At 35.1% G+C, this 72,089-nt stretch overlaps 2 protein-coding genes across 2 annotated transcripts in view; both read right to left on the bottom strand.

Annotated features, from left to right (window-relative positions):
• Positions 1-17,802: 17,802 nt before the first annotated feature.
• LOC121418435 lies at positions 17,803-67,162 on the bottom strand. Its single transcript, XM_041612311.1, has 19 exons — positions 66,862-67,162; positions 57,121-57,883; positions 53,288-53,402; positions 35,698-35,823; positions 34,924-34,988; positions 33,679-33,813; positions 32,636-32,687; positions 30,008-30,159; positions 28,660-28,797; positions 27,768-27,875; positions 26,146-26,313; positions 24,766-24,974; positions 23,624-23,747; positions 22,142-23,000; positions 21,369-21,607; positions 20,730-20,817; positions 20,116-20,404; positions 19,430-19,487; positions 17,803-18,871 (listed from the first exon to the last, which is right to left on the bottom strand). Exons 2-19 carry the CDS (start codon positions 57,343-57,345, stop codon positions 18,734-18,736), a joined length of 3,288 nt encoding a protein of 1,095 aa, XP_041468245.1. The 5' UTR covers positions 57,346-57,883; positions 66,862-67,162; the 3' UTR covers positions 17,803-18,733.
• A 3,806-nt stretch (positions 67,163-70,968) lies between these two features.
• LOC121418434 (E3 ubiquitin-protein ligase TRIM56-like) overlaps positions 70,969-72,089 on the bottom strand; it is a 4,297-nt gene continuing 3,176 nt past the window's right edge. The window contains exon 1 of the mRNA XM_041612310.1: positions 70,969-72,089. This exon is cut by the window's right edge and continues 3,176 nt beyond it. The gene's annotated coding sequence lies outside the window, so the exon portion shown is untranslated.

The following is a 72,089-nucleotide window of genomic DNA, read 5'->3' as shown; positions in this document are numbered from 1 at the left end:
CCCTGTCATATAGATGGGGGAAGGGGGTACCTGATGAGTTAAAAGTTCCAAAGTAGAAAAAGTTGAAGTGGAAATAGAGGAATCTGATATAATTTTTCTGAATATGTCAAAGTTGTCATATTTTAAATTTAAAAGAGTAATTTTTTGTAATAAAATTATGCAACAATATTTTCAGCTGCAAATTATCACCCCGGCTTTAGCACCGCTACCTTGATCGGGCGCTCGAGTATTCAGGGAATACTTTCCTATCGGGTATCCATTTACTACACTTGGGTAGAGAGTGACACATGTAAATAAATGCCTTGCCAAAAGACGCGAGTGTGGGATTTAAGCCAAGAATTTTGCGTTCAAACTTCGAAGACTTTGATTCACCTAGTCACAACTTTGTAATATTTGCCCATGCGCCATAATGTTCAGAAAATTATATGAAAATGATATCAAATTTCTTTATTTTTTGTCTCACCTGCGAAGCAGAGTGAGACTATAGGCGCCGCTTTTCCGACGGCGACGGCGGCGGCGGCGTCAACATCAAATCTTAACCTGAGGTTAAGTTTTTGAAATGACATCATAACTTAGAAAGTATATGGACCTAGTTAATAAAACTTGGCCATAAGGTTAATCAAGTATTACTGAACATCCTATTAGAGTTTCATGTCACATGACCAAGGTCAAAGGTCATTTAGGGTCAATGAACTTAGACCATGTTGGAGGAATCAACATCGAAATCTTAACCTGAGGTTAAGTTTTTGAAATGTCATCATAACTTAGAAAATATATGGACCTAGTTCATGAAACTTGGACATAAGGTTAATCAAGTATCACTGAAAATCCTGCATGAGTTTCACGTCACATGACCAAGGTCAAAGGTCATTTAGGGTCAATGAACTTTGGCCGAATTGGGGATATCTGTTGAATTCCCATCATAACTTTGAAAGTTTATGGATCTGATTCATGAAACTTGGACATAATAGTAATCAAGCATCACTGAACATTTTGTGCAAGTTTCAGGTCACATGATCAAGGTCAAAGGTCATTTAGGGTCAATGAACTTTGGCCGAATTGGGGATATCTGTTGAATTCCCATCATAACTTTGAAAGTTTATGGATCTGATTCATGAAACTTGGACATAATAGTAATCAAGCATCACTGAACATTTTGTGCAAGTTTCAGGTCTCATGATTAAGGTCAAAGGTCATTTAGGGTCAATGAACTTTGGCCGAATCGGGGGTATCTGTTGAATTACCATCATAACTTTGAAAGTTTATTGGTCTAGTTCATTAAACTTGGACATTAGAGTAATCAAGTATCACTGAACATCCTGTGCGTGTTTCAGGTCACATGTCCAAGGTCAAAGGTCAATGAACTTTAGCCGAATTGGGTGTATCTGTTGAATTACCATCATAACTTTGAAAGTTTATGGATCTGATTCATGAAACTTGTACATAAGAGTAATCAAGTATCACTGAACATCCTGTTCGAGTTTCAGGTCACATGATCAAGGTCAAAGGTCATGTAAGGTCAATGAACTTTGGCCATGTTGGGGTTTTTTGTTGAATAACCATCATATCTCTGTAAGTTTATTGGTCTAGTTCATAAAAAGAGGACATAAGAGTAACCATGTATCACTGAACATCTTGTGCGAGTTAGAGTAGTTTTCAAAGTCAGCACTGCTGCTATATTGAACCGCGTGATGCAGGTGAGACGGCCAGAGGCATTCCACTTGTTTCTTCTTTTTCTCATGATCGTGGAACTTAAATGTTTTACTGGTGCATGGTGTGATAAGTGAGTAGGGTGAGAGAGTACAGTGGGTGTTAAAGCCCGTGGGGTGAGGGCTACATGAGGGAGAATACGGAGCAAAATATATTAGAATATGCAAGATGTTAAAAACATCCGAATGAAATTATGCTGGAAGAGTAAATTGTTTACTGTGGAAAGGGATCCTAACTTTGAACGGGATTGCGTAGAAGATGAGGTGAACAAATGGATGCAGAATAGAGTAGCTGAGAGAAAAGATGTGTCTATGAGAAAGTGCTAGGGGGGGTGGGTAATAAATGATGGATGTAAAGGGGTGAAGAATAGAGAGATGATGTTACCAAAAAGATTAGGAGATTGTCCTGAAAACAGATCATTTTCATCCAACACATATTTTTCTTTGTACATGTATAAACAGTTACATGAATAGTCATTAACGATATCTGAGATATGGGACTTTTTTTTTTATAAAATCGAAAACATTTTTAAATGATAGAGTTGGGTGAATAGTAACATTTTTGAAGCTTAAATTCCCATCGTTTAATTCTAAATGATATCTATATTCATTTACGTAATAAACAATTAGCAAAAGAGTATCACAGAAAGTCACATAGATTTATTTGTATCTTGTGTCACTTTTTAGTATTAAAATAGAAAGAAAAGGCATTCGAACTCGTACTTGGAACAAAAAATTAGTGATACCCTTTACAAGAAACAAAACAAAAGTCAATGCGAACATGGGTGTCGATCGGTATCCATGGTGGGGGGATGATTGACACAAATGTTCTTGTGGATGGGGATATTTCAACATTACCCCCACTAAAATCACAAGTTAGGACATTTGGGAGTGGTTGATATGCATGGTGTTCTTGGAAATTCCTTCATTGTTGTAGTGTACTATACTTGTATATTTTTTTTGAAAATTCAATTTGTGTTACAAGTAAGCCTATTCTAAACTCATACCGAGAAAAAATGACAAAAATTGACTGGACCATGTACATAGTGATCTGTTTATTGAGCATGATGTATACACAGGGGCGTCGATCCATTTTTCAGATGGGGGGGGGGCAAAATTATGAATGAATCAACGTTCCAAAGACACATATCTCACCTTCACCAACAATGCGAGCGCGAAGCGCGAGCTAAATTTTTTTAGTATGTCATGAAAACAGGAAAAATGTACCTGTTTAGGTTTGTTTGTAGTAACTCATGAGGAGGGTCGATACATGTATCTCACTAGAGAGCGAGCTGAAATTTCTTTATATTCTGACCTGAAAGCTTGATATTCTAAGCATTTTTGGTACCAATGATTAAGATGGGTATCTAGAAGAACAATAGATGCGAGCGCGAGCTGAAAATTTTGATCTGGAAAAAAGGACACTTTAATGAAAGATATATATCCAACAAAAGATTATTGCAAAATCAAAGTTCTTTTGAGGTTTAGAATTGAAAACGGGACATTATATTCACCTATATAATCATGAAAAGTATGGGTTTTTGGAACATGAAAATTTTTATATTCCAATCTGAAAAGCAGACATTTTGAGCACGATTTTAAATCAAAATCGAGTTGGTATCTCAATCTCGCTTGCTGATTTCAGTGTAGCATTACAATCTTATTTTATTTTTTAGTTGCACATGCGGAATTATTGGGGGGGGGGGGGCAAAACGATATGTTTGCCCCCCAATATTTTCATTGGTGGGGCGATCGCCCCCTGCCCCCCCCCCCACCCAGGATCGACGCCTCTGTGTATACAACTTCTCTCTTAAATCTAACCTGACTGGCAATATCTTTATTCTTCTTAATGCATGATAAAATGCAGATTCGGACCAATTAAGACTAGCACAAATTACAACCTGTGTGGCTTCTCGTGCGCCATCGGGCTTACCGTCATTCCTTTATTTATCTTGCCACCCTTTTACTCCCGTTTATTTTTCCACCCTTTTGAGTTAATGATTTATTTAAATTAATTTATTCACCACTGGTGGGATGGAACACCCTATCAACAAAAGTTGATTTTCGTTGGGGTCCTTTTATGTCATGTGTTAAAAAATATCAGATACATAAACATTTCATTCTTTTTCATCTTGAACCTCCACCCATCTGTTTAATAGTCCTGAAAAAGAATGTTTTTATTTAATAACAATATACACAAATTGCGAGGGAAACAAACTGATTGATGGCATACTATAATAATCATGATCAAATTTTTCATTTTTTCATCATCATTGTTATAATGTTTCTACCCTAAATTATTGGGGGATGTTAATACAGGCCACCCCCCACCTGAAATATTGGGGGGATATATCCCCATCCCCCCGTGATCGACACCCATGAATGCGAATAAATCGCATATATATTTGCCCAGCTCCAAAGTATGGATTTTTGAAAATTTCTGAAATAAACTGAACACTGACAGGAAGATGACCCTTAACGGAATGAATTCATTTCCATGTCAAAGTTGATCCAGTTTTAAGAGTGAACATGCAGTTAAGATGAGCATGATAATGATGAATAGACAGTGACAAAAAAGGGATTAGAAAACTGAGAAAAGCATATATTATTTTGACAAAAACAACAAATAAAAACACAGAGACAAAATCAGACAGTGTCATTTAATTACAAAAAGTCCAGTCAAAATTTTGGATCAGCTTCATGAAACGAACCTTAGCCATAATGTACATGTAATCAATAAAGAATCTGAATACTTCGCGAAGTCCACCCCAACCAAAAGTTGGTTTGAATTAAAAAGAAAATCAAATGAGTATAACGTTGAAAAAAAAAAACGGGTCTAACAGGAGAAAGGTAAAAAATTTGTAAGTTTCGCTAAATTTCACAAATCGGTGAAATGCACGTTCTGGTTGTTATACAGAAGGAATGATGACATGTGATTATTTGAAATGTGAAATAAATATTTTTTTCTTCAATATAATGTAAAACAGTTTGATTTTTTAACCATGTGCGCCATTGAATTGGCAACTGGATAAACGGCGACTATAAGCGCGATAAAATACAAAATTACCTTATTGGGATTCGTAGAGTTTCCTTTGTGACATCCGCAAAAATTGAATTGTTGTATATTTCATGCTGTTATTCAAATAAACTTTTTATTGGGGTGGACTTTCACAGGAGCATTTAGTTTTTAAAACAGTCGTATGGTCTAGGGTGGTTTCATGAAGCATCAAATTTGCTCTGAGCCAATCAGATGCAATGATTTCAGTAACATTTCATACGCAGTAAGAAAAAAAATCACTGGGTATTTGTTCTGGGAATGTGTTTGAAAAGTAGACCAGCAATAATGATCCAAGTGAGCAGCAACGTATTTTGAAATATCTTAATTCTGTTTTAGTTTATTTTGACTGGACTTAAAAATGCATCTTGAATATTTTAACATTATCATTTACAAAGAAAAATTGGTAGAATTTCCTAATATTCTGAACACACCAAAATTGACTTGTGTCTTTTTCAAATACTTTTTAAAAGTACTTTGAGAAAGTGAATTCTGCTTTAGCGCGCTGTAAAATATAAGAGAATAATAAATATCACTTTAGATGTACTATGTGATGAGCTTGGTGCAATACTATATCAGTCCATGAATTGTCTTCTGTTGGCCATTCTTGAAGCACGAATTATAAATTTGCCATAGAGAACTGCACCCAAACTGAATTGTTTTCTAGGGGTTTGGGGTCGACACGTGTTTTTCAAGTATAAAACAACATTTTAGATTGCCAAATATTAATAACTGGAAATAAAGTTATATTCAAGAAACGTCAATGTATTTTTAGAGGATCAAGATGACGTGCTTTTTTCTCAATCGTTTTTCTCACTATAACTGACAAATCATACATGTAGGCGCCACCCCTGATTATATTTCTTGCTTTCATTTCATCCTGGTAGATTGAAAGGTTGTCGATTGAAGACAGGAAATAAGATAGTGAGCAAGAAAAGAAAACTGTCTGGAATGGTAAATTATGCGTCCATTGGTTACTTGGGAGACACATTCATTTACGCACTGAGCGAATCGATGAAAAAAAAATTTACCGAATTAATTTTCATTAATGAGCATTTCATGTCATGGAGAAATGGGCTCAGAGTAGTTATTAAACAACAATGCATGGATCACACCAACATAGAAATGGAAATGGGGGGGGGCTTCATTTATACATTGACATATTAACACACCAGGCGCATGTCATAACACATTTAAAGTATTTGTGTTCTTCTTTGGAAGCCCTTAGTCAGCAATGTGAAACCGACTCATCTTTACATTGCATTTGTATGTATTCCAAGCATCCTCCAATTATAGTAGACCGGCCAAAACGATTTTTTATACTTTGGACGGCAAAATTTGTTAATGCTTGCTAATGCTTGGCATCCCAGCAAATATTTTTGCAAAAATACCCAGGAATAGCGTACGGCCGGATGCCAAGCGCAATTTTGCGTGAAAGTGTCATTTTAGCGTAAAATCTGAAAGACTGTCGAAAATCACGCATTTTGATATTTTGACGGATTATCATCATATTTTTAATTATCTTTGATATGAAATTATTTTTATTCAGAATTTCAAATTATAAGTCTACTTAATATGCATTTCAAATTTGAATATTACACACACTTATATGGCACAGAGAAACATAAAACCGCGATTTCCTCGAAATAAAAGTTTGTGAAAACTATCAATAGTTTGAAGTTTTTTTACGCAACATAAATTCTTCGATTTAAATGCGTTTATCCATCGAATGTATAGTAAATGTCCTAGTGCCACAAATATTAAAAGAATTTTCAAGTAAGATGGTAGATATCTCATTTTATGTTATCCGAAAGGAGACAATGTGCATTTTACCAGGTGCGCATTTTGAAAGAAAAATTGAAAATACCGTACATTATGTACATAATTACATGTATAAGTACATACTAAAGCGAGTTTTTATTTACATGTATAAGTCCATAATAAAGCGAGTTTTTAATTGGATAGCACAATTTGTCAATTCCTTGCATCCCAGCCAAAAGTCTTGCGGAAATACTGAGGAATAGCGTACGGGCGGATGCCAAGTGCACCGTTTGCGTGAAAGTATCATTTTTAGCGTAAAATCTGAAAGACTGTCGAAAATCACGCTTTTCGATATTTTGACGGATTATCATCATATTTTTTATTATCTTTGATATGGAATTGTTTTTATTCAGAGTTTCAAATCATAAGTCTACTAAATATGCATTTCAAATTTGAATATTACACACACATATATGGCAATATGAAATATAAAATCGTGATTTACTCAAAATAAAGGTTTGTAAAAATTATTAATTGTATAATGTTTGTGTTCCGCATCTCAATTTCGTCAAGATTTAGTGCTAACCGAATAAATACTTAATAATTGTTGTCATGTCACATATAGTGAAAACAAATACTGAAATAAGATGCAAGATATATATCATTTTATGTTATATATGCGAAATATAACAATGCACATTATTTTATCAGATGCGCATTTCTGATAAAAAAATAAACAGCGCACAATATTACATCAATATTGCACATATCTTATATCAGTGCGATACTCGTCATGATATCATATAGGATTATGTTTATTTTGTAGAGTTCGATCTTCTTGCTATTTCCACGAATGAATTGGTGCTGAACTTAAATCTACCTGTGGCGATATTCAGAAATAGGTCTGATATTTAATTTGCCGTTACCATGGTAGCATTAATTTTACAGGAATATCTATATCCAAAATCATAGAAAACATACATGTATGAATAAAGCGATTGAATTAGCATTTTTAAACCTCTCTGTCAATCTACATTTTACTTCAGTTATTTGATTATCAAAGTACTTAAAAAAAATGGCCGTTGCACGGCAGTACCTATTTTTTGTCTCGCCGGCATAGCAGAGCAGGACTAAAGGAGCCACTTCTCCGGTGGAGGTGACGGTAGTTTTGAAATAACAGCGTCATATCAACCTTGTAATCTTAACCAAAGTTACATTCTACAAAATTTCATTATAACTTTGAACGTATAGAAAAACATAATGACACTTTAATTTTAATGACACTTTAATATTCATGTATTACTGATCGTCTTGCACAAGTTTTAGATCACATGATTAAGTTCAAAAGTCATTTAGAGTCACTGAACTTTGGCCATATGGGTGTATTTTTTTAAATGTCATAACTTCTTATTTTTATTGATCTAGTTAAAGATTACACTTGAACATAAGGGTATTTAAGCATCATCGATCATTTTGCACAAATTTCAGTTCACATGATCAAGGTCATACGTTATTTTGGTTCGATGAGCTATGGATGGCGTTTTTTTTAATTATTAATTTCAGTTGTTTCCAATGTCCTGCTGCTATAATTATTATGTTAAAATATGAATAATAAATGTTATTTGGTCTTTTGCATTGCAAATTATAATTTTCATTCAATTCATTTTACTTCATCAAAGTTTTTGCATTTGCTATTATCACAGGTCCATGTTGTTATATATCCTGGTCTAAGACGGGGGCCGGACAGCCCGATCACGATTTTATATTTCATATTGCCATATATGTGTGTGTAATATTCAAATTTGAAATGCATATTTAGTAGACTTATAATTTGAAACTCTGAATAAAAACAATTCCATATCAAAGATAATAAAAAATATGATGATAATCCGTCAAAATATCGAAAAGCGTGATTTTCGACAGTCTTTCAGATTTTACGCTAAAAATGATACTTTCACGCAAACGGTGCACTTGGCATCCGCCCGTACGCTATTCCTCAGTATTTCCGCAAGACTTTTGGCTGGGATGCAAGGAATTGACAAATTGTGCTATCCAATTAAAAACTCGCTTTATTATGGACTTATACATGTAAATAAAAACTCGCTTTAGTATGTACTTATACATGTAATTATGTACATAATGTACGGTATTTTCAATTTTTCTTTCAAAATGCGCACCTGGTAAAATGCACATTGTCTCCTTTCGGATAACATAAAATGAGATATCTACCATCTTACTTGAAAATTCTTTTAATATTTGTGGCACTAGGACATTTACTATACATTCGATGGATAAACGCATTTAAATCGAAGAATTTATGTTGCGTAAAAAAACTTCAAACTATTGATAGTTTTCACAAACTTTTATTTCGAGGAAATCGCGGTTTTATGTTTCCCTGTGCCATATAAGTGTGTGTAATATTCAAATTTGAAATGCATATTAAGTAGACTTATAATTTGAAATTCTGAATAAAAATAATTTCATATCAAAGATAATTAAAAATATGATGATAATCCGTCAAAATATCAAAATGCGTGATTTTCGACAGTCTTTCAGATTTTACGCTAAAATGACACTTTCACGCAAAATTGCGCTTGGCATCCGGCCGTACGCTATTCCTGGGTATTTTTGCAAGACTATTAGCTGGGATGCCAAGCATTAACAAATTTTGCCGTCGAATCCTTATCTAGAGCACTTTTTGAGGTTTGGCCGGTCTACTATTATGAGAAATCATTGTCAGATACTAGATAATAACTATCAGACCATAATCCATTAAATTCAGAGAAAATTATGTTTCACAAAATCATAATATATTCTCAAAAATTTGAATATTAAACCAATATTGTTATTGTAGAAACTATTCAGGTTATCATTCTATACATAAAACTTCTTCATCCCCCGAAAAAAAAACAAAGTAAATTTTGTGCAGCAAATAAAATGCCATGATTTCATTACGTATTTTATATACCGGTAACGATATCTATGATTTCATTTTCTCAAAACCTAATGAAAATGAATTTTATTGTACCATCTGTGTATTAACAGATAAGATAAATTATTTCACACCCGCCCCTGATAGCTTCTATTAAAGTCATCATGAAACATAAAATTGAAATTTATGCATTTTACATGGGGAAGATGGTCGTATATGACGTCACAAATCATAAACTTAAAATTCTAATGGGGTGTTGCAAGAATCATTGCTGTTGTCGTTGTCGTCCTCAACCGCCCTGCATTTATTGCCATTGTAGCATGGAGTGGTAGTTGAGGGAAGACATCAGAATCTGCATGGGGCACCAGGGGAAGAAGACAAGAGAAATGGCTCTTAGGAAGATGACCAGTATATTATGACATGCCATTATATTATTTATTATGTACTACTACACTTTGTTAGGGCTTAAAATCTGTAGCAATATTTTTGAGATTGGGCGACGGAAAATAAATCCCCGTTTGATAATATACCCCCCCCCCCTCCTCGAGCCTGCAATCTCCTCCCCTTAAAACGAAAAGATGAATAAAATGAATGTAATTATGAATATAATTTAATAAGATGAGGCAGTACCACTGGAGAAATTAAAATAACGACTTTCGTCATGCACTTGTGTTCTGTTTCCTACTAGGAATACTTATAAAACATCTATTTTATTAATGTAATTCATGAACAAGATCAATAAAATATCTGAAAATTAAATGAAAGCGCGAAGAGTATACTATTTTTTTTTTAATTTACCGACCTTACAAAGGATATTCCAAGAACTTTTTTGTAATCGTTGAGAAGCATAATTTCTTAGATAATTCCAACTCAAACTTGGTAATATGTTGGCATGAAAGTATTGTTAGCATGGATATGATAATAATGAATACGAGATACGTGAGCTGAAATTCAAGTTGATATACTTACATGAAAAACAATTTTGTATGCCACTGAAAAAATACACAGACTGAGGAAAGGAGTTCTATAAATTACTGACCGTGACAAAACCAACCGTTCCGATTCATTCCATCGACAGGGATTTTTCGCACCGTGACGCAAGACAGAGTCAAGGACACAGTAAATGTATTGAAAATACCCGTAAAATAATGACAAGCTGAGAGGTCATCTTTGTCGAAAATTGGTCAACCGGAAGAGCAGTTGTGTAATAAGTTTCGGAGCTGACGAAAAATGGCAATATAATGTCGTTTTTCCAATTTTCGACAAAACTTCTTGGTTGTTCATTGTCATGAAGAGCATTTAACGATTTTTTCCCCTATGTTCTTGAATCCGTCATGCGCCGTGGAGCAAAAGCTCCTTGATAGATAATCTTGATGGAGTGGATATGAACACAACTAATATTGTACAGCAGATTATTTAATTGCAATTAATTTGGTCTACATCCGTTCTGTATACTTTCGGTTTCGATCTTATTTCTTATCCCTAATCCTAAGTCGTCGATAACAGTTTTGCTTTTGTTTTTATAACCATTTTATCTAATTGCCATTTAGACCATTTTGTCTAATTTCCAGCTAGTCCATATACAATTTCGTCTAATCCACTTCGTCTATCGCCACTTAGTCTATATCATTACATAATTATGGGCCTACTGTTGATGACATAAAAATTAGTAGTCGAGTTGGAAAGCAGACGATAAATATGGACATTATGACAGATAGACTAAGCTATTAGACCAAATGCAGTAAGATCGAATGACAACTAGAACAAATTGATTGTTAACAAAACGGGTTTAGTCCGCGTGGTATTAGAAAAATAGACCAACTGCTTGCAAGTGAATATAAACCCTAAAATAATACCTCTCTATATCCCTCAATGTTGCAATTGTTTCCCTAACGAACGTATCAGTAGGAAGTTTTCGCAATCGCGACGCATAACGGATTCAAGCACATTTAAAATACACATATTCAAAATTCTCGTCAAATGACAACAGCTGGACGGTCTTTGTCGAAAATTAGTAAATTGAACAGCAGTTTCGTTCTGAGTTTCGGAGCTGACGGAATATTGCAAGTATGTCATTTTTCCAGATTCCAAGAGACCAAGACAAAACTTTTGTTTTAATTCACCATATTTCGACAAAGACTATAGTTACTATTTGTCAAAAAGGGCACTTGTCAATACATTTTGTATGTTCTTGAATCCGTCCTACGCCGTGGTGCGAAAACCTACACTTAATGTTTCGACGCGTCGGCAATGCTATCCTAAAAATGGCCAAACATTAAACTAATTAATTATACATATACATGGGGGGCGCCATGATATTTTGTCCGGGGGGGAGGGAAACCTAACCGGCACCTTTTTTTTACTAGATTGAAAAATATAGGAGTATTACATGACCAAGACCTATCCCTGTTTTCTGCTATCTTTCATTCTTTCTCTTTCTCCCAACTTTCTTAACCCTAATAAGACTGGGGGCCAGCCCCCGCCCCCCTCGACATTTTCCGCGATAAATCCGCCGCGCAAATTTCTATGACAGCAACGCTCACTGACTTTTTACTTTCAAATCTCGAGCAACTTTTGAGACCAAAAAGGGGTTCCAAAATTATGCCACATTTCATTAGTGCATGCAGACCCAATATTACTCAAAAACATGAATTCGAGTAAAAATCCAATGCAAATAATGTTTTTAGCCAAATCAATAAATGTATCACAATTTTTCCTTTTACTGATTAAAATCAATTACTCTCATTTTGTTAATGGTCAAAATAAATTCGTCGACAATATCCAATGAAAAACAATATGAAACAAAAAGTGGAAAAACAAAGAAATACATAAGAAATTTTAAAAATAATAAAATACATATAAGATTATAAATGTGATGTCGAATTTTTTCAAAGTACATTATTAATCAGAGTTTGTGAACCCAAAATTAGCATTTTAGGGGAATATTAAGCTAGTTAAAGCAAAATTTTGATTTTACGTATGAACTTGCACAATTTATAAGCAATGAGAATTTTCGCAGAATTTGATCTTATAGTTTTGTAGATTGTGCCATGGGTATCGCGCGTGCCAATTTTCGTCGTGTTCGCGCGATCGACGACTGAGATCACAAAGGGGGGGGGGGGGGGGCTGAATCACCCCCAGTCTTCTTAGGCATCGAAATAGCCCAGTCTATTTAGGGTGATCTCCCCCTTTTTCACAAATAAAAATAAAAACATGAAGGGGAAAATCACCTGTCCCATGTAGTGCGGCTCCTTTTTAGATACACTTTCTTGATGTTTGAAATGAAGGAGTCTTAAAAGATTGAAATATATCGGCATATGCGACATAAACAGTACAGGAATCAAGCAGGTGTTTCATTATGAATCGGTAGCTTCTGGTCGATCAAAGATGCTAGAGACACGATGGGGGAGATGGTATATTGTCTATAAAATAAACTTTTGGTTGATTAAAGGGGAAGTTCACCCTGAAGAAAAGTTTGTTGTAAAATTCGCAAAAAAAAGAGAAATATTTGTGAAGATTTGAGGAAAATCCGTTTGTGATTAAGAAAGTTATCATAAAATTTTAAGTTTTGGATTTGTGACGTCATAAACGAGCAGCTGCCCCATGTGTTATGTAATATAAAATGCACGAATTTCATCTTTTAATGGTTCCTGATGACTTACCTATTTTTTCTATTCTTTTAGGGTGTGAAATGATTTGTTTACTGATATACGAAAGGTTAAGATTAAGAGCCATTTTTTATTTTCTGAGAAAATGATATTTCATTAATTTTTACCATTCGCTATGTAGGAATGCTGCTCGCATATGACGTCACAAATCAAATAATTGAAATTCCTAATAACTTTTTATTCTTTCGTAGATTTTTCTAAACTTTTCGGCAAATATTTATTTTTATTTTTTTGCTATTTTTATAATAAACTTTTTTGTCAGGGTGAACTTCCCCTTTAATATAATCCCTAAGGTAATGGAAGGTGTCAATAGTTTAAGATGCATATAACAATCAGTCTGAGTAAAAAATACTAGCAGAACGAACTCCTTATTACTATTCTTGATCCATAATTTTGTCTCCTTCTTTCTACTTCTCAACTTTTTCCTTCTTTTTCTTCAGTGTCCATCTTTATCTTCCCTATCTTCCCATCTGCCTCCCCTTCCTATAGTACCCTCCCCTCTCATTTCCCTACCTTCTCCTTATGTGCCGGCAAACACTCGAAACAATTTGACGAAATAAATTCATAATAATATGTATCCAAATTTTCCATGCTATTAGTCTAAGATAATTGTGGGCATTCCTAATTGTGATTTTATAAACTTTTTTTTTTCCATTCTCACAGATGCGATTCTATCCCTCTCAAAATGATATATTTGTTTTGAGAAATTGCTGTACTATCAAAATCAATATAATCTTATGAATTTGGAAAAACAGTTTGGACTAGCAGAAGGGCGCGAAATAGTGATTCTCACAGCTGCACAATGTTGTGATTAAAGTCGATGACCAATTATTGTTTGAGGATTTGCATGCATGATTATGTCAAAATATAAAATTATAAACCATACAAGCCACGTTCCTGTAATATAGACCTACTAATCAAGTCAAAACTAAATCAACCATTCATTATTATTCTGCAATCAAAATATACAAATATCAGACGTTTGGTTTTATAACTTACCAGGTTTTCCCAATATGGCGCCCTTCTTGAATCCACCTATTGGCGTTACTGCATAGAGTAATTTGTTCCACGTTGAAAACGTTGAAGCCGTCTTCGATTTTCCTATGGGTCAACATTATTCAGAAAACTAAAAACAAATAGAGTGTTATGCGACAGATCATCATTGCTAGACACCTTATCCTTTAGAAGCTCTGTAAAACACAAACCAGGGCCTACTCCATATGGTTTGCCTCAGCCGTAAATCTCTCATATTGGGCTCCCGTTTCAGCAAAGAGAAACGGAATTCAAACATTGCCGCCATTGCGCGGGATCTTCTTGTCTCGACTCGGTATTATTACGTAATCATTAAACTGATGCCTGGATGCCTTTGAATCACTCATTCTTTGGAAATCAAGAATGATAGGTATCTGAAGAGAAGTAGCAGTGGTGGTGCTAGGGGGGCGGGGTATGTGCGCGGCTTTGGGCCGGGACGTGCCCTTTTGGGACTTTCCAAGTAACTATGGGGGTGGGGTGCGAAGAGAAAAATAGAGGAAAATAATCTTTTAAAAATAATTAAGGGAGAAATGAATTAATTTGGGTAAGAAATAAAAATATGATCATATCAATTACCCATTGTTATTAACAGCGTCAATCCAATTTCGAAGTACAGATAAGCAAAAATAATTTGGCAAGAATGATCCTAGATCCAAGGAATTTTAGGATATGACGAGGATCTGATAAGCCATGCATGAAAATCAAATGTCATTTTTCAAAAGTCACAATAAAAGGCCATAAAATTGAGGGGGGGGGGGTATTTTTATGTGATATAGAATTTTGACGAGTAGATGGACAGAATCATTATGCTCATCGATTTACTCATCATCGATAGGGCTTCTCAATTCATCTTTACTCATCTAACTCATCTGAACTGATCTACTCATCTCACTGCCCGCACCATGATTTCTCTGACTTTCCCTTTCTCCATTAACGCCATGCACTTCCAGATCCCATACTCCTTTCACTGGTTCGTCATGTTCTCATCTCAACACATGGTCCATCCATCTGAGATTATTTCTCTTTACCACTTCCAAAACAGTATCTTCCCATCCTAACTCTTATATGAGCTCACTTGTGTTCTTTCTTTTAGATATCCTAACACCACACATTTTTTTTTTCATTTTTCACCATGGCTCTTTCTGTTCTCTCCAAGATACCTTTCATCTTCACATTCCCTATTGAGTCATATACTATCACTGTTCTGACACAAGTCTTATAAAACCTATTCTCATTGTTAACCTTCTACCAGCTCGGATCAAAGCCAGCTCAGTGATAACTTCTTTCATCCCAATCTCCTTCCTAATACAATCACCAATCCACCATCACTGTTGATTGTATCTTCAAGTTAACAAAAATTATTTACCTTCTCAAATCTTCTTCATACATCTCTTCTTCCTCCTCCACCTCTCCATTGGAAATCTTGCTATATTTTCTTGCACTCAGAACTTTCAGACATTCAGTAGAGGTTTTTTCCCCCTCACTTTAGCACCGTTGATGACTTTCATCACAAGAGTTGTTTATTAAGCTAGACAAGAACCCTTTCACAAATTTGTGAAATGAAGCTCTGATGTTTATTTTGTGAATTTTCAATATAAAATTAGAGTAACACACAAAAAATGAAAAGACAATAAATTTTGATATAATTTAATTGGTTCTTTATTAATAATTTCACAAAATGTACAAAACTATACACAGCAGTAAATACCATAGTAGTATTCACCAACTAAAGAAATAAATTACACTGCTTCCCTTCTAAAGAAACACAGAATATGGAAGACCTATGATTCCCCAATATCAATAACAATCTTAATGGAATGTAAAGTATAGGATTATCACGCAAAATTGTTTTTCTCTCTTTCTCAAGCTGTTTAAAAGGGTAGTTAGTGAAATATGTGTTTCAATTTAAACAGAATATTTTGGACTTGAAATATGAGCTTAATGATTGGAAGATAGCACTGGAATGGTGCGATCAGGGAACAATTGCAGGTGTAAGTCCCAGAAATCAATCACAAATTACAAGGTACTGAGTCTCGTTAGTTACATAAAGACTTGTTATCATAACATAGCACAACTTCTGTAACATATTTGCCATCAGCCTATCAGATTGAAGGATTTCAGTAGCTTTTTACTGTTACTGCAAATTTGTTATTTTAACAAGTTTTATCAAATGGGCCCCAAAAATACACTTTCAATTTTTTTCTCATAAAATTGCATGCAATAATTGATAGAAGAAATAACTTAAATTGAATGAATACAAAATGGATTTCACACATCAAAAGCATCCAACAGTCACTGGTAAGTAGAGATACAATCGCTCTTACAATCGGTTGCAAATTGTAACTGTAATAGGCCTATGTAACTCTTGGTTTGCCAAAGACCTCCAGATCAATTGTTTGACTGAGAGATATAGAGTATCGAAATGTGATGTCATCAATTTTCACTTTTTGCATATCAGAGTTTTTTTTTATACCATATTATGGTAGAGTGTGATGAAAAACCCCCATAAGCCAAATTTGGTAGGAATCGGTCCATGGGGCCCTAAGATATGAACTCATGAATATATAATTAGCCCAACTTAAGTCAGTGTATTATTGGCCTGGATCCCAACATTTAGAACAAGGCCAATAATACACTGACTTCAATGGGGCTAATTATGTATTCATAAAGTAATATCGAAGGCCCTAATGGACTGATTCCCACCAGATTTGGCAGTGGGGGTTTCTCCTCATGCTCTACGAAAATATGGTATCAAAAACGTTGAAATGCTAAAAAAAAGTTTTTTATAACGTTATCCCTTTGGTAGTCTATAGCTCTATGGCCAAGCATGAAATAGATTTTAAGTTCAGAGAGCAGAGATTGCATAAAAACTGACCAACCACATAATAAATACATAAATAGGCAAAATATACAGACTAACATTATCAAATTATTCCAAAAGCATTATACAAATAAATGTACATGATGAGCTGTTTGAAACTATACAAATTATTTCAGTTCTTCAAGTGAAATTACCCCAAAGGGGTAAAATGTGGATTCTGCAATCCTTATGTTGAACTAATAAATAAATAAATTCCAATTATTAAAAAGATAATTCAAAGCGAATGTTTGAGCAAGAAATTTAATATTTGAAGGATAACTCATCACACGTACTCTTGTTAATTACATATGTTGCTCAAAAACATGTATGTCAAGTAGGGCATCGGAAATCACGACAAAACAATACCTTTGACATTTTTTAAAGAGAAGCACTAAACTAGGAAGCATGTATGTGGAAGTGCCCATAAGTTATGCTTTTCATAATACATGAATTTAAAGGGGAAGTGAACTGTGTGTGGTCTCTCATTGACTGTGTGTTGTAAATACATATTCTTAAAATATACATTTTCAGATATCTACTTATACTACAGAGAATAAATTGACCTATAATTGTATTTGTATTTTGAGAGGAAAAGTAATTGTTATGCTACTTGGTAACATAATTATTGCAGTATAAATGTATTGAGTAGTTAATTAGCATGTTATCATTCAAGTGGGTCTATAATACTAGACTACACTAGCATTCTGGGTCAGGAAACTGGCCAGGTATGAGTAGTTGAGGACTCGAGATGGCGCTATTGGTTTGTATCTGCTTTAAGTTGTGTGCCCTTACTCATTTATCCTTATTCTTCCCTGCATTTGCACTTGGGAGTCATCATTCACTTTAATATTTCTTTAATTTTTTCCCCTAATTTTTACTTGTGGCCTCTGCTATCTGGTCTTGCATGTCTACAAGAAAATGTGGTATACAGAACAAGCCACTCACGGTAAAGAACAACAGTGGCACATGTATTATGAAATACACAAATTAAATGTGTTGTATTTCATATCTCTAACAGTGACAGCATCATGTGGAATGTGGTTTATCAAATACAGGTTTATAAAAAAAAAACAGAAGTGGAAAACTTGACATAGCAAAGCATAGAAAGAGGAAGTGTGCATAGCAACAGCAAACATTACTAGCACCAGCTGCATATATATTCATAGATAAATTGAAAATACCAATTTAAAAAAATGCAATAATTTGGTATTGTTACATATTGGTGGGTTATATCAATTTCAGTGTACTGTAACTGAAATAGTATCACTTAATTGTGAAAGTGCTTTGGGTTGGCATAATCCAGTTATTTGGAAGAATTTTGATTTTTCAATTTTCGGCTATGTTTGGGGGATTTCATGAGAATTGATATCCAATTAAGCTTTGAAGAGTTAACATATCTCTTTGCATGTTCATCTTTTTGGAGGAGGAAGTAAAAAATGTGAGTCCTTCCGCCAAATAAAACTGTCAGTTTTGAAGCTTAGCATGTTGAAGAGATGATGCGTCATTTGCAGATTTATTCCTTCAGCATTTATTTGGAAGTGGATCCTCAAGTCAGCACTCCCAAATTTTCTGTAAAGATTCCAACATCTATATCGTACGCAGTAATGACTTGAAGTAATAAAATCATCACCGTACCAATACAATGCATCGCCATGGAAAATAACCAGCTTCTACAAATGAATTGTATTGTTCTTGCATAGTTGAAAAGTGATCTTTTCAGACCATTATTTGTGCCTCCTGTAGGATGCGAAGCCGAGGTCCGATGGGTATACCAATGTTTTCAAGCTTCTCCTCACTCAGATAGGGCATCTCTATCATTGATATCCCAGCCTTCTCAAAATTACTGCTGTATTTCTGTTTTAGGGTAAAAAAAAGAAAAGAAACTTGTAACATATGTGAAATATGTTGCATACAAACAAAGTGGGTAAGCCTTAATACCAAAATATTTTTCACGACAAGACCAATTTTCCAAAAGGCAAATTTCTATAAATTACCACACAAAAGTGGAAAAAAATAAGAAAGAGTGCACATCAAATCTCCAACACCATTAAGAGGGGCATCAAGGCCATTCAAGAGGGCTTCCATGGTCAAAGCCTTAGATTTAATAAAAGCCCTGGATTCTACATTCCATTTCTTATATTTGATTGCAATTCTAGGGTACTATTTATCAAGATTTGATTTTTAAAAATATCTCTTACTCAAATTAACATTAATTTTCTGCCCGTTTACAACTCCAACTATTCAGAATTGAACATGGGAACTCAAAATGCAAACAGGATTATTTTGTGACCAAAGCATAAGAAACTTTAGTTATCATCGAACAAAATGGCGTGCTCTATTCACAAAAAATATTTTCCTTGATTTCTTAAACAATAAAATGCAAAAATTTAGGCCCTGAACAGCAATAATCACCTCATAGCCAAGATCCTTTAGGAATATTGATAATAACGGAGGCTCCTCCCCAAAGAATCTGAAAGATAAAAGAAAGAAAAGACATCCATGAATACCAGATTTCATTGTAGAAAAAATGATGTTATGTACATACAGATTTGTTACAGTCTATAGATGCTGGGCAATTCCATAAATTTTGTATGTCCGACGATTCCGACCCCATAAATGTGAGACCTTCCTTTCTCTGTTTTCTATTTCATATGAAATTGTAATGCTTGAGAAGTTTGTTAAGTGAAGTAAGGAAAAAAAGAGGGCTGACGAACAAAAAGATTTATAATGTATATTTAATATATCATCACAATAAAATCTGAATTTAACACAATTTTCTTTTGTTGGGAAATTCCAAAAATAAGTACTATTGACACCATATGTTTGGGACTATCCAGAAATTATTTGTCTCTGTTTTTTTTTTTTATATTTCTCATGAAAACTTGACGACTTGGGTTTTTCATGAAAAGAATAATGAAGTAAAATGGAGGTTGGTCATACAAAAAAAGTTGATTATGTGATGGAATTGCCCTTTTTTAAAATAAGATATACAAAATATCAGGTGTCTATAAAATTAGTTATGCAACCCCATAACAGGTAACTGGAAAATTGTACATGCAAGGTCAACCCTACACCCCACCCCCAAGAGCTTAACTTACTTGGTGAGTTTCTTGATCTTCTGTGGGTTGGCACATTGTGGCACAAATGGCCTGTGAAGATTCCTTGATGATGAAGAGACATCGTGATTGAAATAGGCAACATCCTTCAACTGATTCACCTCAATCCTCAACGCTTCGATCTCTCGTATCAGAGCATTCTGAGATCGCAATTCAGATGACAGGTGGGCAACGCTACGGGCCAACGTCACGACGTGTGACTCCACTCGGGAGAAACGCTTGTTGACTGTCTTGATATCCCGCTCCCGTTGTTTGGTGGAGAGTTTGTTGCCTGTTGGTGAGAGAAAGGGGATTTAAAATTATAAGGTGTCCTTAAGAAATCGTATGCTGTATATAATAATCGTCATCTAATTGGTTATTCAATATTATAAAACAAAGAGTTATTACCAGAAAATACATATATTTCAATTTGTTTTAAAGCAACAAAGATTTAAAGAAATAATTTCTTAGCAGTAACCCATTTACCTGAATTTGGGCTTGTAAGATTCATTTTTATTTTATTTCATAGCTGCTTAAACCATGTATTAAACATTGGATTTAAATATGAAAAATTAAGTAATTACTGTAAACTTGGAGTAATAGCAAGGGTAACTCACTTTTTTGTTTGCCGACATTTCTCATGGGTGCGCTGATCTTGCTTCCTGCCTTTGGACTATCACTCTCAAGCTTACTAGAACCAATCACCTAATGTAAAGAAAAGTATTGAAATGAAGCCACTACAATTTTAGCACACACTAAATAAATGACTCTGTAATTGAAAATTGCATTTATTAATTTGCAGGGGTCTTAAAAAAGGAATTCCCTGAAACTCAACAACTGACATTCATAACAAAAAAATAATAATTTGAATTATTGGTATATTATCATTTTCATAATTCAATATGGGTTTATGATTACTGAAATCATTGGAAACCTTCATCCTATTGTTTTAAGTAAAAACTTTGGATTATCAATCAATTACATAAAATGTATAACTCCACCATCATCACCACCATCATGATCATGATCATCATCATCATCATCATTATCATCATCATCATCATTACCATCATCGTCATCATCACCATCATCATCACCACCACCACCACCACCACCACCACCACCACCACCACACCATCATCATCATCAACTCCTACGATGAGTTACTGACTCTTGCCCCATAATGACACTCCCTCCTTCCACTTTTTTTCTGTCTTAGCCTTCCTCCTAATGAAAACAGCATCTGAGGTACTTACACCCAGTATTTCTTTATACATTCCCTCCAGAGCCAGGAGCTGTGACCTGACAGCCTCCATGTTCTGGTTCTCCTTCCCACCGGCCAAGGAGGAGGCCCTGGATGGGTTACCCTGGAGGGTCTCCTCCTCCCTTCCATCAGGACCCGACATTAGACTGGATGATGCCTTCTGCTTGGGGGAAACATCACTGTCCGATGCCTCTGTCTGCTCCTGAACTTGATTCAACTGCAGAGATGGAACTGCTGCAGAACAGCAAAGAAATATTTAACTTTACTACCATTCTCTGTGTCACAGCAGATTCATTCTTTAAGATTTTGTTCAAGAGAAAAGTTTTGCAGCCTTTGAATTTAAAATGATACAGATAAAAAAAATATAAATATTGCACATGCAGGAGGATGTACAATTTGATGAAACATTTGAAACTTATCACAAATAATTTGCCTTTCTCTTTTATCTATTTTTCAATCTGAGTTTATAGAATTTGACATCTTTCCTACACTTGGTTGTTCAACTTTGATGTATTGAACAATATTGAATGAGAGACATGAAAGTACACACAAACATATTTCTATACACATGCGACATAGAGTGAGTGAACATGTACCCTTGACAGCTGATATTTCTAGACAAACTAATGCATACATTCTCATCTTACAGAGGAAAACAGAAGTGGTGATCTACATCTGACTGTCATTTGATAAAAGACTCAATTTTAATTGACAAGTCATCTCAAATGTAAACCTATCACTCTGTCAGTATAGAAGTTAACCCACCTCTGCTACTACTTCCACTTGATTTGCGACTGTCTTTCCCTGTTGAAGCGCTTGCTCTACTGTTAGTCCTTGAACCGTGCTTGTTTTTCCTTCTGCTTTTACTACCGCTTCTCTTCAGCGGTGACCTAGAGTCTCCAAGTTTATAGTTCGCACTGTGACTCCTGTTCACTGGACCCTTTCTGAGCTTCCCTAAACTGTCCCCTCTGTTTCTCCTTGGATTCAGCGGTGATTGCTGGTTGTTGGCTGCCCAGATGCTGGATGATCTATTCTTCTTGTAGGCAGAGGGCGAGTCCGGAGGTGTCTCTGGAGGGGTAATGTCCGGCGAAAGCGGGGGCAAGGGCGGGGTGTGCGACCGGGAGGAGCTTTCGCTGTAAGGCATATCATACTCGTATGCCATCTGCTGCATGGCGAACGCTTCCTCGCTCATGCCGCCACCGGGCATCATGGGATACATGGGGTTAGACGCGCGTATCGGCACAAAGGCAGTGTTCTGATTCGGTCTCTGGTACAGCCGTTGCAGCAGTCCCTGATCATCCAACGGCTGGGGCAGACTCTGCGACATGAAGGCCTGCCCCCTGTTGTCCATTTGATCAATGTACTGTTCATGAAAGCCAGCATCTGTGTTGTACTGGTCGGGGAACTGGGAACGTGATGACGAGTAATACCTCTGGAAACCCTGAGATCGAGGTAATGTCTTTGGAGAGCTACGGCCTCTAGATTCGTAGCCACTGGTTGGTGGGCTCTGGCCATTTGGCTGCAGCTTGCGGTAGACCGGAGGAGAATGACGTTGGATGTGATCCTCGTATGAAGGAAGATGCCTTGTTCTTTGACCATCACCTGGTGTTCTGTATGGTGCGGACTGCGAAATAGAAATAGAGAGTGTAAATTTTCCAATCTACTTTTGAATTAATTAATGTGAACCTTGGCAGAGCCATGACTTTGTGAGTGGGGGGGGGGGCAAAAATCTTTCCCAAAAATTGTTATCACAAATATATGGAGTCTACTTCCTGCTTTTCCACAGGCATTACTTTTGTAAGCACATCTGGCCACCCGCCCCCCCCCCTCCCTTTGGATTCCCTGCTGCTGGTGAATGAATATCTTAAAAGATAATAATCAGAGTTTTTTAGTACTAGACCTAATATGGATTTAAATTTGAAAAAAGAACACAAAAAAAATTGATGCAGTCAAGTTTTGAAGTACAGAAGATTCAATGTACAGTTATGTGAGCTGGTAGAAAACATTATCTTTAGCTGCAGTCCTGCTTCAGTACATCTTTCCGTTTCAAAGGCATCAATCTAAATTTACTAAACTCAACCTAAGTGAGTCCAATAACCAGGATTCTGAAATTTAGTATCATCTTGTGCTCATCATATTCTGGCATACTAAACTAAAAATGTGTAATATATCATGTTATTAATATCATTACAAATTTTCAGAGCGAGGTTATCATCAATATATTTTGCGAAATAAATTATGACATACCCATGTCTGGGAAAGATTAGACATTGACCCTTTGTTGATTGGCTCCTCCCCATAGACCACACCCGATAGGTTGCGGAAATTATCTGGAAGCTTCTTGCTGATTGGACGGATAGGTTGAGGCCTCCTAGTTCACAAAGAAATGAGAACAAATGAATAAGTCCGGCAAATCAAATATATCATAGCTCCATCACATTAGCTCGATAATAATAAACTAAAGCATGCTTAAAACTTTTTTTAACAGAGCTATTGGATGAAATGCTTTGAAATTAAATATTCAATCAGTAAATCTCAATACTTTTCACTTTCTTTTGGATTGAATACATTGAATAATCACTCATTGATATTGTAATATTGCATAAACATAAACTTTGGGCAGAAAGAAATCTTAATGGACACCCACAGAGAGCATAAACTGTACCTTACACAACCGTTCAACAATATATCACCTTTATTTCATAAGGGAATAGAAAAGGTGTAATTCACCAAGGTCCATTAACATACAGAGTGATAACAAGAAATTTAACAAATATTTAATTATGGTACACAAAATAAATTAATATACTCATCATCATCCGTTAAAGTACAGTCCACCAGGTTGGTGTATCATCGTACTTGTACTCAGAGATGTATAATTAAATTCATCAAACCCAAATATAAAGAATATAATGGCCCGTATTCTGAACTCGGGTTTAACTTAAACTCAGGTTTAAAGTTGTTGTCTAAGTATGGGAAGCCAAAAGTATCATAATTTTTATTAAGTTGTATGTTTCTAATGTTTACTGTGCTCTTTCCTCATTCATCGATGGTGAAGACAATCATCTATTTATACTTCCTAGACAATTATGAATGATTTGAGAGCTGAATGAGCTGAAAGTATGACATTTCTACTGTTAGTGATTGTGTAACAACTGGCTGTCCATACTTAAAACCACAACTTTAAACCTGAGTTTAAGTTAAACCCGACTTCAGAATACGGGCCAATGACTTTAGAGAGGTTTAGAGAGGGACTCTAACACACAGGAGAGCGGCACGCTGATGATTTACAGTGTACCACCCTGCCGGTGTAAACTTCAGAAGGTTCAGTACATCATAAGTCCCTCTTGCACAAGCAAGTATGAAGAAAAACTAGATATATGCCTCACCCATTTGAGTAGCCAGACATCTCCTGAGGAGGTTGAGTTGATGGAGCAGTCCCCATATGATGCGATGAAGGACCGTGGAAGAAAGGAGCTGGACGGTTCCAATTGGTGGTTGGGGTGGATGCATCGGGAGGGGGCGTGGTAGAGGTAGGGGGTTGATCTAACAGGGCTTGAGCACGAGGACCCTCTTTCTTCTCAGTCGTTGTGGAGGGCTAGAAAAGGATTAGAATATTACATATGTCGTCAAAAGATTGTTTGTTTGTATTTATTTCCATATAAAAAATGAAATATATACATGCTAATTTTAACATAACATACAGATCATATGGAGGATGGCCCATTTCAGCGGTATTAATAAAATACCACTGTTCCTATACAATATGTAGAATAATTTGAAAGTACCTTAACTCAATGGGCTATCTAATTTAATGCCTTCTTATTGTCAATTTGAGTTTAATTATACCTTTCTTGCAAAATAATCCAATGTGGTATTAGGATTTCTGAAAAATAGATCAAGTGAGAATACACCAAAGTATACTATTCAAAAAGTAGACTAAGTGAAAATAAATCAAAGTTATAAGACTATAAAAAAGTAGCCCTTGTGATTATGAACTGATGTGGTATTAAACTATCTGAATCTCGGGCACAGGGAACAGTGGGTTGTATCTCGTAGGAAACCCTCGCAGTCAAGCGGCCCAGACACTGATCAGATTCCACTGAGAGCAGTGGCTGAACAAATTTGGTCCAGAATACAGACCAAATAGGACAAGATCACAGAGATTTATCATTCAAACTTAAAGAAGTGATATAAAACAATTTTTTTTTCTAATATTTTGAAGATTTTTGAAATTTTCAGAATTTTACAACAAAAAACAATAATCATACAAAATCACAAGATTGTGCAACATTGAAGAATCAAAAGTAAATCAAACAAACCCCAAAACACGACAAAAAATTTAGACTGAAAGACACATAGTTTAACTTCTATTGTACATTGAAATGGGGTAATATAAATTTGTGGCCACTCCTACTATATGCCATATTTCATTGACAACAAAGGCTCACAGACAGGTCTACCAATGATCCCAATGAGGTGTTTATAAACATTTGTTTCTCAGCCTGTTCTTTCTTTGCACTCATTTTTGATGAATTTTAGAAGCTTTCCACGATGTACAAAAAATAGATGTTACTTAGAAAAGCGCCATCTTTGATCCAAATAAAACAAACCTACCAGGCATTTAATTTTGAAAGTATTAAAGGGAGTTATTCATCCTTGGTTGAACTGGCAATATCAGAAAAAATAGTATTTGCAAGTCCAACCTCAGAGGAACAATTCCCCACTACACTTTCTCAAAGCCGGGTATAGTTGTGCAGTATACTCACCACATAACCTGAGATGTATCTATCCCAATCCTTGGGGTAGTCAAACTTATCAGGATCCTCCAACATGGCTTGAAGGTTAGCCTCCTCATCAATAGCCTCATCTTCATCGGTGACATCACGGAAGTTTGGTGGAGGTAGCTCCAACAGCTCACCGTCATCAAACTGAGGCTAACATCAAAGGAAAATAACACAGTGAATATACTATTAAATAAACACTGAACATGCCATTTAATGAGCATGCACACAATGAATATATCGTTGATTATTATCTATATAGAGCGTTTTAGCCATACATTAAATATGAATGCAGCATAGATCACAATTACGCTCAAAGACATCATAGTGACTTACATGTAAGTCGCATGTCGATGACCAATATTGATAAAAAATGATGATGCCATGTGATAAGTGATATGACTTGTTAAATGAAATTTTTCTCTCTCTCTTTTTTCAGGGGTGGGGGGGGGGTGTATAGATGATAATTATATTTGATGGCTTTATTTCATGAAATACCAGATATATTCCACTCGTTAGGGCCCCTCACTTGCGATTCATGGAATATTTTCCCAAACTCTTGGAATATTGCTGGTTTTCCATTCTGAGCCATCCAATATAATATAAATATGTCACTGCATATATCACTTAATATATCACTGAATATATCATTGAATATACACATTGAATAGGTTCAAAACCAAGTTAGTGGGAGGGTACCCTTTGGTAAGGCATTTATCCTCATTCCCAGGTCTCTCGGAGAGGACCTCAAGCCATTGCTCTAGTTGCCAACTAAAAAACATTTATGCTTTCTTTAATAGCAGTCAGATAAAATAGCCTGCGATCACCCTCTGCCTACCATACTGGCATATTACAATTGTCATTACCAATTAAACAGAAATTAAACATGCAGTAAAAATAAAGGAAATCATTGAAATTTGGAAGTCATGATAGCTGAAAGTTACGCATAAGTATCAGAATATAAAATATATAATTTCAATTAGACCAAAGAAAAGAGACTACTTTAATAATCTATCCCTTCTAATGATTAGTACAGCGAACGATCATAGCAGACACAATATGTACATGCACCCTAAAAAAACACATTAGCACCCTATAATAGAGAGCACTCATGCAGAACAATAGAGATTGTATCTCTACTATTGTAAAAAGCAATTGGGATTTACAATGAAACCCATCTCCCCTGTAACATCATCATAAAGTCTACAGTGGATAGTACAGATATGATCATTTGAAAGAGAAGTGCTTATTGGAAAGAGTTTACAGAGTATGAAATAGTTTTTGTTATGTTTAATTGATTGGGAGTTGCAACTGATAATAATGTCTGATCAAAATGATATCGCTACTTGGGCGAGTTCCAAAGAAAGAATTCTTTTGTGCTACATGGAAATGATACATTCATTTATCAAATGTCTATTGATGATATCAAGATACAGATTTATAGGAGCATTTCATGGAACAAATAGTCAAGAATTTTCACTGAATTCTGTTATAAGCTACTGAAAACCTTGCACCTGATTGGCGCAAGAACATATTAGTCAGTGAAATTACTGACTATTTGCTTTGTGACACGCTCCCCAGATATGACTTGGTACGTGCGAACTTACCTGATTGTTTCCATTGATAAGACTACCCGGTGTGGGCGAGTCGAGCAAGTTCTTTAACTTTTCCTCTACCGTCATGGATAACGTATCCCTCAGTGGGGACTTGAGGTTCTATGAGACAAAAGAAAATACAAATGATGAAAGAACATAGCATGGGGATCGTACAGGTATACAACTTTGAATAAAAAGCGATGATCGAGTCAAACCTCTGTGACTTATGCACTCTCTCTACCCCAAAATCTAATCAGACCATCCTCATTTGCATACATGAGCCAAGTTTGAAATTATTTTCCACATGATTCTTTAATTACAATGAGAACATAAACTGGACACATAGACGAACCGAACAAGATAATGCCTTTGGTAACCACCTAGATCGGCGAGGGCATAAAAATGTAAATGGACAAATGAAAGTGGAAAAATTACCTTGTGTGTTAAGCAATTAACCCCTTCTCCTTATTCACAGAATTAACAATGACAGGTTGGTGTTTCATAGAGCTATTAGCATTCATAAGTTATTAAGAGCGACTTTACACAGGACTGGTAAGCCTTATTTGTAGTAGATGATACACACTAGAATTTCATTGGTGTTGATTTAGTCCCCAAGAAAGGAACACCAGTCTTTCGTAAAGTCGCCTGTGATTTACAAAGAGCTTCATGAATGACACACCAGGTCTATCATTACTGCATGAAATGATAGAATTCTGCAAAATATATAAACAACTTAACAATGAATGCCAAAAAGAGGGCTTTTATTAATCCAGGCATGTTGATTGGCCTACTGCCGCTTTCACCAGGAATTTTGGTGCACTTATACCCCCATATTGTATGCTTTAATATCAAAATATTGCACTAAAATATATTGAAATTCAAGGACTTTGAGAATAATGCTTACAGCTAGTGGGTTCCATGAATCTCCTGCTTTAACTGGTTGAGGTCTGATAGCCCCACGAGGGCTCTCTTTTGATAGCTGCGTCCGCCGAGTCTCAGCTCCATGCTGCAGGACTCCTTTAGATCCCATCTCGGTCATACTCTGAATCAATCAATTGAAAAATATTTTCAAAATATCAATTAGATGGAAGATTTTCATGAAGTGAGAGTAAAAATAAAATATATAATTGTAAAGGTATTTAAAAAAAAATGTTAGCAAATTGGAGCAAAAGAGAGCAATTAAAGAGAGGACAGTTAAAACATCCACAAAATCAGATGGAAAATTGTGAATTTGTGGCATAATCAAGTTTGGATTGATTTCTTTTCATGAAATAGTGCACTGCAGTATGAAATTGAGTGAGTCAATGACAGGTCACCCTTTTACATATCAATTTATTGCAGGAAACTAAAAGTTTTCCAACTATCTGTTCCAATAATGTAAACTTCCATGTCTATAGGGGTCATAAAGGATGCATGATGTAGAAAAACTGGTATGTTTCTTTAAAAAATACAATGAAAAGTAAACAAACTTGTCACACTATATCTGTGTATTCAATCTAACACTGAAATCATCAGGCTTATGCTTTGATCAAATACACAGAAAATGGCACCGCATATTAAAAACATCATTGTTTACATGGCAATCAACACTGTACATACAAATCATAATTGATGTATAGCCACTGTCAATATAAACAATCAATATTAACAACCAATGTAAATAACAATAAACGAAGAGTATATTATGATGGGAAAGTGACAGAGCATGGAACCAAAATGCCCTTCATTTCAACCACAATCAGCCAAGGTCATGCATGACATTGGTTTTAAAGTATTTAAAAAATACAATCCAATATGCCAGACAACCCTGAAATTGTCACATTTAGGCTGTAAGAAACGATATCAAATTCCCCATGGTCGCTCATCCTTCAAACTAAGAATGTGTCTAAGAGCAACTGAGTAACCATGCGCATCAATGCAAACATTCCACTGTGCAACTTTCTCACATTCTGCAGGTGAGGTGCAGTTGTCTGTCAATAACAATCTAAAAATGTAATAAGAGTGAATAAATATTTGAAGCATAGTTACCATGACAACATGATCATTATGCGCAATGACTTGTAACTTTTCTTCATGATAAAAAATCACTAATGTCACAAAAATAAATATTTGAAGCATATTTTCTATGACAATACTGTATGATCACTGTGCCCAATGATTGACAACTCGTCTTCATAATCAGAATAATAATTCATTTTATAAAATGAAACAAAAATATAATAAAAATCACTAAATATTTGAAGCATAATTACCATGACGGTATGATCATTGTGTGCTATGACCGGTAACTCATCTTCATGGTTGGTAGATCCCATTAGACCCGGTAAGGCAGGCTCAACATGACCATTAGGAATCAGACGGGGTGTAGTGGTCTGCATCTCAGAGGTACCCTCTGTACCATTCACTGAAAGGGAACAAGAGAAGATGGGGATAGATATGTGGAGGTGTTGTGGTATAGTGGTTTTGTCACTGGACACTTCCTAAAGGTTTAGGGTTCAAATCCCTGGGGAACTAAATTTCTTTGGCAAGACTTTAATGCATGTTTGCCACTCTCCCCCAAGTGTTAAATGGGTACCCAATAGGATGTGAATGTCAATGTGTGTACTGGTAAACAATGGTTGCATATAGCCAGATGACCGTTTCATCAACATTATTATCCGACAAGTTGTCAGATGTGACTACTTTGCTTGATTCTGACTGGCTCAGAAGCAATGTTACTATGGTAACTATCGGATAAATCAGGACTTGTCGGATCAAGTCCTTTCATGAAACGCTCCCCTGGTGCACTATTTGTAAAGTACAGTGGTGGTTGAAATGACCGGGGTTGATTATCATAAATATACATGTATGTATAGTACTTAGAAACCTAGGTATAAGGTGCTACATAAATTATTATTACTATGAAGCAGACCTGCCAACCTCTGGGAATGAAAAAGTATATTATGTGATTAAAAAAATGTATTTTTCCCCAAAAAAGTGTATTTCATAATAAAATGCGTGGCGCACTCGCTGCATGCAAGCTCAAATGCGCAGTGCTCTTGCCAATGAAAAAAATAATTTAAACATGGGTATATCTCACCCTGGTTTTAACAAAATGATTGAAAAAAAAAGTTACTTGAAATTACATTGATCTAATAACCATAAAATAGAGACATATAGAGATGATTTTTCTCAATAAATTACAATTTTGTAAAACAACAACAACATATTTCTAAAAGAAAAAAACATACTGCCATATTTTGGTTGCAAAAATGTACTAAGTATGCCAAAAACATACTGGTTGGCAGGTCTGTATGAAGACTTCTTAACACAAATGTTATATGCCTTAGTCACATCAACAAAGCCAACTCTGAACCAAAGGATGGTATGTCTTAAGTAACAGCATAATAACTCTTGTTGGTCTGAGCACCGTCTTACTTGAGTTACGATTGATCCGACCAATCTCAAGTATGTGGAAATCCATCAATGTAACAATTTTTTTCCACAGGAAAATTATTTTGCACACTGTCAATTGTAAACAAAGAGAAGCACACTGAATTTTCAATAAAACAATCATTGCATAAATATTCATCAATCATTATCTAGAAAATATTTTGAACAATGTCAATTTTAGATGTTGACGTAGCTGGCTTTCAACGTCTTACAAAGAGTTATGATTGATCCAATCAATTGTAACTTTATGGAAATCCAAATTTTTCAACAGGAAATTTGCAAAATGCTCTTTATAAACAAAGGAGATCACATCAAACTGTCAAGAAATCAATGAATTTATGGATATACATTCATATCTAGATTAAAAAAATAAAATAAACATGCGTTTTATATGTTGACTTTGCTGGCTTCCATAGTTGCAATTGATTGGATCAATTGCAACTCTTTGTAAGACGGGCCAAGGAGTCAAGTTTCATCAGTGTGACCGAGGCAATTTGATGCACACATTACCAACAACAGCGATGGCTGCCTGTAACAAATCCTTAGGAGATGTAGAATTCAGGCAATTGTCTGATCAATATGATAATTTTGGTCACTTTAACAAATTCAGGACAATATTGATTTAACTTAACGGCTAGAGATATCACAAATCAGTGTTTAACTTGGCACTGAAAATATTATACAATTATCTACAATAGAATTTGCCAAAATTAGCATTAATTATTCGAAGGGCATTAAAATCAATATAGCTTGTAAAAGAAGATAAACATTATATACCTCACTTATGTATTTGCCTTAGAGCATCCCCCATCCCCTCTTGAAGTTTTATTTGCTTCTCTCAAGTTCAATCCACTTGATCTGCTTAACAAGTTAACAATATTGACTTCACATCTGAAGAGCTCACATGTGCGACCCTACTTTTCCTCTTTTTTTTTCACTCGCAAAATGACCGCTTTTGAAAGAGCTAATATTGACACAGTTTGAATTTAGTACTACACAGATATGGGTTTAAATTGTATAGACTTTAGCCCATAATGTCAACTTAATCTGTAGAATATGAATATATGCAGCAACTTTGTTTCTCCTAAAGCTAAACCAAATGGCCTGTATTCTGAAGTCAGGTTTAACTTAGACCATAGTCTATCTCTGTGCTAAAATTATGGGGAGCCAAAAATTCTTTTCATATTGTATTATTCTTATGTCTATTAATTTGTTTCCTTTTGATTTCATATTGAAGAAAAATACCTCAATATACTTCAGTTATCATTCCCAGATAATTTGAGTTTCATTTGAGACAATAAATTTGATGTGAACTGTTAGGTATTTGTGCCCCAATTAGCTCTCCATAGTTAAACCATAACTTTAAACCAAGGTTTCATTTAATCAGAGTACGGGCCAATGGATCTGAGGAAACAATAGTACTGTAGTTAAAGAACAACCATACTCACTTGTGTAATCTCCACTCTTTCTTCCAAAACTAGTTTCAGACTGAACAGATATCTGTGAAAGAAATCATTTAAAATTTACTTATTTTACTTATAGATGTATGCATTGATCGCTAATCCGTTTCATTTCTTTTAACAAGGAGTGTATATTGATTTACTACAGCTAAAGCTAAATTTATATGACACCTAGATAGATCCTTGTGATTTGATTGGTTGTTTGATATCGTTCATTCAACCCATTTCGCAATGACGTCAATAACCGTGCAATTTTGGATCCATTCATCATGCAATTTTGGATCCATACGATTTTGTCCATTGCACTCGCGCACCGAGACTGCAGCTCATGCACCAGCAGTGCGCATGTTGTAATGACGTAACAATCAACAGAACAAACTCACACTGCATGAGCATGCTTTGCATTGAAATTCATGAATTTCATATGGAAAAAAAAATTGTTTTTTAGGTGTCATATAAACTAAATAATGAATGTTTTTTCATTCGTGCAATGGATAGAATACTTCATTCGGTGAAAGATGAAATAATGATCCATTCAACGAGGTGTAGCCGAGTTGAATGGATCATTCATCTTTCACCTCATGAAGTATTCTGTCCATTGCACTCATAAACATTCATTATTTGTATACTATCAAATGTAAAATTGCAATAGAAACTAGAAATTAATCATGTGGGCAATTCCACAGGTTGGGACAAATCTGTAACGTGAGTAACCGACACATTCCAAAGATTTGCCAGGAGCATAATAGAATTTCCCAAGTTTTGTTTTTATACAAAGGATAGTCAGACTGTGTACTTTGTTGTGATACGGAGATGTTTAGTTCCTATCAGTAATAATGGAGTTACAGCTCCAAGTATGAGTCAAGGTGTCTCCAAATGTAACGTGAGTAACCGTGGAATAGCCCATAAATAGATTCTTACAACATTCCCTATTCTGAATCACAATTCACCCTCCTTTGTAACAGACCCAATACCAACCCCTTGCACTAAGATAATCAAATGAAAGTGTAATATTTCACAGTCCTACATACCTGGCTAAGAGTACTTGGATCTCTCCCCTGTAATGATATCCTTTCTTCATTCTGTGAGATGCTATCTGGTACCGGTCCTCGCGGCGTGGACGGTGCACTGTCTTGCTTCTGACTACCGGTGCTCACAGTGGTACTCTGTCAAGATTCAAGCAATAATACTTAATAAAGGACTGTACCATATCAAAAATACAAGTGTGTTGGCTCAGTTGGTAGAGTGTCTGTCTCACAACCAGAAGGTCATGACTTCAAGCCTGTTGAAACCCTGGCCGCGTCAGACCAAACAACTTTAAAAGATGGGAGTTGCTGCTATTCTGTTTGGCATTCAATGGTTTCAGGGATAGAGCAATGTCCATCTGGTGCTGCTCAGTGGCTGACTAGCCTATGATCTATTGGGCAAAAATAATTTTCTGAGGATTTTGAATTGCACCATAAGATATGGATTGGATTGATGTTCAAAAGCAGGACATTACTGATACATGAAGCAGCTTCTCACTTATGATACCACTAATTCAGTATTTAAAAAATTCATAACTCTCTTTAATATCCATTGATGGAATTTTTTTCAAACCTTAATAAAACTTGTTCTTTCTAATCCTATGGTTTATTAAAACCACCCCGTTTCCATGTGAAAATGATAGAATTCACCTCAAAATAATGATTTTAATCTCCATCCATTCACAATACTGCTTTTGTCAGGGTTAAATACAGTACCAAAGTGATGACGTCACAAATAACTATTTTTGCATTTCAGCGCTTTTTTTAAAAACCATACCTTGGTAGGGAATGATGAAAAACACCCACTACCAAAATTAAGTGGGAATCGGTTCATGGGGGTCTTAGATATGATCCCATGAATATGTACATGTAATGGTTCCTAACATTTAGAACCATGCCAATGATACATTGCTTTCAATGGGGCTAATTATGTATTCATGAGGTCATATCTCAGGCCCCTATGGACCGATTCCCACCATATTCAGGCTGTGGAGGTATTCCATCATGCTCTACCAAAATATGGTATCAAAAACACTGACATGTTAAAAGGGAAATTGATGACGTCAAACTTCTGTACTCTATTGCTCTTTCATAAATACACATAAATATGAATATGAGTCATCTATTACCTAGCTTGATTTTTGTTGACCATTTTTAGAATACTTTATCTCTTGTATGTTACATGTAAATATAAACTAGATACTCTTAAAAGTAACATGTCCCTAATGAGTATAATGACATTGTGCATACCTCAAACCTTCGTCTAAGAGTGTTGATGAGTGCTATAGTAGACCGGAGATTCCCATCTGTTATTTCTGCAAAACAAGGTCAAGAGGGCATCATTATTATACTTTAAACAGATGCCACAAGTTATGCACTGTACGCATTTGAAAAAGTAGAAATGGATTTAATATGATCATAAGCCAAAAGTACAATTTGTATCTGATCAGAATTACTTGAAGATTTTACCCCCACAAAGATTATTAAAAACAGTACATATAAACTTGCTGATCCATTTCCAGAATGAAATCTATAGAGCTGTGATTTCTAATGACTTTACTTTTTTTCAGAGGCTAAATTATCATCATACTGGTCATTAATTTGAATTGAATTTGAATTGAAGGTTTTATTATTTTCAAATCGAAAGCACTTGAAAACACAAATAATGTAAAGCAAACCTTCCTATTCATCAAGGTAGGAAGCAAGTATCAAATAGAATAAACACCTCAGACCTCAAAAGATTATTTCCCAACACCAATGGCATTATTATCAGTAATCATTTATACTGCCTCACAAATAATTGTCCCTACAAAAAATTTCATACTGAACCAAATCCCATAAGAGCAATACAGAATGCATTAAAATAGAATATTAATATTACATGATTTCTTTTTCCAACAAACGATATAGAGAATAAATTTGCAATCCAGGTGCACGTACACGTACAGTATACATAATATTGCACAACAAAATACATTCAATAAATAAAAAATTTATCCTTAAAAGCTGATAGTTTGTACATACCTTCAGCATTGACCCCTCTGGTATCGAACCCCTTGGTTTGTAAGAATCGTAAACATAGATGAATGTTTTCAATCCTTTGGGCTCTGATGATTGGACGGGTCTGGATTCCTTGAATCTTCTCATTGACTAGAAAAGATAATGAAAGATCAAAGAGAGATAGATATATATTAATGGTATTGATTATAATAGTATTAAAATTAAAGGCTGAATTGCATTGAATTTGTAAAGACTAAAATTTCAATATTATTCTCTCTTATGGTTATTTCATTTAATTCCCTTTTCAATACAAGTACCATATAGGCGTAGGATTATTTTCCTTAAAAGGTTGGTATACAACCACTATGCAAATAATAGCAAACCATGTAAACAATGTACATGATATTTATTTATTTTGTTTTATTTACCCAGGGTAGTCTCTTCAGTATACAACTGCTTTACAAGAGAGCCCTGTTAAAATGTGGGACATGCTGTACTAAGGAAAACGGCATTCAGAAAAAGTTGGGATTTCAGAAAGAATAGGCAGAGATGAAAATGAAAAAGGGAATCTAGTTATAATAAAAAATAATATCAAACAAATATGTACATGGGCAATTCCACAGGTTGGTGGACATGAGCTTAAAAATTAAAATTCAATATTTTCTTGAATTTTTTAATACTTTAAGTCCTTCATACATGATAGTTTCAGGAACAAGAAATAAAAAGTTTATTTTCATATGTATACTTTGGAAAAAAATGGTCAAAAGTTGTGTCTTCCATTGTGTACCAAAATACAAGAAAAATAGTGAAAAATGAAATATGCCTTATTACCATTTTGTTGTTGCAACAACATACCACTTTACATATTTCTGAAGTTTAGAAGAGTCAAATTACTTAAAATACACAACCGCTTTTCAAGTAAATTTGTAGTACTCATTCAAAAATGAACATTGCAACCTGCTCAGGTGATGTAACGTGAGTAACCAAAAAAAACTGACTTTGTTTTCTGAGAGAAAAATTCTTCACAGTTAATTGGTGGGATTTTAAATTCTCTTCCTTCAAACAATCTTTGACACAGTGATGACTATCAAAATCATTAAAAAGTACGATTTTTTTATAAAAATGATGAAGAAAAACTGTAACGTGAGTAACTTTGTAACGTGAGTAACCAGTAAAAATTATTCAGTTCGGTAACATTTTCTGTGGGATGTCAAGTTTTAATTCTCATGGTGAGTTGTGAAGTTATTTTTTATTAATTAAAAGCAAAATGAGGGTACATCTCTTTGATGCGACTCTTTGTTCATCAAAATATCAGTGGTCATACAATCACACAAAAAATTGAATATTAGTAGAAGTATTCACAATGCGAGAGTGCATTAGTAAGACTTGGTTTTGATTAACCAAACTTTAAAGAGTGTTCGAAAACACATTGAATGCCCTTACCTGTAACCCTATCTAGGCCGGGGTATTTTGGGAGTTGATATGGCCCGGGGGAGGGGGGGGGGCTCCCAGGCCCCCCTTGAGATCTCGGCCATTGGCCGCACGATCACGCCGAAAATTTGCATGCAGGTTGTCTTGGACATAATCTACAATACTATACAGTAATTTATTTCATGCAAATTGGTATTAAGCGATTATGCTAATTTATGCATAATTAGTAAGCGAAATCGTACTTTTCCCTCCTACTCCCTAATAAAGCTCCAATTGTTCCAATTTTTGGTATAAAATCTCTTTTAGATGTTCCTAGCAATGAATTTTATACACATTATTGAATTTTTAATGACATGTGTGTTGTTAACCATACATGGACAAAATGTAACGTGAGTAACCATATTATCTGCACCCCAAGTAAAAACCATGTGTTCTTTATTTTTTTAATTATATACAAAGTTTGTCTCCCTAATATACTTCTGTGAAATGGATATAATCAACTTTCATAAAAGCCTTGTATGAGGAGACTTTTCACTTATGTCGACTTTTCATTTTATGCATGTCCAAATCATGTAACGTGAGTAACCGACACATTCCAAAGATTTTCCAGGAGCATAATAGAATTTCCCAAGTTTTGTTTTTATACGAAGGATAGTCAGACTGTGTACTTTGTTGTGATAAGGAGATGTTTAGTTCCTATCAATAATAATGGAGTTACAGCTCCAAGTATGAGTCAAGGTGTCTCCAAATGTAACGTGAGTAACCGTGGAATAGCCCACATGTAGTTGAGTAATATTGAGTGAAATAATAATTACATATTTTGGAAATTGTAGATTATATGACATACCTTATTAAAAAACATTCAGTAGATTGTTTTGCAATTAAAAAAAAAAAATATTGAGAGTATGAACTGTATGAGGCAAACAGGAATATTTACAGATAAGATGTTTTGCTATTAAAGAATTTGAATATTTCCTTGCAACTTATTTTTTTTTTATGTAATGTTATTAAAGTTTCTGTAAAAATACTGAACAGAAATAGATGGGTTCATTTTCCCCGTCTCCATGTATAAAGACGGACTTGGGGTTAGGGACGCGGTAAAGATGAATCATCAGTATTAAAAACAGAACAAAATCCATTGAGTAACATGATACAATGTAGGGTCTCTGAATGGGTTATTTTGCCAGCAATGCTTGGGTAAAATCACTCTATCAATTAGTCAAATAACTTCTTATCTGAATGACAAACGTAGATGTCTGCACAGTTCCCAAGATAATGGAAGTATATTTGTCATGACTAAGACCAATAGTAAACATTGCCGAAACATGATGAATACACTGAATGTTCTATACACCGGCAAAAGCAAATACTGATATTCAACCTGCAAAAGGTTGCTACTGTTGAATAACATTATTCCCATTTCAAACAATTGCTTCAGTTGGATTCAATGCAAGCAATACTTACAATACGACCAACATTTTCCGTTACGGTTGGCCTGCTATTAGAATTACCAGTTATATTTTCAAATTAACTTTGTAAACACCGTGAATAATTTCTACAATTATTGTGTCTGATATTTGTTTACATACACTCCACAGAGTAAGCAGATGTATACAATCTTTCATAATTGTTTTTTGTTTAGTGGAAATACAACTTATGCAATTTGGCAAGCTAAAATAGGGTCAATTATGCACTTTGACATGCTAAGAAAAGGTAAAGGAATTATAGCTTCTAGTTAATTGCTTTCTGTCAAGAAGAACTACAGGTTATCAGCCATTGAGCCCAAATCAGTATGCATGTCCATGCATTGTATGCAACAACTTGAGGACTGAGCCAGATTTACTTTTCAAGTCAAAATAATTCCCCGACCACAAAGGGTATTAAAGGAAGCCACACTTCTCAAGGGTTTCAAGCTACTCCATGTAGTATCTATTAAATTCTGGAGAGAAAAATATTCATGAAGCTAAAATTTGAATGTTGCTGGAATATATGGATGCAAATACAAGTACGCTACTCCGTGACTACAACCTCTATGAAGGCATTACTGAATTACAAACTTGAATTCAATTTGATTTAATAATTTCATTAGTTGGTATGACATCATAATGATAAAAAATTTATGAATTATGTATTACTTTATCAAGAAATTTCAGTGCAGCCTGTTTAATTTGTTATTCATTCCTTTTTTTTCAAAACCAAGTCATCTTGACACATTGTCCATATGGCTGGATAGATTGAAACTGTAAGGGTGGGCAAGCCTTTTAAGTGTTGGGAAAGTTTAAAAATACAACAAAGGATTAACAATAGAACTCTACCAGATTCCAGCAAGGATAGAGCTTTATCTGTGGGACAGAGTCAACAGAGAACCAAATTGCTTCATTGGTTTTCAATACCGGGTTTTTGAGATGCTTCCAGCGTGACAGAAACGATTACGACTGTTGAGTTCCTGATCTCCTTTGACGCCAAACAGTAGGATATCCGTAGATATTTCAGCACCAGAAAGACTTTACTATGTGTTTTTATTAGATCATTTGATGCTTTCTTGCTTCGAAAGTGCAATAGATCTCCAAAGCAGTGATTGTTGGCAACAAAGTCCTAATGGAAATTCTTATTACTTATCGCAAAAAGGTTTTCTCAGTGTTCACGCTATGCAATTTGAATTAATGTACAGTAATTTAGTAGTTATACATTGGAAAACTCAAGAAGCCCTAAGCACAAATTTTACTAATCAGATACCCAAACAAATTCATTACTGAAGTCAAAAGTGACACATGCAATATTTGATACAGGTAAAATTGTGTAATGTGAATGCATCAAATAGTGGCATGAATATTACCAAATCAGAAATATTGCTGTTGTTTTTTTAAAATCTAATATCCCTTTAAAACATTGCTGCTATAAGGTATAAAAAGATACTTAAATTGTTTACATAATGTTGCATTCATACAAAAGCATGCATTTGAATGTAGCAATGAATAGATAAACATACTCTTTAGTGATTTATTCCATGTGCCTGGTTTTGAATGCGATTACTTCATGTGTACATCATCCAATCGTAAATACAGTTACAGTAATCATAACAAATGACAAAACATATTAAACAGTGTCACAGTCATGACTGGGAGGGATTAGGTGCTCCATTTTCTTTAAGAAAACAATTCAAGAATAGGATGAGAGCAATTACACCGGTCTTTGGGGGGTATGAAATAAATCAATCCCTGCATCTTTCAAACGTGATGCTTTTGATGATTTTGAATCAAGCAGAGTTGTTCACATTGCATGGATGAGTAGCGCTACACGTCACAAGTGGGTGATCTTTCAAGGATATGATTGGACTATGAAGGTACTCGATGGCTGATAATTATCTTTGAGTGTTCACCTTTTGTGTTAAGTCCATGCACTACTGGTGGGAAGGTTTTTTTTTATATTTTTTTAGCCATCGTCAATTTGGACATACACACTTGAAAGCTTTACAGACCTGTATATTACAGACCCCCTGCAGATTCCAGACTATTATATACAAGCTGGTCATGCTTTAACTACAGATTTAAGGTTGAAAACAATTCTAAGAATATTATCATTTTAAATATTCATGGCATGGTATCTGTTTAAGAAGGGTTAAAAATATACCCTTTTTCACGGTATCCATATATACAGGTCTGTGTGGGGTAACTCTTATAGCTCATTTCTTATTTGGCCATTAGGATATCAAAGTTAGGATATCAAAACTTTGATAGGTCGATGTAGACCCCCTAAAACATGCTGACCAGACTATAGTTACAGATAATATAAATATATATATAAAAAGATTATAATGTTGCTACTTTTGGATTCTTTTTCAAAAGCATTGAAATACTAACTTTGCCCGGTATCTACAATGTATATACACTTAATTGGATTGGGTACTAAATAGCGCACTTTTTCTGAAGACATCGTAAATTATGTCATCACAACTTTAATAGGTCCATTCAGACCCCCTAAAGCTCTGAATACAAGCTTTTCAGATTATAACTACAGATTAATATTGAAAAAATACAAATATTGCTGTTTTTTTATACCTTTTTCATAAAGTGTTGAAATATTTACTTTGCCCAAAATCCAATTAGGTCATCAAAACTTTAATAGGTCTATCTACATGGACATGTAGACCCCCTACAGCTCTGAATACAAGCTGGACAGAATATAACTACAAATTATTCTTGAAAAATATTTCTAAGAATATTATTTTTTATAGCATTGTATCTTTTTTAATAGGCATTGAATATACTAGTTTGTAAAATAATCATGAATGAGTGGGGTAACTCTCAAAGCACACTTCTTGTTTAGCCATTAAAAGTTGGGACATATACACACTTCAAAGATTTCGAATAGGTAAAATTCACTAAGCTTTTACCAACTATTATACAAAATACTAACACTATAACTACCAAGAAAGAAAAAGTATTCTAATGCTGCTATTTTTAGATATTGCATGGTCTTGAAAACAACAGTGCACGGTGTCCATATTCTTATCTGAGTAGGCTATAAATTCTTATTCCTATAGAACAGCAACCAAGAAAATATCCTGTTTCAAACAATGTGCACTTCTTCTGAAGATAGCAATGGTTCCCCAATTACAAGTTCCCATCAGATGTACATGTAAAATTGAACTACATGTATACTACCAAAGACCAAATTATAAGGAATGGGCACATGCTGTATGGGTTTAAGCTATGACAGTCAGAATCATCCTTTAGTTTTCAATATGGTGAATATATAATCCAATTACAGTAAGCCAACCCTCCTGAAAAAACTATTTTTTTTAAGAGATTGAAAAAATCTATACTCTTTGCTTCTTTTCTAGTATAGTTATAACTTCTAATTTCATCATCTCAACTTGTATTGTATCTGCATAGTTTGATTAGTTTCATACTTATACATTTCATTCTTATACTTAAATATGTACATGTAACCTCTGGGGTGATATGTGAAGATATGTGAATCTTATTTTAGACATGGATAAAACAGATGAATGATTGTTTTTATTCAAATTGCCTATTACTGTTTGTCAAGTTTGCCCCTTGCCACATATATTCATAATCACCAATCCAGAAAACTTGATAATACTCACTACATTTCCATCTTCTTTTCAAAAATTGAACAATAACCATGATAAATTACTTGTGGTTGCATTATCAATGTGTTGTAAAATCATTCATCCTTTCATTGCTTCAATTCCAGAGTAAGCTAGCCGTTACTGTTATGCTTCTGGTGCTTATACATTTAGAGATGATCCTTTCTTTCCACCTTGCCCTATCCCCCCATGTTGAATACTGAATAATTTGATCTTTGACATCCACAGCAAATCCAGACTGCACATGCAGAACCAATGATGAATTAAGATATCACTTTATAAGTAAGGACTAAGATGGTCTTCATAAACCTATCCTCCAATTAGCCGCCTAAGAGTAATGCGGATAATTCAATAACAAGTGGAATGCCTCTGGCCGTCTCACCTGCACCACGCAGTTCAATATAGCAGCAGTGCTGACTTTGAATACTACTCTAACTCGCACAAGATGTTCAGTGATACATGGTTACTCTTATGTCCACTTTTATGAACTAGACCAATAAACTTACAGAGATATGATGGTTATTCAACAAAAAACCCCAACATGGCCAAAGTTCATTGACCTTACATGACCTGTGACCTTGATCATGTGACCTGAAACTCGCACAGGATGTTCAGTGATACTTGATTACTCTTATGTACAAGTTTCATGAATCAGATCCATAAACTTTCAAAGTTATGATGGTAATTCAACAGATACACCCAGTTCGGCCAAAGTTCATTGACCTTTGACCTTGGTCATGTGACCTGAAACGTGCACAGGATGTTCAGAGATACTTGATTACTATAATATCCAAGTTTAATGAACTAGACCAATAAACTTTCAAAGTTATGATGGTAATTCATCAGATACCCCCTATTCGGCCAAAGTTCATTGACCCTAAATGACCTTTGACCTTAATCATGAGACCTGAAACTTGCACAAAATGTTCAGTGATGCTTGATTACTATTATGTCCAAGTTTCATGAATCAGATCCATAAACTTTCAAAGTTATGATGGTAATTCAACAGATATCCGCAATTCGGCCAAAGTTCATTGACCCTAAATGACCTTTGACCTTGGTCATGTGACGTGAAACTCGTGCAGGATGTTCAGTGATACTTGATTAACCTTATGTCCAAGTTTCATGAACTAGGTCCATATATTTTCTAAGTTATGATGACATTTCAAAAACTTAACCTCAGGTTAAGATTTCGATGTTGATCCCGCCAACATGGTCTAAGTTCATTGACCCTAAATGACCTTTGACCTTGGTCATGTGACATGAAACTCTAATAGGATGTTCAGTAATACTTGATTAACCTTATGGCCAAGTTTTATTAACTAGGTCCATATACTTTCTAAGTTATGACGTCATTTCAAAAACTTAACCTCAGGTTAAGATTTGATGTTGACGCCGCCGCCGTCGGAAAAGCGGCGCCTATAGTCTCACTCTGCTTCGCAGGTGAGACAAAAATTGCGTTCATAAACTCATAAGCCGCATTATTTTTACGAGCGCCCGTCCTGAAAAAGGCGGATAATCGCCATGACAACTGGACACGCCCCCTCCGATGCGGTTGTGTTGGAAAAGGGTGACCTTGTGACCGCACCATGGCAATTATCCGCATAATTTGGAAATGCGTTCATAAACTCAAAATCTTGTCCCGATGCTGCTATTATGCGGATAATAGCAGCATCAGAGTAATGCGGATAACTCTTGTCCTCCTCCAATTTTACGACCAAATTATGCTGCTATTAGCCGCCTAATTCATTTTAATGGGGTTTATGAAAGGGGTATAAGATGATCATTCATACACAAAGTATAAAGCGGGTAAAAGTTTTATTATCCAGGGTTCCCAGCTTTTCAAGAAAACAAAATTCCCAGATTTTTCCCTGATGAAGTTTAAAAATTCCCTGATAATTATTTAAACCCATTTTCAGTTTTGAATGTTTTTGAGGTCGTTGCAGTGAAATACATATATTTTCAATATAACAACAATAATGTAAATTAATCAAATTAAATGTAAATTAAATTAATTAGTACCACCATAAAACAGTCATTTAATGGATGTTGTTTTTATAAGCAACAAAGTACAACAGAGTCTGACTAACTACTGTGCTTTCGACTTTTGGGCTGATCAAAATTCCCTGATGTCCCTCATTTGAGGCAAAAAAAAATTATAAGGATCTGAATTGCTATCTATTTTAGCCCCAAAATATCAATTTTAAATTGATATTCCAGTGACTGAACTCCAATGCTCAGAACAATCCAACTGATACCTTCTGATTCAAAGTAAAGCCATACGTACATAGCGCGAAAAAGATGTTTTAATCTGATATCAATTATGTCAGGTCACCTATTTCTCAATAGGCGGTTTCAGACCGCCTCGAAGTTCGCCAGTTCCAGGTATTCTCTGATCGGGGTAAATTTACCCCGATCAGAAAATACCAGGTATTTTGGTAATGTGAAAGCAAACTACGCGTAATTTCCCCGAAAGAAAATACCCGCTAAATAGTAGGTACTTGGCGAAATTACGAGAACTTTCGTGGGGATTTTTCCAAGGTCGCAGGTATTTTGGCGATGTGAAAGCAAATTACGGGAACTTTTATCCCAGCGTGTCGTTGGGCGCGGCGGCGTGGGTGGCTGCTGGGCTAGTGATTTTGAATCTCCCGCCTTGCCTGCTTATCAGACCACACTGCGCATGCTCGTAACTTCGGGAACTTATCCCGAAGGATGTGTTTCGGGGCGGTATGAATGCAGGAATAATTAACGGGTATTTTTTAGCCTTAAAAAGTTCTCGTAATTTAACGGGGATTCTTGTGATCGAGGCGGTTTGAAACCACCTATTGTAATCTATTTCAATATACTCCAGACCAGACTGCTGCCCTGGCAAATGAATTGTGAATTTTCTTTGTATTGAAGTTCAATATCGCAGGTGCATTGATATGCATGTGACTCAATAGGCAGGGGTATCTGATTATATGGTTCAAGCACTTCACAACCTCGCATCAATACACTGATAAAAAATGATAAAACTGATGAAAAATTATTTCCTAAGTCCCTCACCAACCTCTACTTGATAAAAAAATGTATGAAAATGTACCACCGTTAGATATGAATATGTACAGTACATGTATGTCGATGGAATAAAACCCAAACCAAAAACCTGATCTGTGTATAAAGTGCACTAGTTTTGTAATTCATGAAAAGACTATATTGAATAACTTTCTCTTTCTTCTAAAAAAATAATATGTGATAAGCCATATCTGTACTATTTTGCAATAATATCCAACTAATGAAAAAGAGATATAGGCCTACACAAATCAATAAAGAAGCAATCCTGCCAATATACATATAAAGGACAGCCATATCATAAATAAAAACAGATATCATTCCGATGACATTAAATGTTTATATTCATGGGATACATAGTCATACAGATCTGCAAGTGATATGAATAATCTAAATTGAAACTCAAATACAACCAACTTGAGAAGTATGTGTTCAGGCCCTAATAGTTTAACAATCCTGAATGTCTTCAAGTTTTACCTAAGTAAACACTATGGAAACCAGACTTCACCTAAATAACTCAAAATCACTCACCATTACCTACAAAACCATGGCAACCAACAGCTCACATACCAACTCATAAGAAAGGATAGAGTAACCCAAATCCATTTCTTATGTTCCAACAGAAACAAACTTGCTGAGAAATTGAAGTAATACGATTTGGTTGAGCGCCATGACAACCTAAATTGTTCCAGATATGAAGGAGGGTTCTACAGACTTGTACATATATAGCCATGGGTAGGTTTTCTAGTTGGAAGTTTCTTACGGCCCAGCTTGTTACACCCTGCAGGGATCCAATGTAGTCTTCTACAAACCTTGTGGTTCTTTTAACAGTTATCACACTTACATCAGCACAAAGAAAGTATTTCTTTCAAAATGATCTGTATGTGGTTAGGCCTACATGTTTATATGAATGAGATCACAATTCTCTGTAGAAATATGAAAATAGACTGCTTCAATTCTTTCAAAACTCACCACATCTTCGGAAGAAACATGAAATTGTCTAAGTTTTAAGAAACATTACCAAACTTGACATATTCAAAAGGTAACTGAAAACAATAATAAATTTATTCATAAACAGCATGTTGTATTATATAGAAAAGGTGCTATATAAATCAATTTATCGTCATAAATAATAGAATTTGGTCATTAATTTTGAGTATCATTTAAAACCTGCCTTTTCTCAAATTTTGCACAAAGCAGAGACATGAATCCATGTCTTGAAAAGCTGTACCATTTTCAATAATTCACTATGACTGTGTTGAAGACTACTAGTATGCAGAAATATAATATTTCATAGCGCATTCCATGGATTTGATATTCAATACCTGATGACCTCTGACCCTAATTCTTGGATGATGGTAAAGGGGTAAACAGAATCACAATGCTCATCAATCATAATAAATGTAGATTACAGGGTGATATCGATTTCTTCATTTTCTCAATCTTTATCTTGTTAACAGATGGTAATTTATACAAGATCAAATTGTACATTTAGAAATCCCACGGGAGAAAATCAACTTGATGAAATTTGGGCCCAATTGGAATGTCATGACTTCAACTATCATATTTCGATCATTTCATGCTACTATATAGGGATATGCCCAGAAAATGATCTAAATGTCTGCCGGCAAGTTATGACATATGCCCAATTTCATTTTCATGTTTTCAAGATGTTTTCGCAGGGTACCATTAATTTAGCAAATAAGATTGTTGATGCCAAAGATAAGTTGGGATGAACCAAAAAATATTATCTATTATCGGCAATCTTAAAAGAGAGATTTGTTATGATGTCATCTTTACATCATTGGAACAAACAACCCAAGAGGCATCTTGATTCTTTGGTCCTGGGCACATCTTGACAGGTTTTTTGTGTTGAATTTCATGATTTTAAATGTTTATTACATAATTTTTTTTAAGCCTGTAAAACTGTGTCTTCAGTGAAATTATGCGTTCTTCATTAAATCTATGAATTTTTACTGTTTTCTGTAAATTACATAAAACTGGCGACTCTGTTATGCAAAAGGGTCCCGAGTATTGTTTGCTCAATCATCACTTAATGGTGAGCTATAAAACACTAAATGAAGCCTTTCAAATGACAAAAAGGACACTCAACCTGCCACGGATCTTGAATAAAACCCCAGCAATACCCCCCTCCCTGATCACCAACTTCTTCACAAATCCCAAGGGGGTTTATCATTTGCATCTTAAGAGCCCTCATTGGTGTACTCATCATCTATTGTAATTGCAGTTTATCCCAGTCATTGTTGGTTCACAGTAAACGGGTCTTCAACAGAAAGACAAAGTAATCAATACTGGTTCCACTAGGAAATCGATAGGCCCAGCGAAGGATCCAGCCAATTTTGGTTGCAGAGTGGTGGAAGGTCGATGGCTTGTAAAGAATACTGGAGAAGACTCTAATGCCTGCTCAAGGTCTCTGAGGAATAATGTTCCTTTGTGGATAATGTATCTACCTTTGTGGGGAGGTGTGATGGTAGCACATTTGTTGGTCTTGTTACAGTTGATTCCGAAAGACGGATCATGTCAAGTAAATTGACTTAAAATCCAAGAGTGTTACTCTCCTGATTGTTCATCCCACAAAGGTGTGCATTGGAATTCATGACTTTTTTTTTCTGGTATTCTCTTTCCTAAATGAGGTTTCCAAGAAAAGACGTTGTTGATTACTTGGCCCAATGACTCTCATTTTGCTTTATTGCCTTCGTTCGACATGGAAAACAAGAAAATCAATTAACATCAATTTACAATCATCCGGGAGAATCAACCAACAATCTACATGTAGGCCCTATCCTTTTAACATTTTGTTCATACTACCAATTAAACAAATCATTTAGTTTTTGTTAATTTATATTTTACTTAACAAAGCATTTTTACAAATTGTTTGGTTTAATAAACGATACCATTAAAAGGCATTTTACTGTTATAGTTTGTGTATTAAACTGGACTAACTTCACATTACAAAGTTGATACAATCATTACATCCAATCAATCAAAGTGTCTAGACGTTGATGAATAATATCACTATGTTAATTTCTAAAATTGAAAATGACAGGTCAACATACACTGTAGAGGGATTAATCAAATGATTTAGTAATTGAAACTGTATTGCAGAAAAGTTTGTGTCATTATTCAAATGTTTGTAAATCAATTTGTTAGATCATCTGGAACGCAAAACAAAAGGTCAGGGTCTACCATTGGATCAAGTCATGCAGTTTATCTTATAATTGCCTTTCACAACACAAACAGCTTTTATCGATAAATGCTTAGGAGTTGAATAAGATCCTTTTATTTATTATCAACGAATTCCTAGATTGACAAGCAAATACAAAACAAAAAGTAAAGCTATACATTGCATTCAAATTAAAGTTGTTACATATGTGTATGTGAATGGTACTCGGGTTTCTCAGGGAAAAACCAACATTGTGAACATTATTGTTTATTAAATTTCATTGTTGAATTCATTAATATTGTAATCTTCATCATCATCATCATTAAAGCACATCCAAAACAGAGAATTTTCATTTGAAGTTTTGTTTGAAATGGCCTTGTGACTTGACCAGATTCGTGATGTGAATGCAAACATACAATGCATTACTTTATTTTTCCTGAATCAGTTGGGTCCTATACAGCTGGTTTACCTCTACACCGACCATATCCATGAACTTGAAACCCATTAAGTGTGTTTGGTTAAGCTCTCTAATGGGGGAAACCATCCATTAAGAGGGTTTAATGTAAATATGAACAGGCAAATCAAGGCAGATCAATGATGGGTCATTTTCTTAACTCATTTCAATGGTTATATATCTATTCATCTCTCTCTATCCTGCTTGGACCCTTCTCCCTCGTCTGCAGGCACAGGCCCTGATTGAAACTTTGGTCAACAAGCGTGTCTCCGCGCAAAGACTAGCACATACAAAACTTGCTGTTTCAATTCAGAGAGCGAGAGGGCCTTCAGTAAACAAGACATGAGTAGGCTGTAGTTCAGACCCTTAACTCGAGTGAAGGGTTTGCACGGCAGACTAACCCCTCCCCATATCTCTCTCTCTCACTCTTTCAAAATCAAAGATTTTGAGAGAGTTTTTTTCTCTCTCATCATTTTTTCTTAAGTGTCAACAAATAGCTTCTGCTTTCACTCTCTCTCTTCTTCAATCCTGTTTCTGAGGAGTCAAATTTGACTTGGTTATAGTGCCAGTCTGGAGTCAACTGAGTCAAAGTGACTCATTTCTGACTGACTTTGACTCATAATCGAATTGTTTTCAGCTGATGCCACACCAATCCAAGTAAAACTTACTCTGAATCCGAGTCACTTGGAATAGAGTCGATGCCCAAATGGTGCCATTATTAGTCAAATTTGACTCGGAAGAAAGTACATTCTAAAAGTATTTTTCCAAATTCATAGAAATCATATAATAGAGCAAAAGCTGTGGTGTTGAACAGTTTACAAAGAGGACCACACCTGTCATTTTACTCTGGTGTTGAACACCCATGGGTGTAATGGACCTAGTAGGTCCATGGTGTAATTAAAACACTTTTGGTTGTTACTTTTACACTCTTTGGTGTTATATTAAATCTCACGGGTGTAAGTTTACCATCTCAAGGTGTGTCCCTCTTAGGACACCAATTGGGGTCAGATTTAACACCCCTATTTTTAGTGAAAAAGATTTCTCCACTGATGTACATGTAACAGCCCTTCAACTTCATAACACCTAGGATAAAAAGGACAACGCACTTTCACCTCATCAATAGATCATGAAACCCAGGCCTAAATAAAAATATTGACTAAAAATGAGGTGCTTAAGATTCCAGCAATTACAGCCTGCTATTTAAATGCAGTCTTGAGACTATTGATGGTAAAAACCACTGCTGAACAAATAGGCTCCATTTTCCTTTCCTTCACCAAGAGTCAAGTGCGTCATTCAAACTACAAGGGAAGAGACTCTTCTTGCCGTGCGACCACACTCTCACTCCTACCCCATCGACTTCAGACTATCGATTTTAAGCTTCGTATTGATTTATTCAAGCCATTGTAAAGAAGATTTTAATCTTTGAGAAGCTGTTAGGTATTGAGCATGCACAATGTGCAATCATAATGATCATAGTGCTAGATGCATACAGTGCAATTAGTGTGCCTGATCAAGTCATCATCATTAACTTAATAATACTACTACCACAAACCAAATGGGAACATTTTGGTCAATTTCTACCATTTTCTTGTAAAAGCTTTGTTTTTCTCAATTAAAACTAAATTGAGATGATTATCCAAATTCAGGAAATCATTTAGTAGTATATCCCTCGAAAATGTCATTTGAATAAAAAAAAAATCATTTAATAGCTTCCTTATATTTTTTCCTGAAAAAATAGAAAGATGAGAGTGACTCCAATCAGTGCAGTTAATGAAGCAGATGATTCTCCTGCTACTATCCTTAATGCAATTTAAGCACGCTCCAGTATTCTCAGATGACTAATTACATGTAAGTCATATGTAATGTATCTTATCAGATAAAGAGTACTCAACGAAATAATTATTCTAACTGGAAAGAAATTATTATTTTTAGTGTCTCTGAAATGCATTACACTTTTCTTTCTTTCTTAATTGGAAAGGACCACGATACAGTCAGTGTATAGTTTCCAAAGAATATGAAAGTTTTGTATAAGAATGGAACCTTGTAAAAAAAAAGACAGGTTCAGTAAAAAATACATCTGCCTTAATAATAATTACTATTGAAACCTCCTTTGAATTTCATTGATCACTAAATGCCTCTAAAATACAAAATCCTAGAAATCTATTCTTTCCTAAACATTCTCTGATGGCAGTCACACTTAATCAACCACTAAAATGATTATCTTTTACAATCCAATAACGTAATTCTGAGACCTACGGGTGATTCTGGCCAGACTCATAAAGACCTTGTATCATTTTCTTCTAATGAGCACAACTTAATAATTAATGAACAAAATGGTAAGATTCCAATGAAGAGAAGGTATTGATTAATAGACCTAGAAAGTACACCGAGCGGAACATGGGTTCATGCTCCGATGGCAGCGAAGGGTTGGTACACTGAATAGCTGTCCCTGGAATCAGACCCAATACCAATAACACATGATGACTGCAGAATGCGTGATGACGTGTGCTGTAGAAAGACCATTACTAGGCTATTAAGGATTATAAAGTGTTTCCCTGAATTTAATGAAGTGCCTATATATTGAGTGAGGGGTGTATTCAGAAATAACACAAACAAAACACTTAGAGATGACTTAAAGATACAAAGTATATAGGAAAATAGTTCCAAGGATAGAGTAAAAAAGTTTTTGCTTCCTTCTTTCCAAGTCCTCCCCAGTGATCATGTCAATGAAATACCAATTGAAGGTACATAAAACTAAATAAAACAGAAGGGAAAATCCATAATGATCATCAGTTTTACACATCAGAAATTCAAACTAAGAACAATAGTGAGGTTTTGAGAAAGTATCTGGATCGTTGTCCCAAAGTGAGCAGGCTTGTAGATATTTTTGTTCCAAATCCTATGGGAATTTTGGGTCAAGAAAATTCAAAATGACTACAAAAATAAGGACTTGAGGAAGTGTCTGATTTTTGTCCAAAAATGAGCTAGTAGATGTTTTGTTCAATTTCCTAGATGAACTTTTGGTCAAGACAATTCAAAATGACTACAGAAGTTAGGACTTGAGGAAGTATCTGATCTTTTATTTGTCCCAAACTGAGCAGGCTTGCAGATGTTTTGTTCAATTTCTATAGCCAAGTATAGGAATATTTCTTTCACATCTGTCAAGAGCATGTCAAGCCAATTATAGTGAAGATCAATAATGTCCTTTACATTCATGAAGCGATTCATAAGGAGCTGCCGACAAATGGAACATGTTTAGTTGCAAAATAGGGTGGAGGAGGTCAAAGGTCACAGTACAAAGAAAATAAAAGGACATGATAAGCCATGTCTTTTTCCCTATCGTATTCAGACAGTAGTTATAATGGAAAGAATGTTTGATGATCGTTGAAGAATGTTGTTGATTAGTCATAACTGATTTTAAGGCTATTGTGCATTGGTCATCTTTCACTATTTTCATTTTAACATACAAAGTAGCAATCACTGGGTGAATTTGTATTGGTGATTACTGATTAAATGATGGGGATTACAATAAAAACATTGTGGATAACATTATTGCTTCAGAATAAAGCATACCTAAGCACTTGCTAAGCCTTTAAAAGTGGTTTCTTCGTACTTTGTGTTTTTTTTTTACTGATTAAATGATGGGGATTACAATAAAAACATTGTGGAGAACATTAATGCTTCAGAATAAAGCATATCTAAGCACTTGCTAAGCCTTTAAAAGTGGTTTCTTCGTACTTTAATTGTGTTGTTTTTTTTTACTGATCAAATGATGGGGATTACAATAAAAACATTGTGGAGAACATTAATGCTTCAGAATAAAGCATACCTAAGCACTTGCTAAGCCTTTAAAAGTGGTTTCTTCGTACTTTAATTGTGTTGTTTTTTTTTCCTTTATTGAATGTACCAGTAATTCTGTTTACCTCAAGTAGTACATGTATAAGAGCCAGGATTGAAAACATCATAATAGTAATAGACAAGCCTACATTACTGTATGTATAGCAACAAAGCTTATAAGATTTATACACCTAAAATAAATGTATATAATAGGAAAGGGCAGTTCAAGATTTTGGCCAAGAAAAGGTAGAATAAAACTCTTGCAAATTAGATACATGTATGACGAATTTAATTCAAACTGTAAATTGGAACGGACAGAAGTACATTACCACATCAAACTGCCGCCACCCTGGAAAATATATTCTGATACTTTTGTATGAGCAAAATGTACAGATTTCAAAATATTTTTGTAGTTGTTCACAGGCATTTTTGGTTATTCTACACACGACTGTCTTTTTTTTCTCACCTGTATTTGAAAAGAGAATTTATATAACTCATAAGAACCTTATGGAACATATTTCATTTTCATGTAAATTATACTCACACAAAATTTCTAACAAGTTGACTAGAGTTAGACCATCTGACACACTCTTGCGGAAGTCTGTCAACGGCTTGTGTTTCTTCTTCTTCAATACTTTGTTCAGCCATGTTAAGTGCTCCTAGAATTGGATTGAATGAAAAAAAGAAAAGAAAATTACATCATCAAGGATATAAAGAATTTTTTTTTTTATATAAGAAACCAAAGATAAACCTGAAAATATGTTGAAATTTGAACTTTAAAAGTACTTACCTTTTCAGTTGAGCTGCCACTAGATTCACTCCGAAACAGCTGAGTGATAGATCCTGATCTTTTGTGTCGAGTGAATGGTTTGACTGATGTTCCCATTATTACAGAAACAGATCAAGATTTAATTCATATAATTCAGAGAGCTTTTTTCCATCAAAGGTACACAATATGATAATATCAATTCCTTCATCATTGAATGTAACTCCAAAATTGATCCTTGTTCATGGAGATTTTGTTTGATTGAATCACCAATGCAATGTTTCTAGCTCTGCTCACTACACGGTGTATCCAGTATAATATTGGACTTTAGCAAATAGTTTTACTTTAAAATGTACAATGTGTACAAAGGCTAACCATAAATCTCCAAATAGGTTTTTATCATTCCACTGATCAGAATTGATAATGTAGTCTTCTCAAAGAACATTTTTGAAATTGTAATTGTAATTTAGCATTGTTATACAACATTGAAGTACATTATAACATACTTTAATATTACTTATAAAGATCTACATGTATGTGTACATGTACATACATGTAGGCAACAGCAAGAATGTTGTCCATACATTGTACTGCACTCTATCCTAGTGAGGTTAATGGGTTCCTGGCAGAAATTTATTCCTTGTAAGAGTGCATACCTGCTCTGCTAAAACCCAGGTAATCATGAAGAGACACCAAGGTGCTATAAGCAATTTTATATATTCATTACATTTATTATGATTATTATGATTTATTAAAGACTATTCTTACTCCATGCTAGGGACTGAATATTTAACATCTGAAGTAAAACACTTCATCAAAATAGAATACAAAAAGAATCATTGCTCTGGAAAAGATACAGCTAAAAAATTTGCTTAAGTCCATGAAATGTAGACTAACTTAAGCCTCTTTTTTTAAACAGCTACATGTATCATAAGAGCATTGAGCATGGGTGTTTGTATACTCTATACTGGTCTCAAGCACAATGGTCAACAAATCAATCAAAATACATGTTAGACTAGAAAATGAGAAGCAGCCAAGCACATAAATGTAAATTGAATCACTAATTTTTTTTTTTTTGACACTGAATAGACTCTCTCCAGAATGGTGGGAATTAAGAGCTCAAAATCCTGACCTAGGTATATGTTGTGCGAATGTGGCATGTATGCATCAATTGAATGATTTTATGAACTGGCATAAACCATGGTTTGTGCTGCTGAAAACTATGCGCATGGTTTTACGAAGTGACCTTTACCCCATTTATTGTAAAATTAACACTTCTAAGATGCATACATGTACATGTGCTTTATTTCAAATATTGAAAACATGCATTTCGAAATTCCGAGCAAAATGTGTATTTTCTAATTTGAAGGAAGAACATCCAATACCTGATAACTTTAAAATTGGCTTGAAAATTGAAAAGGTGGAATGCAGTAGGGCATTTTCTGTGTAGTTTCCAGGTAACACGGCATTTGCTCTGGCAACAATTGCTCCAGGCTTTATTATTATTTTTAAAAATTTTTATTTTAGGGCTAGGTTTTCAATGTAGGGTTTTATCTTTAGTTTAGGATAGGGTATAAGTGTTAAATCAAGGGTTGAAGTTGGTCCTTCCATTAATGTGTGGAATTTAGAGTAGAGCGATTGATGCCAGAGCACGTCATGCAACCGGTGTTGTACATGTATAGGACGGTACACATTTCCTTTTGGATACAAAGTGAGCACTCCTACATGTCGACCACTCTAGGCGTCTTATTTTTTAGTACGACTTTTATCCGAAAGAAAAGGAAGTGCAATCCCTCACCAATTTCACCTGGAGGACGAGCCCCAATTTATTGATTATATGTCACCCCCTATAAAGCTTTCACCAAAGGCAACTGACTTGGGGAGAATACGAAGGTGTCAAAATCAATTTGACTTGCCTGTGCTAAACCAGCAATTATCATTACAACCGTAATTGATAAAGAACATATAGCACCCATAGTACACGTATCGGATGTAAAGCACAATGTTCAGTATATTTTTCAGGGCTGTGAAGTTTCCTTAAGTAGTTGAATGAACTTTTGAATCCCTGCCATAATCATATTTTTTTCTGATGACTTAAAAAATCTATCAAGTATCCTTTGTGTTTTAAAATAAAAGCCATTACGCCTTGTCCAAGGGACAGCTCTCATGATTTTCAGCCTCCTCCACATTTCCTTATTCATGATACATATTTGTTGTATTTAATGTGCTTTTGTACTTACTTGATCATTTTCTCATCACTAGGGAGAGTGATTTTCCGTTTCTAAAAATTGCCTTTTCCGTTTCAGAAAATCTCAAATTCTGTTTCAGCATGTCTGAAAACGAAAATTCCGTTTCCCCATAGACTTTGTGTACAAGAAAAATTGACAATTCCGTTTACATAGAAAACAAATACGCAACGAGTAGCCATGTCAAAATGCTAGCGCTGCTCAAAATTTGCATCTGCTAGTGTACTAACATCGCTTTAAAATCCATTTTAATCGAAGAGATTCGAGCTCAAAAACTATTTAGAGAAATATAATCGACATGAATACATTCTCACCTTTCATATTATAAGCATTTTTTATTTTCTTGTTAAATGGGATTTTATCGCTGATTTGGGGACTTTTCGGACATCGTTTTGAGCAGTCGACGACTTCTGAATATCCGCCATTTTGGATTTGATGAATCACCATGATCATTATATTATGACCGAACGCAGAGGGCAGCAACACACGGCCGTATTCTGAATCATATGCGGACGTGAGTGTAAACTAATTTGGATGCCATCGAGTGGAGAGGCTCAAGGGTAGTTACAATGTGTTGATTGTCATGATTGTTGTTGCAAAGTGAGATCGTGTTATTTCAGTTGATATTCGTATTTTGTTGAGGATTTGGGATTAATTTCTCTTGCTATTTGGTGCATTTTGAGAAAAAACTTGTTTTCTGTGATTTTCCATTTGAAAAGCCACTTTCCGTTTCAAACAGCTGATTCCGTGAATTCTGTCCGTTTTCCGCGATCGCAGAAAATCGCAGAAAATCGCAGAAAATCACTGTCCCTACATCACGAATTCACTCTAGAGAAGACCACAAATGGTGTGGAAACAGTATACAGGAGGGGCAACTGAAAAGTTTTGAGCCTAACATAGTTCTAACTTACATGTAGGATAAAGATATGAAGACCAGATTTGGTCCATCAAATCTTTTTTATTTCTTAATCCTAACCACCCGATTTCTTGGTCACAGCTATATTGAGTCTGATTTTTAAATTTAGGAACCTGTAAAATATGACTAGATATTGCTATGGCCAATTTTTGGGTAGGACTAGGATTAAGAAATGAGAAAGAATGTATGGCCCAAATTTGGTCTTCATAATTTAATCTTTTCTGTGTTAGATTCAAAACTTTCTAGTTGCCCTTCGTAGAGACTAGAGTGCATGAGTTGTCCAAAAATGGACACTGCACTGCCCTAGCTCAGAAGGTATTTTGCCAACTATGACAAAGCAAATCACTATTTTCCCAAATTTATTAACAAAGTGCATGTACTTGGACTTCTTATCACTAACTGATATTTTTGTGACCGAAAAAGCATGAAAGCATTTGACGATATCTCACCTCGCATTCTTGCAATTCCCACTCTCCTCTGACAGTGTACTTGACGGGCAGGGGATTCTTAGTCTTGGTGTACAGACCCCGCTGTGCAGGCACAAACCCGTTCTCCCTCGACTTCTCGTACACCTTCTCCGACTTGGCTGTCCAGGATTTGATGGGCTGAGGCTTGAGTTGCCTCGGACCTCCTCCCGAGGTCGTTGACCCCAAGTGTCCCTTGATGACCATCATGGCAGCTGGTTTCTGCGGCGGCGATTCAACTCTCGTCAATTAAAAATGACCGCTTCATCATTGTCATCAATATCTATGCTTGCACCTCTGATTATAATATCCCGTTTACAGCGGACAATTGACCGTCTGACATCAAGGTCTCCAATAGTCAATGAAAGGTTTTGATAGAAGCTGCAAAATCTAAAATTACATTCCAGTAATATGTCTGTATGGCATGTTTTGGCAGTTTCAGTAATCACTTCATGAATATTTAAATAGCCGTCTAGCAACTGAGCATGCCGAATTCCATACACAGTATGCTACCAATTACATTTCTGGATCAATATCTCATTACAATAAATAGCTTCATCACTGGTTTCATGCATATTGTGTTATTCATTTATACACAGATCTAAATGGTGTAAGGATGATGTCTCCCACCATGCAGAAGAAGTCAAACTGGAAAAAACTGAAGTCACAATGTGTTTCAAATCTCTGCGATGGCGAGTTGAAAGTTCTAATTCACCCTCTGTTGAACTTGAATAGATTTTCTACGAATCTGAAAGTGAGAAAGAAAGAGAGTAGAATACTATTATTGTTGGGGGTACCACATTGCATACAATAAATGAAATTGAACTAGTAGAATATGAGTCAACTGGTAGAAAAAAAAAAGATTTTTACTACATTTATTTTATTATTTATTTCACCATTCAACTAGACCCACTTGAGTGGTGGTCTCTGTTTCATGGCATTACAAAGTTTAAACAGGCAGATTTAGTGGTCTTTTAAGCCGAAGTGAAGGAACATCAATGAAATAACAATTATCTGACATTAACAAATCTTTGAAATAAAGCCACATGTATTACATCTATTTAACAAATATAAGAATGATCAATATAATTTAAAACAAGGTTTAAGATGGAATTAATGCAAATGCAATTCCACTTTGCACGGAGTGAGTTTCAAAACACTTTTCATTTGAAATAAGTGGTGGACAGAAGCAGTGTTTTCACGAGTGATGGTCAGAAATCTTCTGTGCTGGTTGTGCCTATACCACTGCCGTCCACTGTACAAGTAGAGCTAGTATAACACTGGTTTATTTGTAAAAAAAAGATTATTTTTACAATGTAATTTTTCATGTTTGCATCTTCGATACATATACAAGTAATAGATTAGGACATCATTTTTATGATGCAAGTATATATTTGAAAGCGATTTTCGGGTACACTCATAAAGTCTGGTCACATACTTCTCACACAGATTCATCACAAATCAGTGTGTGAAACATTGATTTCAAAACCTTTATCTATAAATACAAACTAAAATTAATTATTCATACATCATGATTCTTACATGTACATGAAATTTGATGGTCTATTAATGGGAATAGTAAAAAAAACTGCTTATGACTTTGCATTGATTCTACATGCACATGCTGAACACTGACAAGACCCTCCTACAAGTCTGCCTACATGTGTGGTATAACAGTTGTTTACAATTTAGATGAAAATATTAAACACCTTTGAAAATGTGTTTTCAAACTTTACCAGAGCATGATAATTTTATTATAGTAACTCATCAAAAACCACTTCCCAGATTGTATGAACCAATGGTGAAATCCCTATTCAATGGGGCATATGGCACTCACATGGATTTAGATCCTAATCTAAAGGGATTAAGGAAGAGTTTTGAATTAATATCACAACTTGACAAGTAGATTTCCTGTTCTATTATTTTGTTTGCAATCAATGAAAAAGAGAATGCAATCTTTTATCAAACAATCCAACCTTTCCCCTTTATCCTCCATCCCCCCAAAAAAAATATTCACTTGAACGGGATAAAGATCCATCCTACTCCCCTTCTACATGTATATTAGAGATTCTTTTGGGCTTCAAGTATTTCTAATACAAATTATTCAGATAATACGTATTCCAACATTATACAGGACAGCACCCCCCCAAAAAAAATGTTAACTTGAACAAGATAAAGAATTAAAGATCCATCCTACTCCCCTTCTACATGTATATTAGAGATTCTTTCAGGCTTCAAGTGGGCCTATTTCTAATACAAAATTATTTAGACAGTACACATTCCTACATCATATACAGGAAAGCACCCCCCATCCCAAAATATGAATAATAATAAAAAATAGAACATCTAGTTAAAAGAGATAAAATTATGCAGAATTGATTTTTAATGCAGACAATGATGAATTGCTATGGTTGTTCTCCCTCGATGGATAATTTCTATTCATTGTTGTCCTTTACAAAGGAACCCACGGGACCATTTCTCATGAATTGAAAATGGGCTTTTGATAGCAGCATAACAAAGAACAAGATGGATGTGGTTGTATCGTATTTGGTATGTACATGTATATGTAGGCCAACATGCATACAACTGTATGGTGATAGTTATAAAAAGTTCTTAAAGGCCTGTACATTTAGACTTAATTCAATTTTTTCCAGTATAAAGTTGTGTATGAAAATAAAGTAAGCCTACATGTATACATTTAGGTAGCTAATAAATGTAGCAACATGATTCTTTGATCTTATCGAATTCTGAACTATATTTGGCAGTCAAATATTGAAACTTTCTGGAAATTATGAAGTTAAATAGTTTTCTTCACCATTAAAATATGGGAAAAGAGTTTCGTTCATAAACATTAATGATGAGCACAGGGCGTTGTGGCGTGCGCCTGTAATCCAAGCTGTGGGGAAGTTACAAATTGATGCAGAGGTTCGAGGTTCGAGCCCTGGTCACGTCTTTCGGATGGTGACGTTAAAGGTCGGTCCCAGACGTAAATAATCATATCTGATTGATAAACGTCTGACAAAACTCAAATACACACACACACACACAGAAAAATTTTAAAATTTTTTACCACAATCATATGCGTTATATGTACCAATTACCTTTCCACAAATTGAAAATGATAAAAGAAGCTAAAAGTTTATCTGAAAACAAAATGAAGTTATGATTCCACCATCCTTTGGAATAGGGAAAAATCTGGAATTATTCAACAAAAATCAATAATTCAGAAAGTAGTTACACAAAAGAGTATATTGTATAGTATACCCACAATCACATGCGTCTCAACATACATGTGTGTACCTTTCCACAAATTAAACATGGTAAAAGCTAAAAGTTTAACTGAAAACAAAATGAAGTTATGATTCAACCATCCTTTGCAATAGGGAAAAATCTGGAATTATTCAACAGAAATCAATAATTCAGAAAGTAGTTACACAAAAGAGTATATTGTATACCCACAATCACATGCATCTCAACATGTGTACCTTTCCACAAATTGAAAATGGTAAAAGCTAAAAGTTTAACTGAAAACAAAATGAAGTTATGATTAAACCATCCTTTGCAATAGGGAAAAGTCTGGAATAAATCAACAGAAATCAGTTATTCTGAAAGTAATTTACACAAAAAAAGAGGAAATGAGCCATTCACATTGATCAATCTACATTTGCTGCTACCCAACCTGGGCCCCGTAACACAAAGATTAGCGATCAATCGCTAAATGAATTGACCAATCAAGATCATTGTTACATGCACATTTGTCGCAAAATACTGACTGGGAACCAATCAGAAGTGTTATTTCATATTTGCTATTCATCGCAAACCTTTGTGTTACTGAGCCCAGGATGAAAAATGACAAACTTGGCTATTTGAATGCCTGCCTGTACCCCATCATTGTCCCTAATTAAAAGGAGCTACTTCTCTGTAGGCCTACTGACACAATTACAGAGTACTTGGTATTTACTACCAATGTGTACAAGCTGGACAACACTTAAAGTAAAACACTATTGGCTAATGATAACACTAATAATAATCAGGCCTGCTAATAATAAAGACAATCTGCAATAAATCATTGATTGCACAGGGAGCTCACCGCAAACAGCTGGGGAGCTAGCACATGCAGTTGTCATGGTGATGATGACAGCGGAAGATAGAAAATCTTTTAGGAAGAGAGTGGAATATTGAAAGTCTTGCAGAGGGCAACAAAATATTCAAACTTCACCAATTTGAATGAAAATTGCAAAGGCTATTGAAAATTGCTACATGAACTATAGATGTAGACTTGAAATACTTAGCAAACACTGTAGTCCTACAGTGATAAGGTAGTAATGTTACAATTACAAAATGTATTACAAACCTAAATCTAGAACTGACAGGCCTGTCAAGTACCAGCCATCAAAACCGGCAAATAAGGAAAGATACTTGGCTTCAACATACTCTGTTTTCTTGTTACTTAACAATGATCAGACCAAACTGATGTGCTCAAGTGAACTTAAAATTTGAAAGATACTCCAGACATCATTCTTAGCTTTCGCTCTTCCCTATTATCTGAAGGACATTCCACCTCCACCAACTGTATTGATCCTACCTGAAGGTCTAATCCTCAGACCAAACAGTTTCACTTCTTTGCCAAGAAGCCATGAACACAACACCTTAAGTAAATATACTTTTTCATTCATATTCTTCGCTGCATAAATTTGTTTTGGGAAGAAGACTGGCCTCTTCAGAAGCTACCCAACACTTGTGAAGAAGGTTACAATTAGTGCTATGAAAAGAAAGGATGATAGATTTGCTTCTGGATTCTAAAGGATACATGGGTGTTTTTGCTCGAGAAATCCCCCCTTTTCTGCAATTGACACTTAAAATTTCTTAGGAAGTGGGTGATAAATAGCTGGCTTTACTTTTGAATAACAATACTCGTACATGTATCTCTCTATGGAGAGAAATGTGAAAAAAAAATCTTTAGATTTTCCATTCTGGTGGGTGTTTGTATGAATGACTGGTAACCCCCTCTTAGGCACTAAATCAACACCTATTAAAATATATGGTGTATATCATTTACCACTAAAAAGGATCACCAGTTGTTTGTAAAGTTTCTTACAAGTAACTTATGTACAGCTTTATGGAACGCCCATCAGGTATCATACAGCCAGTAATTTGGGGACCAAACTGTACAACATTTTTGGCATTTGTTTGAAGAAAAAAAATCAGTCAATTTTATAATGAGTATAATCATAATTGATTTTATTTGGGGGGGGGGGGTGTAGTAGACCTGACACAGCCTGTATGGTATCAGGAAGCAAGTGGTAGGCACATAATTGTATTTGTATCAGTTTTGCAAAATTAATTGTACAGATCCGATGCAAGGGAAGAGATTGTTTCATAAAGCTGTTTGTAAGAAAGTCATTATTAACTAAATACATGGCTAGTGAACAATTCTTGTGCTTCTTGTACTTTACAAATTCTGTTTTACCACATGCTAGCATCTAAGAAGATACACATGTATGTGTAGGATTTCAACTTTAATCTGATCTGATCAAAATGACTATATCACGGAATTGTGATTTACATGCACACTATTGGTTGTGCAACAGAATTCCATTTGTGTAAGAGTGAGAACTACGAATGTGGTCTCAGCAGATTTTAGAAACGTAGCTTTTGTTTCAGTCCAGCGTGAGAATTACTTTTTCTGAAATCATACAATCAAACATGTACACATGTAGGCCTAAACCAGTGATGGAGAGGAGTAAAAAAAACAGAAGGACATTTTAAAAATAAGTGTTCATCCCAGTGTCAAATGACAAATAAACTACATTGTAAAAACAAAACAGACAAGCGAATAAAAATTAACAGCCATTATAACAGACAAAAGGTTCTGGTATGAGTGAATCTATACTACATTGTAGACCCCTCTATTTATTTTTCAAAACATATATTTCTATGTCTAAGCCATTTTTCGCACTCAATTGATCAAATAACATTTATTTACATGAAATGTCAACTTAAGTGTACATAGGTTTTCATAAAATAACAAGGTACGATAATACGCCAGTGGCGGACTGTACCAGACTGGAAGAAGTAACTAAGACACCGTTCTCACTACCTTCCTAAATCTAGTTTACTGGAAACTAGTTTAACGTGTAGTGAGAACGGTCGAAATGATTTTGGAAGCTATCTTCCAAGCCGGTTCAGAAAACCACCTCGCGATGTAGTTTTCAAGATCGCTTTGCCTCGTTAAACTGGTTTTAGCGTAAGTGAGCACACAACTGTTCTTCGGGAAGCGATCTTCGCACATTTTGACGTGCTACTCCACACGACGGGTGTAGAATGCCAACACTGCAGTTTCGAATTTCATGTGAAATGTGTCACCCCACTGAGAGCATTTCCATAGCAACAAGATCGCTTTACCTGAAATGATTTTGAAAACCACTTTCGTGTGATCAAGTGGGAACGCTAGCAAAGCGATCTTCCAAACTGGTTTCCTTTCCTGAATCGGTTTCCAGTAAACTAGTTTTAGAAAGCATAATGAAAACAGTCTCTTAAGATTACATTCAATAGGATTAGGATAGCACCAAAAGTTTAACAGAAATTTTCTGTGTTCAGTGTATGTTCCAATCTCTATGAATTGTGATTAAAATGTATGGAACAGACTCAACAGAGACCAACTAGATAAGACCCAAAACATCAAGAAAAGTTCAAAGACTTACTCTCTAGGCCATATCGTGAATACTGACTCTGGAGCCATAAAGTATACAGTACCTGAATTTCACTAAGCACGACTACGCCTCGTTGACTTTCAATAGATTTATTTCGTTCAATGCAAGCTCACTCGGCTCGCTCTCCGCGGACAAGACTCTCGCACGTGGGACAATTTCTCCGTTGACACGACATTGCATGATAACTCTCGCATCATCACACCCCCAAATCATAATGGATCATCCCAGATGATATGATATCATACACAGTCACACACAATAATTTTCAGCGTACTATTACTTTATCTTCCTTTTTGACTCCAGCGCGTGTTATTGTGTTGCCAAAACCCATTGACGGAGCCAAAAAGGAGGATAAAACCTAGAATCTTAGTTTTATCGTTCTTTTTGGCTCCGTCTATGGGTTTTGGCCACGCGATAACACGCGCTGGAGTCAAAAAGGAAGATAAATAATAAGCTTGTTGAAATTGTAGTGGATGGATAGCCAACTGTCTAAAAGTGGCAGAGTGGTTTTGAAGAGAAGGGAAAAGAGGGGTTGATGGAATATATACAGGTTAATTACCGTGCGTATCGTTAAAAAAGTGGAGTCAAAAAGGAGGATAAAGATATAGACAGTTTGAATTGATTTATTTAGTGGATAGCCTACTGTCTGAAAGTGGCAGAGTGGTTTTGAAGAGAAGGGAAAAGAGGGGTTGATGGAATATATACAGGTTAATTACCGTGCGTATCATTAAAAAAGTGGAGTCAAAAAGGAGGATAAAGATATAGACAGTTTGAATTGATTTATTTAGTGGATAGCCTACTGTCTAAAAGTGGCAGAGTGGTTTTGAAGAGAAGGGAAAAGAGGGGTTGATGGAATATATACAGGTTAATTACCGTGCGTATCATTAAAAAAGTGGAGTCAAAAAGGAGGATAAAGATATAGACAGTTTGAATTGATTTATTTAGTGGATAGCCTACTGTCTAAAAGTGGCAGAGTGGTTTTGAAGAGAAGGGAAAAGAGGGGTTGATGGAATATATACAGGTTAATTACCGTGCGTATCGTTAAAAAAGTGGAGTCAAAAATGAGGATAAAGAAATAGACAGTTTGAATTGATTTATTTAGTGGATAGCCTACTGTCTAAAAGTGGCAGAGTGGTTTTGAAGAGAAGGGAAAAGAGGGGTTGATGGAATATATACAGGTTAATTACCGTGCGTATCATTAAAAAAGTGGAGTCAAAAAGGAGGATAAAGATATAGACAGTTTGAATTGATTTATTTAGTGGATAGCCTACTGTCTAAAAGTGGCAGAGTGGTTTTGAAGAGAAGGGAAAAGAGGGGTTGATGGAATATATACAGGTTAATTACCGTGCGTATCGTTAAAAAAGTGGAGTCAAAAAGGAGGATAAAGAAATAGACAGTTTGAATTGATTTATTTAGTGGATAGCCTACTGTCTAAAAGTGGCAGAGTGGTTTTGAAGAGAAGGGAAAAGAGGGGTTGATGGAATATATACAGGTTAATTACCGTGCGTATCGTTAAAAAAGTGGAGTCAAAAAGGAGGATAAAGATATAGACAGTTTGAATTGATTTATTTAGTGGATAGCTCACTGTCTAAAAGTGGCAGAGTGGTTTTGAAGAGAAGGGAAAAGAGGGGTTGATGGAATATATACAGGTTAATTACCGTGCGTATTTAGTTGGAAAAGTGGAGCCAAATAGAACGATAAATATATAGACAGTTGATATACTGTGACTTATAAAAAGTTGAAGAGTGAAGAAGAAAAAACGATGGGTTAATTAAATGACAGTGAAATTTCTATGAATAGTGGAGTAAAAATGTAAACTTGGCTTAATTATCGCTGACTAAATAAAATGTAAGATTGCATATGATAGGGTTATTTTATAATTCGATTTTTTTCCCTTTCCTACATTTAAGATAGATTGTTAGTAGGTTAATAAAATTTGTGGCACTGACTAAATAAATAGGCCGATCATTTTATTTAGTCAGTCAATTAAGTCAGTCAGTCATGAGGCCTGACTTGGCTGACAAAATAAGACAGAACTATGAATTGGGAAGATCATCAATGTGATTTTTGCTGACTAAATAAATTTAGGACGATTTTGATTCTATCAACTTTTAGTAGACAACTGTAAATTCTGCTTTCTGTCAATCAACAGGTGTGCATGAGAAATTAACAAGCATGCATGTGGCACAAGCACTTCAAGCCGTGAAATTTACATGTCTATTGAATTAGGCATTCCTGCACACTTGTAATATACGTATCATGTAAATATCATTTTTGGTGAAGTAATTATTTTGTGAAAGCTGTGTATCGAGCTGCAGGGATTATTGATATTCATTTAGTTTGTTGAAAGTCAGAAATGATTTGACAAAGTGTGAGGTATATTCCTAAACACGAATTTTATTTTTAGTCAGTATTATCCCGTCAGTGAAAACAACGTTCTGAAAAAAAGAGCAGAATCAAACAAACAACTTTCCAATATGTTTTTCTTTATTTTAGTCCAAGCCAACACTCGAAAAGCGAAAAAGAAAATGAGATATTTGAGAGAGAGAGGATAAGAAAGTATAGCCTAAATCGTGCGGACGCACATATTTTGATGACTCTATGATCGTGAGCCAACTCGAGCGCGGATGGAACTTCAGACCCTTTGTCGAGACTATAGTATAGGCGTTGTAAGAAATTTTGGACCCTAGATCTTTTTTGTCTCCGGAGTCAGAAAGCACGATAATGCCACTCTCTATTGTGTTAAATCTAAACGGACTCTCCCACTCCCCCCCCAACAAATTTGTAAACTCCCTCTCCTCAGTCTGCATGTGTGCAGTTGCCGAGGTCCGACAACGGGGTTCTTCTCGTTACCACACGGATCGCTGCGGCGTGCCCCTAGCTCAGCCCCCGTTGTGGCACGCGTCCAACATCAACTCTAAGCTTTATATAAATTCCAACTAGAATTTTAGAATATCCAAGAGAACAAAATACATAATAAATTGAGTAACAGATGTGTAAAAACTTAACTTACCAGACGACAAGTATTGGCCAAGTATTTTACCTCGATCTTTAATAAAACAAATCTCAGTCCAACGGGAAGGACAATCCACGATCGCGTCTCTTTGGCTCTGTCAGCTCACTCGGCTTCCAAGAGCCGAAATGTATTGGAGCGAGCTTGCACGAAAGGGGTAAACAATGCACACACCACTGATCCGGCATACAGGTGCATTGAAACCAGGCAAGTGGCGTGCAAAGCAACGGCAATCAATTTTCAAAACATATTCAAGCGGGTATAAAACAGCGTGCTGGCGCTGTGGTAGAATGAATGTCCGCTACCCATTGAATTGCGTCCATACATGTAGGTTTAGGTTTATATAACTCTATGATGGCGTCACATTTCCGACGCCACTTTTGTCGGCGGACGAGTGTGGATCACAAGGTTCTCAATCTCAACAAGAATTAAATAAACTGATAATCTGAATTAAACATTTTCAGATTAAGGGTGTGAGCAATGCCCGGGAGTTCAGTGATGGTGCTGGGACTTTGGAATTTTTTATAATAAAAAAAATGGGAGCAGCAAAAACCGAAAAGATCTCTTCTAATATTAAATGCTCGTTCTATTTTGACACAAAGCTACGTTTTTTTAATCTCATGCCATTTTCTGGCTTGACATCAACACGCACTAATTCTTTCTCTTTTATTTGAACACAATTTTAGAACAATCCAATCCAAAGTCATTTGATATACCCCGGGGCGGATCCAGGATTTTCCAAAGGGGGGGGGAATTTTTCGGAGGAAAAGTTTGACAAGCCCCCCCCCAAAAAAAAAAGAAAAAAAAACACAAATATATTTCGTACCCGAAAAATCTGACAGGCAAAAATAAAATAAGGGTCTTCAATTTCAAAAGGGGGCACATCTCGGTTTCAATGGCATTTTTACATTACAAATTTTAATTTTCTTCTCTAAATGGGAGGGGGGTACGAATCGTATTTCTCATTAGTTGGTCAAAGAAACATAAATTGAAACGTTAACCCCCTTTCTCCCTCTCCCTAACACCCTCTCCTTCCCTCTTCCTTTTATTCACCTCTCTTCCTCCCTCTCCCTTTTCTTTACAAAGATAAAGGATTTCATTGTCTACTCTATCTACCCAAGTCCTTTCTCATCACTTTCAACTTTTATATGTAAAAAAAAGACCACTCAAGGACGAACTAGAATTATGGTACACCTTCACAGGTTGCCCCTCTCCAACCCCTCTCAGTTAATTTTTCACTGTAATTTGTTACTTTTATCTAGGAACCGTAGGCTACTAATCTGAATTGCTACCATTCAGAACTTTGCTAAACCATTTTCGAACATTCTTTGGCCATATTATTTTGTCACCCATGTTTCTCACGATTTTTGTGCGCAGCAAGCCTACTACAGTGCGTATAAAAAAAAACGGGACAGATTTGAAAAGTCTATAAAATGTTTGTTTCAAATTATGATCTCTATATTTTGGTGTCAATACGTGCTCTGGTGTCTTATCTTTCAAATGCCATTAAAATAATTTAGTTTAGTTCACGCTTGAGCGAACACGGAATGTTTTTGTCTGAGGCAAAAAAGGAGGCTTGCGCCAAAATGGCATAAAATGATAAATATGGTGGTCGGACTTCTTGCTAATCAGCAGACTTCCTCTTAACCTTTTCATTATCTTTGCCATAATTTTCGAATTATGCGGTCAAAATTCATTTCCAAATCTACTTATTTGCTTGAATAGTTTTGTTGCTGTTCCTTTTTAATATGTTCTCTTTTAGCTTTGAATATCCCTTCTTTAGGCAAGAACATTTTTTTTAACCAAAGTATGGGAGAGCGTGTTCTTTTTTTTTCAAATCGTTTCATTATGTGCTACAAAGGTTATCGTGCCTTTGAACAGAGGCATACTGAGGGTGGGGGCTCGGGGTGCTCCCCCCCAAAAAAAAATATTATACCAAGGAAAAAAAGGGAAAGGAAAATAACAGAAAACATAGAAAGTGAAGGATGATTTCATTTTCTGAATATTATGTCAAAATCACAAGATTGGATACTTTAATAAAAAAGTGGAAATTTTTGCTTGCTCGCTTCGCAACGTTTTAATACATTTTACCCGATCTGCCATATCTTGCTCCGTCAAAATTGACTCAATGCACCATTGCCATTGAAAACATTAATCCTTTCCTGTTTGTCCTGTCAAGCACATAATAAAACTTGGTGAAGGATTCAATAACCCCTTGAAAATAGGATTCATGTCTTTTATAGGTACCATAGCATAATTTGTTTCACCTAATAATTATTAAAGGTACCATAACATCATTTATTTCACATAATAAAAGGATTTGAATAATTGCAAATTTTGCCAATTAATAATGCAAATCTTCTTACTTGGGTTTACAAAAAGTCTCTTCTTTTCTTACTTATGACGGAAAATTGAAAGGTAAAAGAAGATTATATGAAAAACAAAATAATTCAGGTAAATAAATAAATTTGTAAATGAAATTTGACAGCATAATTCGAAAATTATGGCAAAGATAATGAAAATATTAAGAGGAAGTCTGCTGATTAGCCAAAAGTCTAATCATCAAAATTCTCACTTCTGCCATTTTGGCGCAAGCCTCTTTTTGAACCCCCGACAAAAACGTCGCGTGTTCTCTCAAGCATGAACAAAATTTATTTTTTTAAACGGCATTTCAAAGATAAGATCTTTGAGCATTTATTAACATCAAAATAAAGATATAATAATTCGAAACAAATTTTTTATAGACTTTTCAAAACTGTCCCGTTTTTTGATACGCACTGTATAGCGATGTTTGACTTGTATGCAAAGAGTGACACTGCATTTTATAAAGAAAACATGAATAAATAAATAAATAAATAAATTTAGTACATGATGGTGTTTTGAGCCTGCACATTACATTGAATTTTGTAATGACATCTACTTTGGTCCGTATGTTGGTTCATCACCTCTGGAAATATGGTCTTTAAAGGGATGGTCCGGGCTGAAAATATTTGTATCTCAATGAATATAGTAAAATTCACAAAGCAAACTGCTTAAACTTTCATAAAAATAGGAAAACAAATAACGAGGTTATTGCATTTTAAAGATTATCAACATTTTGTGAAAACGGTTATATGCATATTGTCATGAATATTCATTAGGTGGACTGATGATGTCACATCCCCACATTATTTCATACATGTGTAAATGATATGTTTTCATTATGATGAAATAAGTAGCAGCAAAAAATAACTAATGCACTTAATCAGTTGTAAATCTGATTGTTTTAGTTCTTGGTATAACATTTTTTTAATAAACCTGATTTCATATAATAAAATACAAAAGAACAAGTGGAGATATGACATCATCAGCCCACCTAATGAATATTCGTACAGACATGCCTAGAAGTGTTTCACCGGAATAAGGCAAATCTTTAAAATTCAATAACTTTGATATCCGATTTTGATCAAATTTTCAGCATTTTGCTCTTTGAATTTTACTCTTTTTATTGAGACATAAATATCTCCAGCCTGGATCATCCCTTTGATTTAGCCACCTTGCAATCCCAAGTGCAACATAACCTCCTTTAATAATCTACTCTTCAATGATTCAAGATCGGCAGTTAATAGTGACCAGCAAAATATTAGATTTAGATTTTAACTTGTGAATTTAAAATATAGAGCTAAAAATATTTTAATTGAACTCTTTTGAGATTCAAAGTTAACCCTTCAAATAAAAATAAATCCTATATTCGACTGGTCACTATTCACATCTATTTTTAATCCCTGAAATTTAGATCGTATGTTAACGAAATTAAAACTTATTCTTCCATGTTTTAATTTTTCCGAAAGCTTTATATTTCGAGTGTATGAATTGGAGACTACGATATATCGTTACTATAATTAGAGAGAGAAGGAAAAAAAGGAATGGAAAAAAATATATAAGCTACTGAAAATGAACAAAAGCTGTGGCAAAAATAGTCAATCCTGACTGGTTGCCAACCAAGGAAAGAAGAAGAAGTATTTCGTTGTAATGCAAAAGATCTGGTTGGATGTACAGGAGACTGGTTTAAACGGGGGGGGGGGGGATACGTGGATGAAAACATAGTATGAGAACAACAAAAAAGTTTGATATCACACTCTTTTTATTTGACACCAAATGGGATTTAAGTTAGAATTTATAGCGATTATTATGCATCAACTCTGTGCCACCAAAACACTTATTCTTCGGTGAGTGGTTGCAATAAAGCGGTGTTGTTGTTTTTTTAAAGAGAAAATCAACATGGTGGATTGGTGACAACTCTCGATTGTTATTCAAACGGATAAACCCATTTACATCTTTATGGATGATCAATAAAATCCACATTTTCTAAAACATTCTTGTTGTCAGAAAATTATAACAACCTCTGTTCCACGACACAGGATTAGTTCAGTCACTACTTGGTTCAGTTCAATACATAAGCCTTTGTTAAACGATGTTATAAAGGATCAAAATAAAGATGTCGAAATGTGTAATGAGTTTCACACAATCCAAACGTACTTTTAGACATCCTCCCATTCGGTGAAAGAACGAACAAAAAAATGAAAATGCATAAATTATGTTTCCCTTCAGATAATACAAACATGATCAATATCATTATTTTTTATGTGATTTGTGGAGATGACAGGGTATTTTGATAGGGTGGGCATAACAGTGTCGTAATTTTTATCGTAGTTGAAAAATAGGGATCATAGAATTACAAAGCCAGAATCTCTACTTTTGATATTTACTTCCTCCTTCTTTCTTATTTTTCTTCCTTTTCCGTCCTTTTTTCCTATTTTCTTCAACTACTTAAAAATCATAAGGATGGTCGCCCCTGCCCTCCCCCATCCGTGGCAACGCCCCAAATGCATTGCTTATAAAGTACATCTCCTCTCTACTGCATTGTGAGGGGGGCTTTAAACATTTATATGCATTATTCTTCAACAGGAAACATGGTCATTAAGACACTAAAATATATTTATTGTGATTGCTCCGCTGTATGCATTTATTCATCTTCAATTTTAGCTTGCATGCTATATAGAATAGTATCCCCCCATCCCTACATTCAAATTTGCCACACAGTCATACAAGTCAGTGTCGTTATTCAATATCGAAACATCATATCAGACTATTCATACGCCACAGTACAGTGAGTCACACACGATTTAATAATGCAATATCCAGATGCAATCTACTCAACGACATGATGACATGCATGCAAGCGAGTC

Source organism: Lytechinus variegatus, chromosome 7 (genome assembly GCF_018143015.1).
Source record: "Lytechinus variegatus isolate NC3 chromosome 7, Lvar_3.0, whole genome shotgun sequence".
NCBI lineage: Eukaryota > Metazoa > Echinodermata > Echinoidea > Temnopleuroida > Toxopneustidae > Lytechinus > Lytechinus variegatus.
Note: the sequence above shows the minus strand (reverse complement) of the source record. Positions and strands in the feature narration are given on the sequence as shown.

Bases quoted from the DNA above. Each gene is read 5' to 3' on its own strand.
- LOC121418435 (XM_041612311.1), bottom strand. From the start codon at position 57,345: ATGATGGTCATCAAGGGACACTTGGGGTCAACGACCTCGGGAGGAGGT. The intron at 26,314-27,767 runs GTAAGTTCGCAC...CTTTGATGTTAG, and splicing joins TTATCAATGGAAACAATCAG to CCTCAGTTTGATGACGGTGA. The intron at 19,488-20,115 runs GTAAGTTAAGCT...TTTATCTTTCAG, and splicing joins AAGATCAAGAAACTCACCAA to ATTCTTTGGGGAGGAGCCTC.